At 43.2% G+C, this 71,496-nt stretch overlaps 3 protein-coding genes across 4 annotated transcripts; 1 reads left to right on the forward strand and 2 right to left on the reverse strand.

Moving 5' to 3' along the window:
- Positions 1-7,421: 7,421 nt before the first annotated feature.
- IL1F10 (interleukin 1 family member 10) lies at positions 7,422-15,380 on the reverse strand. 2 transcript variants are annotated; one of them, XM_050753549.1, is made up of 5 exons: positions 15,334-15,380; positions 10,519-10,578; positions 8,866-8,951; positions 8,436-8,563; positions 7,422-8,134 (listed from the first exon to the last, which is right to left on the reverse strand). In XM_050753549.1, exons 2-5 carry the CDS (start codon positions 10,548-10,550, stop codon positions 7,922-7,924), a joined length of 459 nt encoding a protein of 152 aa, XP_050609506.1. In that variant the 5' UTR covers positions 10,551-10,578; positions 15,334-15,380; the 3' UTR covers positions 7,422-7,921. The 2 variants fall into 2 exon arrangements, with proteins under 2 accessions (XP_050609506.1, XP_050609507.1); XM_050753550.1 differs by lacking the exon at positions 15,334-15,380 and having other exon boundaries at positions 10,519-10,970.
- A 2,561-nt stretch (positions 15,381-17,941) lies between these two features.
- Positions 17,942-24,133, reverse strand: IL36RN (interleukin 36 receptor antagonist). Its single transcript, XM_050753276.1, has 6 exons — positions 24,100-24,133; positions 23,874-23,929; positions 22,403-22,488; positions 21,074-21,201; positions 20,600-20,872; positions 17,942-18,402 (listed from the first exon to the last, which is right to left on the reverse strand). Exons 2-5 carry the CDS (start codon positions 23,900-23,902, stop codon positions 20,648-20,650), a joined length of 468 nt encoding a protein of 155 aa, XP_050609233.1. The 5' UTR covers positions 23,903-23,929; positions 24,100-24,133; the 3' UTR covers positions 17,942-18,402; positions 20,600-20,647.
- Positions 24,134-52,091: 27,958 nt separating this feature from the next.
- Positions 52,092-56,318, forward strand: IL36B (interleukin 36 beta). The gene is made up of 4 exons (XM_050754035.1): positions 52,092-52,155; positions 52,697-52,804; positions 54,770-54,909; positions 55,753-56,318. The coding sequence occupies exons 1-4, from the start codon at positions 52,143-52,145 to the stop codon at positions 55,963-55,965; spliced, it is 474 nt and encodes a 157-aa protein (XP_050609992.1). The 5' UTR covers positions 52,092-52,142; the 3' UTR covers positions 55,966-56,318.
- Positions 56,319-71,496: the final 15,178 nt, after the last annotated feature.

The following is a 71,496-nucleotide window of genomic DNA, read 5'->3' on the forward strand; positions in this document are numbered from 1 at the left end:
CTAGGCTCAGCCCCACAATTTTGTTAGCCAGTAAGCGGTAGAGGCCCAGAAATCTTCATTTTTAACTAGCATTTCAGCTGATCCTGATATAAGTGGTTAAGATCATTTGAGAGCCTCTGGTTTCCTGATAGTGCATTTTTAACATAGTAAGCATGCAAATATATAATGTCAACAACATCCTGAGTTGATGTAAAGGGGCAGACCATAGAGATAATCTTGGATTTGGGTCAAGCTACTCTTGGGAATATCTGACAAAACATTTGTTGATATTCCTCTCAGCTTGCATACAAATCATTCAAAGTCATTGATTAAGCTCTCACTGTTGCTCAACATCAAATTCAGGGCTTGGGAGGGCATGAAGGAATGAGTAGTGTGCGAACCTGAGAAGACTAAGAAGTCAAACCTTACACATAGCCCCTGGTGCAGAAGCTAAGCCTTAAGCCTGTCCTTGCTTCTCCCAGTTTACTTCCTACAGACTGGGACTCCAGCTGGACTTCACCTTCCTCTGGAAGTCCTTCCAAGGACTGACCCTTTCCCTTGGGCTCCTAGCTAGCATTAAAACCACTGAGCAAGATGAAGAAGATTTGAGAGAGCTTGGGTAAGGCTGGCTTTCTCATCTTCCTTAGGAGCAGCAAGTCCTGGACCCCATTCAATTCTATATGACCCATGCTCAGCTCTGCACTTGAACATTGCAAGTGGTCAGTAACATTTGATGAAAGAAAGAAAGAAAGAAAGAAAGAATGAATGAATGAATGAATGAATTGCTAGCTACACAATCATGTCAGTTTCTCATGGAGGCAGCATATAGCATGATGGTCAAGAGTGTACATTCAATAATCAGTCAACCTGTGCTTTACCCCCTCCTCTTCCATTTGTTTACAATGACTTTGGGCACAGATTCTTTGCAGATCTTCCCTTTGAGAGGAAGAATCCATTTCTCTATCCACATCTCCATAAATCAGGGCTGGCCTTGGTACTTCCTTAGACCAATAGGCTATAGCAGGAGTGAATAACATGAGGCAGGATATGACAAAGTGCTTCCGACACTGGTTGGGAGCTCCAGTATCCCATCCACCCTCAACAGTCCCCCTTCTGGGGACTAGACCCTTTCTCCACTACTCCCACCCGCTGTCACAGTCCTTCCTAACAAATGTGAGTTTTGGACCCTACGCCTCAAGAGCATTTGCAGCTTCTACCTTTCCCTTTTTGAGAAGCAGCACTAAGATAGCCATGTAAGAAAGTCATTCCAGTTTACTGGAGGATGGGAGGACACATGAAGAGCCAAGGCCCCCAACCAACAATCAGCACCAACAGCCAGACATGGGAGAGACTATCTTGGACTTTCCAGTTGAGCTGAGCCTCCAGCTGAATGCAGCAGAGACCTGGGAAGATCAGCAGAGGAACCACGTAGTCAACTCACAGAATCAGAAGGAATAATAAATCATTGATGTTTTAAATCGCTGCATTGTGGGTTGGTTTGTTACTCAGCAATAGATAACTGAGACACCATGCAAAGTGCTTCAGACATTGACTGGGAGCCCTGAGATTCTGTCCACCCCTCACCAGCCCTCCTTCTAGGGACTAGACCCTTTTCCCACTACTCCCACCCGCTGCCACAGTCTTTCCTGATAAATCTAGATAGGGATCCTGGTGCTATTCTCCACAGAGCATGACCTCTAAGTAGGACCCTTTTGGGGATCCTATTTGGGTTCTTTTCTTCATTCAGCAAATGTTGCTGAGTGCCTGACACATCATAAATGCTTGTGCATGCTGGTGATACATAAACAAGGCAAAAAGAAAATCTTTTGCCCTGTGGATCTTGCACCCTGGTGGAGGATGAAGGAAAAAAAGTACTGTAAATAAAAAATAAATTATAGAGTGTATTAGAATAGTGATAGTACCATAGGTAATCTAAGGGTGCTGAGATTCGAGGGGGTGCATATTGGGGTGCATATTGCAGTTTTAATTGGGGTAACCAGTGTAGGCTTCACTGAGGAAACAAGCCAGGCAGGTAATTGGGGAACAAGTGTTCAAAACACAAAGCTACTGCTGAAGCTCTGGAGTAGCATCGTGCCTGGAGTGTGTCTTTGGAGAACCGTGAGGAGACCAGTGTCTGAAGCAGAGGGTGTGAACAGGGAGAGGCATGTGGAAGAGGGTATCAAAACGAACACATTTTCTCACATAAGCTTATGAGCGCTCATTGGAATGTGTGCCCTGGAACCAGTCTACAAAATGCATAACTAGCTGATACCTAAGTCTGCTGTCCTTTATTCAGACAAACTTACATAACCAGTGCTATTTTTTGTATCATGGGTCCTATGACTATGAACCTTCTGAAAATGTCTATGAGAAATATTCCAGTGTGGAAGAGCTTCTGCTAGAACTCAAGGCTCCCAGCATCCTTTGTCACCCAATTCTGCCACCAGAGCTTGGGCAAGGACTTCCAAGGGAGTTGCAGGGGATGAGCGTACCCGAGACAGATTCACAGCAATGTCTCCGTCACGGGGAGAAGGGATCAAGCATTCGTGTGGTGCTCCTTCACACAGGTGGGAAAAATGTCAAAGTGCGTATGTGTCTAATATCTGCCTTCCTTCCTAAGCTCTAAACTCCTAGAGAGCAGGGGCTGTGTCCCTCGTGACAAGCGGGAGCTAACAAAATTGTTACCCAAAAGAATGGGCACCCAGACTTGCTGAAGTCTTCACAGGATCCAGTTCTACTCTCACGCATTGCGTGGAAGGATATATCTACTGTAAGTGAGGTAGTGATTTGAGGCACAAGGGCTGACACAGAGTAGCTGCTAAGTACTTGAAGAATTAAATGTTAGAGCTCATTCAGAACCTAGCCCCTAAAAGGCAGTGCCAACATTGATCTCTGTCGCCATCTTTAGCCCAAAGGCCACACTGCTGGCTCCCAGCCTCAGAAATGGGCGCCGGGATCACGTCTCTAGACAGCTTGGAGTCTGTGCCTTTGAGGGCGGAGATTGGAATCTGCTCTGGGGATAGATAGACTCAGTTTTGGTAGAATTCTGTTGAACCCTTTTGGTTATGCAAATGTAAAATCCAAGTGGAAATAAAGTCAGGTAACCCGAATGCCAGTGCTTCAGTCCAAGATGTTAACTTTATTGTTTATGTTCATTACACTTGTTTCTGTCAAGTTCATTTATGAAATAGTTGTATATTTTAGAGAATGGTATCAAGGTAAAGTTAGTATCCATTAAAGTTGTCTTCATTATTCTTCACTAAATCTGAGTTTAGATTTCCCTAAAACTGACAAGCATTGTGTGTCCTGCGGAGTTTTCTGTACAACATTTTGAGCAGGTATTTGTAGGGGCTGTTGTGATGCGAGATGAGGGCCTAGGATTGCGAGATGAAAATTTGGGCCAAAGGGAAGAGTGACTAGATTTTTGAATCCTGGTGGTATGACTCAGGACATACAGGTTATAGGAGACCCTGGATTCATCGCCCTCTTGTGTGAAGTTGTTCCATAGCTTCTTGGAACAAAGACTAGGCCCTCTATGAATCAACCGCTGCCTACATCTGGAGTCTCTTGTAAACATGTATGCACACACAGCACACACATGCACATACATGGACACATCATGCACATACAGGCATGCACATTCTCCCTCCCCACCCACCCTGCTCCCTGGTGCTGCCTGACCGAAAGCTGGCCACACTGTGTTCTAATTGTCTGTTTACTCTCTCTCCGGACCTACCAGTTCATTCTCAGATGTAAAGAGTGGATAAGACCTAAAGTGTACCTCTCCCTAGAATTCACATAATAATAACCCTCTAGCCTGGTTAGATTTTGCAGTGAAGACTTTGGTGTGGTTTCCAGGGAGGAGAAGGAATTTAAGGGACGAGCCTTGGGGTGTGGGAGAAGAAAACTCTTGGCATCTCTGAACTGCACCTGTCGGAAGTTGCCTCCATTCCTTACTTTCAAATCCCTAATGCCAGAAAGTCCCATCACTGTTTCTACCAGAGTCCTGCAGAATTTGATTCTAAGTGCTATTTGGGGTGTCTTGCAGTCAATAAATATGAGCTTTTATTCACAAAGTCTGGTCTTCCCATCTGCACTGTGTGTCCTTCAGTCATAGAGATGTGCCTTCTAAGTCTTCATGTCCTCGTCCTCTTCTGTGTCCTGATACAGAATTGGCATATTTTACATGCTGAAATTTTTTTTTTAATTATATAAGAACATGATTCAACTTGGGACAGTACCACTAGTAAGTAGGAGGAAGCCTGCATTTGCCTGGGTGGCCCGTGGGCACAGTTCACAAGGGAAGGGCCAGCAGAAATGAGTTACCATGTGTTCAAATAATTAATTGGGAAGGTATTAGGCTGAGATGACTCCAGCATGTTGGGTTCCTGCCTAAGTAAACTAAAACCCAACCCAGAGTGAATGGTCATTGACTAAGAAAATGAAACTTAAGCTTAGCCAATCGGGAACCGCCGACTATCCTGTAACTAGAGACTTTCCACTTAACCAATTAATTTTTTTCTTCCTCTCGCTTCCTGAACAACTTATAAAAGTTTTTCCGGTGCCCCCTGGGTGGAGCCCTGAGTTGCTTGCAATTTGGCACATTGTGATTCATGAATCATTCTCTGCTCAAATAAACTCCTTAAAATTTTAATATGCCAAAGTTTGTCTTTCAACATGCATGAAGGAGATGAACTGGTCAGGGAAGATGAAGCAGGGGTCAGGCTGACTGTGAAACCACAGCATGGTGCTGCGCTAAACAGAAATCAGGGAGGGAGAAGGGGAGGGAGGGCGTGGCTGGGAAGAGCTGAGGACCCAGTAGCATCTGTGTTGGCCCAATGTTGATCTGGGGAACTCGGGATGAAAATTTGGGTCCTGCCTGAAATACCTGGATGATTCCTTGGAGCCTCCCTGAAAAAATCTCTTTCACAAGGAATTTGCAATCAGGAGCCACCCATCTTCTCATCTGAATTTGAAGCAACTCCTCAGTCCAAGCCCTGTGTCCCAGACACATTGATGACTCACCTCAGATGTGCTGGGAGCTCTTCTCCATCATCACACCTTCCTGAGCGGCTTTTTCTGCCTGGGATGCCCATCCCCGTGTTCTCTGCCTGGAAAACACCTGCTTTTTCTTTAAGGCCCAGATTAAATGCTCTTTCTTCTGGGAAGCCCTGCCCAGCCCTCCCTGCCAGCTCCACCTCTAGGCTACAATAGTGTCTCTCTACCTGGTACCATAGCTCTTCTCACACGGTATCATGAATGCCCAACAAGAACCAAGTGATCGGCCAGATGTGGCGGCTCACACCTGTAATCCCAACACTTTGGGAGGCTGAGGTGGGAAGATCACCTGAGCCCAGGAGTTCAAGACTAGCCTGGGCAACATGATGACAGCCTGTCTCTACAAAAAATTTTTTAAAAACTTAGCTGGGCATCGTGGCGCATGCCTGTGATCCCAGCTACTCAAGAGGCTGAGGCAGAGAAAGGCTTGAGCCCAGGAGGTCGAGGCTGCCGTGAGCCATGATTCCACCATTGTACTTTAGCCTGGGTGATAGAGCAAGACACTGTCCTGAGAAGGAGGAGGAGGAGGAGGAGGAGAAGAAGAAAAAGGAGAAGGAGAAGGAGAAGGAGGAGGAGGAGAAGGAGGAGGAGGAGGAGGACAAGGAGGAGGAGGAGGAGGAGGAGGACAAGGAGGAGGAGGAGGAGGAGGAGAAGGAGAAGAAGGAGAATGAGAAGGAGAAGAAGGAGAAGGAGAAGAAGAAAGAGGAGGAACAAAAAGAAGAAGGAGAAGGAGGAGAAGAGGAAGAAGAAGAAGGAGAAGGAGAAGAAAAAGAAGAAGAAGAGGAGGAGGAGGAAGAGGAGGAAGGGGAAGGGGAAGAAGAAGAATGATTATCCATTAACTTGTTTAAGATTTTTGCATTTACTCAGCCTCTTCTGCATTTACCAGCAGCTGTTCTGGCCATGGCTGCCACAAAATTGAACAGAATATGTGCTGAAAAAACACAGAGTCCCACCATGTAAACACACAGTTACAGTGGGCTAGCCAGCTGATGAAGTTCCCGGGGCACACACAGGCTGTGGAGAGGCAGCTCAGAGAAAGAACCAAAACATATCAGAGCCTGTCGTGTAGCTCCCTTCACACTTAATACTTGGAAGCCTCTACTTTGCCTTCAAGGCCACACATGACCCAACCCTGCTGGTCTTGCTCACTGCCTAAACTCCTCCCTTGCTCTTCAGGCTCCAGGCCCCATCCCAGCCTTCTACTGTTACTTGAACACACTAGCTCCTTTCTGTCTCAGGACCAACATATTTGCTACTTCTTTGCCTTGATTATTTCTAGTCACAGTTCCTTCCTGTCTGTAGCCTCAGTGCAAAGGTTACCTCTTCAAAAAAGTAAACAAACAAACAAACCTTTCCTGACCCCCCTATCTAATATTTCCTTTGAATACCTGCTGCCCTCACCTTCTGATGGTGAAAAGTGCCCTTTCTGTTTTCTTGTTCGTTTATTTGCTTGTTTAGTGTTTCTCCCATTCAATTATCAGTTACAAGGAAGTTTGGTTCTATTCACCATTCTATCCTGAGCTCCTTAAGTGGAATAAAAGTTTGCAAAATGGCATTGAGGTCAGCTGTACCAAGTTTTATCTTGAGTTCCAACACCGATAGTTCATATGACCTTCAGCAAGTTATTTCACTTCTCTTAGTCCAGTTTCCTCATCTGTCAAATGCAGGTGACAATGCTTGCCTTGAAGAGTCATTCTGAGAATGACGACAGATGGTTCTTAAAATTGCTGTCCTGTGATCGGAACTCAGAACATGCTAGGTGAATGTTGAGTAGTTATACACCAGAGGGAGAGCACCAGCAGCCCATGCCTTCTCTGAGTCCTGATACCACAGACTTTCTGCTCTAGCTTGAGCCCAACCAAATATTCTCCATGAAATAGAGAAGTGTTTAAGCTCTGAGGATGATATGAATTCCAACTGCAAACTCTCAGCTGAATTCCAGCCCCGTACTCCCAGCTATATCAAGTCACCTCAATTTAGGGACTCCACTGTAACCTTCAACCCAACACATCCAGGGCACACACATTGCCTGGCCCTTGCTACTCCTTGCTTTGCACACTCAAAGCAACTGGCAGATAGCGGACAATACCAACAGTCAACAACGGAATTATAGATTCACTGTGAAGTATCTAGTAGAAAATCACAAGACTTGAGCTAGAATTTAAATTGTAAGCAGCCCAAGGCTTTGTCCCTGCGCAGAGGACACTGAGTTCTGCCTGGGGCTTCTTGGTTGTTTATAGAGGCTCCGTAGCAGACGGACTGGAGAAGAAGCTGCGGGTAGCCTTCTCAGAACTCACCAAGTCTCTTGCATCAAACACTGGACACAGGATCGAATGAGGCTCTGTAGTAGTTTTCTACGGCTGCTACAACAAATTACCACAAACTTAGTGGCTTACAATAACACAAGTTTATTATTTTACAGTTGTGGAGGTCAGAAGTCTGAAATAGGTGTTGCTGAGCTGAAATCCGGGTGTCAGCAGAGCTGTGTTACTTCTGCAGCCCCTAGAGGAGAACCCTTTCCCTTGGCTTGTCCACATTCTAAAAACCCCTGCATTTGTTGGCTCAAAGCCCCTGACTCCATCTTCAAAATTAGAAGCATGGTATCTTTCAGTCTCTCTCTGACTCTCCCTTCCTGACTCCATCTCACAAGGTCCCTTGCGATTGTACTGAGACCACCAGGATAACCCAGGATTGTCTCCTCATCTCGAGATCCTTAACATAATCACATTTGCAAAACTCCTTTGGCCATGTATGGTAACATATACACAGATTTTGGGAGTAGGATGTGGACATATTTGGGGGGACATTATTCTGCCTACCATAGACCCTGAGCAGAATGAGCTTGATTTGGGGGCACCAGGCTGAAACACAGCCTCCTGTCTCCCTACCGGCTCTGTTCAAAGTAGAACTCAGTACGGGCCGAGGGCTCACTCTCCTTGGTGAGCTGTACTGGCTGCTGGGGCTCTGCCGGGCCACACAGGAACCAGCCAGGCCGGGCAGCAGCCTCGAGCCTGAAGGCGGAGCCTGAGCTGCTCTGGAAGAAGGTGAAGCGTGTGGCCTCTTCACCACCTTTGTACAGTTCCTCAATGTTCACATCCTGTGGGGGCAAAGTGGATGGCTGCAGAATGAGGGCGCTGATGGAGGTGTTAGCCCTGGGGGCTTCTGGGGCTTGGCCAAAGAAGGACCTGACAGGGCTGGTTTTTACCCAAGGGACTGCCTTCTGCAGATTCTAGAGGGCAAGACTCTTGGCGCTAGGTGCAGAGGGAGACGGTGGAAACCTGAGGGAGGAGGACATGTGGACCTGGCTGGGAATCCACAGATAGGCACAAAGATGCCAGAGCATCCCAGGGGCCAGGCCAGGTCTGCAGTGTCCGCTAGAATGGGGAGAGGCTTCTCACCTCCAGCTGTACGGAAGGCCCCTCTCCTGTCTCCACACATGCCAGGCAGCAGCTCCCTCCCTGGATCCCCAGGAAGATGGGGACCTTGGTGCGGTCCAGGCCTCTGTTAGGAAGTATGCAGATCTTCTCTAGGAGGGAAGAGAGAGAAGAGGCAAGGGACAAGGGAGCCCCAAGTTGCAGGCTCTTGGCAGGTAAAGGCTCAGGCAGGAAGGAACTGAGCATGGGCACACCTGGCCTGGCCCTGCATGCAGACTGGAGGGTGAGCCAGGACGTCTGCAGGAGTCATGCCCCCTAACTATTAGAGGCCACAGCTGCTCTCTGGCCCTTCTCACTGTCACTGGGGGCAGCTGCTGACCCTCTGCTAGAGAGGAAAAGGAAGAAGAGAAGGGAGAGCCTATGGCAGATGGAGCATGGGGTGGAGCTCACTCACCTGCACAGCAGTTGTCTGCAACAGGATCTCCCACCAGGAGCTGGCCATCTCTCATGTATAGAGCCTTCTGGTCTGCATATTTAATTCTGAAACAGTATGACAGTGCTGATGGCCCACTCCCTTTATGCACCACTGGCCCCCAAGCCCTGCCACCTCCATGCTCTGAATCACCAACTTGAGCATTTGGGGGATTTTCTCTCCTTCACAGGTGGTAAGAGGGGAACGATCACTCCCAAGAGCAGGTAAAGGCCAGGCCAGCCTTAAAGCAAGGAAGGTCTCCCGTGTTCGTGCTTTTCAGAGGCTGTGCTTCCTGCCTTGTCATGGTTTGGGGAGGCCTTCAGAGGAGAATGGAGAGCCAATGCCCTCTGACAGAGGGGTAGAGAAAATGTTCCTGGCTTCCTGAGAAATTTCTTAGTGCGGCTCAGACGACTTTAGGATACAGTGAACCTTATCTTAAATTTTTTGGGCCTGCCCTAATTGTTTATAAATGTTTATTCTCTTTAGTACGGGGATTAATTGAGTGTATACTGAAGTGTGAGTTGCTTTTCAGGTATTTTAAAGACTTTAAAGTCATGCAGGTTATTAACTCAGTCACCTGGCTGATTTCAAAGATGCCTGTCAGCCGCTGTCAGGGCTGGAGAGCTCTCATTAACCTTTTAGGGCGGAATCTCTGGACCAATTCCACCACCTCCAGGAGATTTTTTCTAGCTCAATAGCAGCTCATGATAATACCCTTAGCTAATGACTGTACATGTTTAAAGCAGGTTCACTTGCACAATAAAAATAAACTTCCAAAAAGATCCTGGGCTTACTAACTGGCATTTCCCCTCCCACCTTGACAACCCAGATGTGACAACTCACACGCCAGCAGCATTCTGTTTGGAGACCAGAACCCAGGCTAGTTGTCCTGAAGCGCTGACATCTGTTTTGTCATTTGTGTGCTTCCTATGTATGTGTCTTGCTTCACAGCCGGGCTGTCATCTCCTTGAGACCAGGACTGCTCCCCACCCACCGTGTCCAGGACACAACACTGGACATTACAGGGTCCATGGGAGGAGCAGAGAAAATGCATCCCAGAGTCCTACTTTGTTTTTCTTATGCCTCACCTCCTTCCTCAAAGGAGCTTATGACAAAATCACAGACAACAAAGTAGTAAAATATAAGGATGCAAATCTCAAATGAGATGAAATGTAAGTAAGTGTTAGAAGCCCAAACTGAGAGTAAAGGCCACAGGGACCACCATCAAGATGCTGTCATTGAGATTCAGAACTGTTTCTGAGATTTCAGAAAGGCGATGGAGCGGCACAGAGGACATGCAGTCTGATTCCTGGCTCTGCTTTTTGGTAGCTGTGTGACATGGGGGAAGTTATTTACCCTCTTTGAGCCTCAGCTTCCAGCTCTGTAAAATGGGGTTAATAACACTCCCCTTATAGACTTTTTGGGACCGAGATGAGGCAGTAGATTGGCTGGCATCTTGCAGACATTCAGGAAAGAGCTGTTGCTACTGTGGTGATGAAGAAGCTTAATTATGGGGCACTTGCAATTTCTAAGGTGAGAAGGAGCCTCATCCTCTGACTCAGCATTCCTTTCCTCTTCCCACGTGATCCCCAGACCCCCTGGTTAGGAAAGCAGGGACATGCCAGGACAACTTACATGTAGTATCTTGCCATGGGGAGAGAACACATTCCTGCAATCAGTGGTGTCTGGTCCTCACTGATGGGGAGGAGAGAAGGGCAGTTACAAAAGGAGGCTGGGTGAAGCCAGGGGCAGACATGCTGGGGCTCAGAACTACTCAGCCACAGGCTGCACGGGTCCCCCAGGTCATTCACCTATAATTGGCCTGCCAGAATCCACCAAGGCTTCCACCAACCCAGCAGGCTCCAGGCAGCTCTGCTTCTCCCTGACTGAGGTTATCCGGGAGCAAGTCCAGCCACCAGGGGTGTGAGCCTGGAACGTGTGTGCTTGCGCTGGTTCTGAGAAACCGGAAAACAGTTTCCCCAAATAGCTGAGCCACAACACTTCCCAGCCCTGAGAGTGGGGTGGAGTGTGCTGTAGCCTCCCTCACAGTTGGAGGATAAGCCCAGCTCAAACCTAGTCCCACTGCCCTTTGGGTCAACGGGGCAACACACCCCCACCCCTATAACTAGTCAAGGGTTAGATAACTAGAGCCCAGAGTGAAAGAAGAGAGCACAACTAGAAGGGGTCTCCAGCAGCAGTGAGGCTGGTGGGGTCCCCCCAGAGAGTTGGAAAGCATCATTCCTAGCGACTAGAAGTGCTTGGCCAAGACTGCTGAAAACAGCCCGTCCGAACTCCCCCATTCTGTTCCAGATGAAAAATGGCACTTGTGTTTTTGAGGGCGAACAATCTAAAGTGAAGATAGTGGCCCTGTATAAATGCCAGGCCACACAGCTTCACATGACTCTGCTCCTTCCCAATGGGTTATCCTGTCCTAGAGCTCTTCCCTAAAATGATCACCCATTGGAAAGGCCAGTCCAGAATTTAGCATGGAATTAAACCCAGAGCTAATCAGAAGCTGGAAATTAGCTCAGGAAATTAATGCAAGTATGACCAGGGCTGAGGTTTACCGAGTGGATCTGATTCTTACCAAATAAGAAGGGAATAGAGAAGAAAAAATATAAGAAAGCAGAAAATGAGAGAAGAGAAAGGAAGAAGGCAGGTGGAAGAAAGTAATAGGGATCAGGGAGGAATAGAGTAATGCTGGGGGACCTTGCGGGGGCAGGTGAGGAGGAACAGCTGGGTGCTGAGGGCACAGCTTCCAACCACCTCAGCACTCAAGTTCCAGAAACAGGACTATAGCCAAGGTGGCTTTTAGTACTGGGTCTGCTACTGTCACTTTGGACAAGTCATTTTCTCTCCCCAGGCCTTGGGGTATGACTTTGAGACTTAGAGTGAAGGATAATAGGGACTGACAAGTGCAAATTCTGGAGGGACGTTGGCACTGTGAATCAAAGTCTTAAAGCATTCTGTATACTTTGTGATTGCATGTGTTTCCCTTACTCTTAGGGAAAATAATGGATTGCCCAAGTGTTTACTTACAAAAATGTTCACTGCATAATTTTTTACAGTAGTGAGAAGTTGAAAAAATCTAAATTTTCAGTAATAGGTAATTGGCTAAGAAATTATGATAAAATTCAATAAATAAGGATGTATGTGTTTGTTAAAGATATTGTAGAAGCCTGTTTTATCACATAAAATTTTTCAAAATATATTAGGTGAAAAATGCAGATTATAAATCCAATGTGCATTATAATTCCATTTAAATCCACACATAGAGACACATACATAGAAATGTTACTCGTGTTGTTACACCACTTACCTATGGCTTCATGACTAATTTTTTAAACATATCAACAATTTTCCTGTAATGAACATAAATTTCCTTTGTAGTATCAAGTCAGTTTCAACATTTTTTAAATGAAGTGTTCAGTTAAAGTCATTTGCTCCTAAATGTACCTGCCCATCCGCATCACCTGGGGGACTCTGTATAATGACTATTTCCTGGGCTGAAGGTTCTAATTCAGTAGGACTTAGAGTGATTCCAGCAATGAGCCAGGCTGCTTGGGAACTGGTGTACTTTCATTCTTCACACTCATTAATACATATGTAAACCACCTGCAGCCTTTCTTGTTAAAATACAGATTCTGATTTTTCAGACCTGGGCTGGGGCCTGAGACTGTACATTTCAAATATGCAACGAGGTGATGTCAAATGCTGCTGGTTCCTCCTGGCCAGCACTTTGAGTCCTAAAGGACCAGACAGTCCCCCAGTGCAGACAACTCAACAGCATCATGGTCTCAATGTAAGCCCACTTGGTGATGGGCTCCCCTTGGCCAAACCGCTGGGGCTTCTTTGGTTGTGGCAGTAGGACAGTGGGCAGTGTGGTAGCTGTGCCCAGATCTAGGTGGGGCAGACTAAGTGGAGGGCCCTGGGTGAAGCTGGACAGCAAGCTGATGACTCCCACTCTGGGTCAGTGTCAGCTCAAAGAGCTGGAAGAAATTCAGTGCTGGTCCAGTCCGGCTGGATCCCATGGGCCCTAGAAACCTCCCATTCTGGCAACAGTCAGAATGTACAGTGTCTCTCCCAAAGGCTCCCCTATTCAGCTCCCTCTGCCTGGGTTCTGATAGATTGTGATGAAGTGAGTAGGAGTAGGAAGCTAGTGTCTGGTCCATTAGAGAGCCTGGGTCTTGGTGCTGAGCCTCTGCTGTGTGCCAAGTCCTTCCTAATGTGCCACATGCCTCATCCCCAAAGCTTCCCCTCCCTATTGTCCTCAAGTGACTTTTCACTGAACTTCAGTCTGTATCCCTCTTTTCTTCCTCTCATTTCTCCCTGGACATGACATCTGGCTCTCAGACCTCCTCAATTCACCTGTCCTGGCTCAAGTACCCCTACCAACTAAACTTGGGCTTTCCCCACGTTCTTTTGCACAGCACACTGTCCTATCCTCCCCTCATTCTCCTGCACAGTATCTATGTGGCATGTTCTCTCCAAGACCAATATTAACTTCTGTGGAGCTAGATCCAAAGATTCTTTTGATTCCTTTGATATTTGGTCATTGCCTCCTTGGAACCCTTGACATTGAATGACTCCCTTCACACCTCTTTCTCCCATTGTAGATTTCACCTCCTTCTGGGACCACCCCTAAGGCTAACAAGGTCCTAAGCACTTCTATTTCACATCATATGAAGCTGCAATTCATTGACTTCTACAGCTGCAATGATCATCTTGGGCTACTGCCTCCCAAATGCAGACTGCACATTCCACTTTACCTCCTGCAGCCTACAGGACAGCTCACTTTGGACATCCTGCTGACATCCAACCAAATATATTTAAGATTAAGTTAATTATCTTCTCCCAGCCCACACATTCCTCCCAATTTCATCTATTTCATTGTCATAATATTCTTCTCACCAGTGATATTCAAAACCTGAGACTCATTGACAATATCTCCCACTTCTCCTGACTCAATGTCTAACTTATCAAGTCCCTATAGGTTCTTTCTTTAAAATACAACTTTGTGTTCTTAATCACCATTACTACTGTACTTGTATTCCTGGTTTTTCTACCTTTCATTCATTCCAACCTATGTGAGGAATCTGCACCCACGTTCTAAAGGCTTTTTTCACCACATCCCTGCCCAGCTCTAGAATCTACAGTGATTGACTATTTTGCTACCATTTGACGCTGATTTTCTTGTGTGATAGCGTCTCACTTCTCCATGGACACCAAACCATGCCTCCTGGCAACATAATTCCTTTCTTATCTTCTCAGTGGAGATACTCACAGGTGTCCCATTGTTCTCCCTGCCTCAAAAGTCACCCCCTCTCATTGTCATCCATTCAGATCTTTTGATATTAAGATCACTGGAGATGATATCAATATAGATGGGTTCAGTATCTAGTTCTATCAAATTAATTACCAGTGCAGAGTTACAGTTTAGACATACGGGGTTATGTCTTTTAACCTCCAACCCTCAGTTTCAGCATCTATAAATTCATGGGATTAGATTATGTGGTTATGAAGGTTCTTTCTAGGCCAAACTATTTATAATTCCATGAGTCAGAGTTTAATGAATCTTTCCCTTACTATTGTAACTCTACTCTGAGCTCCTATTAAATTTTACTGTATTATTTATTGTTGTACATAAAGACATTCGTTTCCCTTATAAAAGTTAATAAGATCTTGAAGTCATGAAGCATGGCTTACAGCTCACTTGAAGCTCTCTCCAACCACCCTAATTGAAATACCCTGGTCCTTACGGCCAGGATATAGAAACACACACAGCAGACATTGACTAGAAAGGCTGAGTCCTAGACCTAGCTCTGCTACCAATTTATCTTGCCACCTTTTATCCCTGGGCCTTCAACTTATTATCATTGGATGGAAAGATTGAGTAAGCTATCTTTCAAAACTGTTTTAAGTTGCACAATACAATTTTATGCAGAATTCTAATGATTGTATAAAGGATAAAGGGCACCTGCTTTGCTGACACAGGAAGCAATGGAGACCTGCTAGTATTTCTCTTGCCTACAAAGAAGACACTGAGGAGCTCCGAAGGAGCAAAAAATAAATAAATAAATAAATAAATAAATAAATAAATAAATAAATAAATAAATAAATTTTAAAAATTAAAGAAAAAACAACTCTTAAGCTTCCACCACAGTTTGAATACCACTGGCCCAGATGGTTTCTTTTGAGATGACTTTCTAAAGTCAGTAGTTCTAAGTAGTTAAAAAATCTTGATTTGGCTTAACCTATTCCTTCTCCTCAAATCCCTTTATGTGCTCCTAAATGTTTTTGATGTCCCACCATGTTCTATGAGGGGAATATCTTGTTACCTAGACAGCTTGCCAGGAGGAGTGAAGGGATAGAGGGCCTATCAGAGATATTGACAGGAGAGAGCAGAAAAGAAAGAAAAGAGAGAGAGAATACTGCCTGTCCATCACTGACCTGCAGATCCTGGGTGCCTGGAACCCTTATCCCTGGAGACTCCAACTGATTTCTCCAGGGCATTGCACTGTGTTTATACTCTCTGGTAAGGGTGGGTCAGGCCTGCACCAATCTCTATAATTGGCTGCAGGACATGAAGGAAGAAGAGCCTGGGGATTTCACAACGTCTTTGATACAGTATGAATAATAAGATGGTGGGAATATTAATGAGCACTTGTTGAAGGGGGAGAGAGTCATCCATAAAGCCTTGGCAGAAACAAGGTATGGGGCCCCTGCTCTGTACCTACTGTCATTGACTATGTTATTAGTGGGTTTGCAGCCAGATAAACAGTGCTGGGGTCAGACATCTTTGGTGCCCCGCGAGGCTCCATCCTAGGCTTGAAGAGCTGGTGAATGCAAGAGAGAGTATGTCTGGCAAACCCAAGGACAGAATGAACTCTGATGGCTGAATCCAGGCTGTGGCCAGACAACCAGAGTAAGAGAAGGGGCTGATAGCACTGTGAGTGTGGCTCTGTTTGGAAAGATGAGAAGGGAGTCTCTGCTTTTCAGTGGGTTTAATTAGTTGGCACCGGCTTAATGGGACAGAACATCTAAGGAAACCCAACTGCAAAGATACTGACCTCAGATTCACCCTGAGACTGAGCAGCCATCATGTGCCATGGGAAATATGGCAGTGTGAGCAGAGCACACAGGAAAGAACACTCAGGTCTCTAATTGACATTACTTGACTCAATTCATCCATCCATCTACCCACCCGGCCACCCATCTGTCCATCTATCTGCCCATCTGTCCATTCTTCCATCCATCCATCCTTCTGTCCTTCTGTCCATCCATCCATCCATCCATCCATCCATCTATCCATCCATCCGTCCATCCATCCATCCTTCCATCACAAGGGTGGAGAAGCTTAGGTGTAATGTTCTCTGGAAACTAACAACCTTATTGTAATTCTTCCTCTTTGGTCATTTGCAAAGTTCCACCAAGGACTTCTTGAGGAAGTAGGATAGGTGGGTCTAAGACTCAGATGCCTACAGTATGAGAAATGAGAAAAGATGGGCAGAAATGGGACCAGATGTCTGCTTTCTGAGGCCAGTGATCATTCTTCTTCCACTCTCCCAATCTCTTACCCTTCTATAGGAAGAATTAAAGCATGAGTTACTATGTCAGGCAACCAATGAGTGTTTACCCAGCATTTACACTGCTGTGTGACAAAGACATTCAATACACAGTCCCGGTTGTTAAGTAGTTTTACAGTCTAGCTGAGGAACTAAGTCATAAACACTTGGAAGGATAATTAAGAAGACCAGACTCTCTCATTATGTGTCTCTAAGCTGTGGGCCAAGGGCATGTTGGAAACAATAGTGTCAGAGAAGCTCCTTGGGCAAAAAAAATCTTAGAATTGAAAGGACTTTAGGCCGGGCGTGGTGGTTCACGCCTGTATCCCAACACTTTGGGAGGCCAAGGCAGGCAGATCACTTAAGGTCAGGAGCTCAAGACCAGCCTGGCCAACATGGTGAAACCTCGTGTCTACTAAAAATACAAAAATTAGCCAGACATGGTGGCATGCACCTGTAGGCCTAGCTACTCAGGAGGCTGAGGCAGGAGAACCACTTGAACCTGGGAGGCAGAGGTTGCAGTGGGCCAAGATTGCACCACTGTACTCCAGCCCGGGCGACAGAGTGAAACTCCATCTCATAGACATGGAATCATAGTCTCCCTCCAATTGGAGAAATCTGTGCTATGGCATCCCTGAGAAATTGGTTAATTAGGCTCTGCCTCAACACCTCCAGGGTCAGGGACCACACAACCTCTTGAAGAAGCACTACCAATATTTGTGGTCTTTGTGGTTAAAATATGGGGATCATATAGGAAAAACAGCCTCCACATAATTTGCACCCATTGGTTCTGCTTGTGTGTTCTCGAATTACACAGAACAAGCATATTCTTCTAAGTGGAAAGCCTTTAAGTGCTTGAAGAGGGCTCCCTGTGCATTGCTTTTTTCAGGATAATACCTCCCACATTGTAGCCTCTTCCCTACAGCCTGACCTTGGAACATTCTCTGCTCCTCAGTGTCTGCAATTGTACAAACCCCGCATGATGTGAGTATTGCATCTCTGTAAATACAGGTCCAGACCAGTGATTTATAACAAAATTGCAGAAATCCAAAGCCACTAACTCTTTTTCACTTGTATGGTCATGATGTCCAGCCCGTACATTCCTGAAGGAGGCATTTTATATTCCTCCTTTTACTACTGACTTTTGTCGGCTCATCCTGGCTAAAGCTCTTCTGAGTTCTGTCATTCTACAAATGAGGAAGCAACAAATTCAGGCTGGAGAAACCTTCAAGAATGGGGTGGAATTTAAGCTGCTCCCTTAAGGGTGGGCCTGTTTAGATGGGTGGAGAAGAGGGAGAGAATATTCCAGGGTGGAGAAATAGTTTCCACATTATATACTCATTGTGTTTCCATTATGTGTCAAGCATTATGCAAGGTGCTAAGAGACAAACTTATACGTCCCTAACCTTAAGGTCATCCCAGGGTCCACAGACTCCAAGTTAAGGTACTACAGTGCAGGGAGGTGTGCACAAAACATTGCCAGATCAGAGAGCTGGGGGGGTCTCAACTCAGTAAAAGCTTCTTGGAGGAGGTGACATCTTAGCAAGGTATTGAAAGACGAGAGATTTATCTAGGCAGAGAGGATGGATGGAGGACCCAAAAGCAAAACAACACAAGTTCTGGGCCCATGGACAAACAGAGTGTGAACAGGGTCTGAAACACAGCCTGGCATCCAGAGCTTATGTTCTTGGCAGCCCTGAGAGGCCTGGGGTAGGAGCTGTGCTGCCTGTTGCCTGAGGACTTCAGTTGAATCTGGGCTGGAGCTGGCGAGGCCCATAGAGGCAGCCCCGTCTGTCCCGGCCACCTCCTTGCTAGTGCCTCAGTGGACTCTCAACCTACCAAGCTGGTCCGACAGGCAAGGTGCAGGTGGAATACCTGGGGCTCAGATATGGGCTCCTCCTCTGGCTTCTGCTCCCATTCCCCAGGGTTTGGGTGGGGACACTGGAGTCGATTCCTGGCACATAAGACTAGAGGATCTCAACCTTGCAGAACCAGGTGATTCAACAAATGTTGTATTATTGGCTTTTAAATAGAATATTTGGGTGAATGAAGGATAGTTGTTCATTGTGAGAAAGAAAATAAAAAGTATTGGAAAAAATTGCAATAATAAAACGAATGCATTTGTTTCTCTTTCTCTGCATATTAGTTATCTATTGCTGCATAACTCATTAGACCAAAACTGAGCAACTTAGAACAACGAACTTTGATTATCTCACAGAGCCTCTGCTTCTAGGTTCACTTATGTGGCTGTGGGCAGGAGACTTCGTTTTTTACCACATAAGTCTCTTTACAGGCCTACTCATAGCACGGCAGCTAGCTTCCCCCAGAGCGAGTGAGCCAAGATAGACTGGGGGGCAGTGGGTGGCAGAGAGAGAGAGCGCAAGTAGAAGCTGCAGTGTCTTTTATAACCTAATCTTGGAAGTGGCAGGCCATCACTTCTGCCATATTCTATTAGTCACGAAGACAACTCTGGTACATTGTGGGAGGGGATACACACAGAATGTGAACACGAGGAGACAGGGATCATTTTAGCAGCTGTATTCATTTTCGAGAGCTGCCAAAACCAACTATCCTTGGTGGCTTAAAACAGTCGAAATTTATTCTTTCTTCATTCAGGAGGCTAGAAGTCTGAGATTAAGGTTTCAGCAGAGCCGTGATCCCTCTAAAAGCTCTAAGGAAGAATTCTTCTTTGCCTCTTCCAAGCTTCTGATGGTTGCCACAATCCTTGGTGTTTCTTGGCTTGTGGCCGCATCACTCCGATCTCTGCCTTCGTCTTTACATAGTCTTCTTCCCTGCATCTCCTCTGTGTCTCTGTGTCCTCTCCTTTTCATACAAGGATACCAGTCATATTGAATTTAGGTTTACCTTCATCCAGCATGGCCTCGTCTTAACTAACTGCATCTGCAGAGACTTTATCTCCAAATAAGCTCACAGACCGAGATTCCAAGAAGGATGTGAATTTGCAGGGGACACTCTTCAATCAGTACAGCAGTCTTCTTAGAGACTGGATCCCAAGCCTTGCAATCCCAGGGTCTGTGATCCTTCTAGGAAAGAATTACCAGATGATTTTTGTTCTCTAAGTTCCTTACCCAGGAGATTCCAGCCACACAAACTCATCACAGCCTTCTCCTCAGTGGCTTTGCTGAGATCTGTTTCCTGATCACTACAACAACAAACCAGAGCAGCAGAGCTCAATTCAGTTTGAATTTAACTCTGGGGAAGTGGAGGCTGAGGGCAATCAGAGATGATGTCTACTCTGGTTACCTCAAGATTAATTTCTTTTCTTGTTATTATACAAGCAGTTTATCTTCATCGTAGAAAAATTAGGAAATGCAGATAAATTAAAAGAATTAAAAGAAAAATCACCTATACTGCCACCACCCTGGCATTGCTACAATTGAAGTAAACTCTTCCAGACCTTTTTACTATGAAGCAATATATAAATAGGTATTTTTAAATTAAAATAAATTGCAATATATGCCACTTTGTAAGTGGCTCTTCTCAGTATGTCACAAGCACTTTTTCATGGGACTAGAGACCAGCATCTGGGATTTTGATTGTATCTTGGGTTTTTAGAAAAGGATCGGCATGCCCTGCTTATTTTTTATCTTCTGAGCTCGAGCCATTTCCTCTGACATCACCACCTCCTCAGGCCCACAGCAAGAGGATGAGGGTAGAGATAGAAAAGGTAGCATATGACAGTGTCAAGATTAAAGGGAAGGGGGTGGGGCTGGGCCGAGGGCCATGGATCCCTAACTCTATGACCACCTCCCTCTCCTGCACAATGGTGAGTGACAGGACTTCATGTGGAGAGCTACTGATCCTGTAAGGCTCAACTGGGGACAGATTGGCCTGTGGGGCTCAGGGTAACACTGGTCAGTTACCATTAAGCAGGAATGATTCCCACCACTCCCCCACCCAACCCCCATAGAAATATTTTCATGTTATTCCCAGTTTACCCCACATGGTTTTTACAAGGTTCCACAGCAGTAGCACCATCCGGCAGGGGAGGACCATGGACTGAGCTCCAAATCTCAGAATTTACCCAAACTGGGAACCAGAAGAGAAGGTGGCCAGGTGCCCAGTAAGTCAGAGGTGGGGGTCCTGAGAGCAGAGAGAGTGATCGTCCGCCATGGGTCTCCTCCACTCACCCCTCACCCGAGCTGGTCTGCCCAGGGAGTTCTGGGGGGCATATTGCCCTAGTCACACTGCTGGAAGTAGAAGTCTGTGATGGGGGCATTCCAGCCGGCATTGTCGGGAAGCTGGGTGAGTCTGACAGGCTGATCAGCTTCAGGCACCGTGCACAGGAACCAGCCCGGGTAGGCGGCCGACTCGAAGCTGGAGGTGAGCCCCATGTCCCGCCGGTAGAAGGTGAAGCTCTTGGATTCCTTGGCGCCAAGATAGAGCTCCATGATGTTCACTGGCTGCCGGCAGAGGAGGGCAGGGCAGGTGAGGGCAGAAGCAGGGGCAGAGGGAGGGCTGGCCAGGGTCCTTAGGGAGGAGGCAGAGCTGCCATCAACAGAATCCCGCCAGGGTGTCCCACAGCACCAGGGCTGTGGGCTGCCCAGCTTCAGTGGGCTCAGCATCTGTGGCTCAGTCCCCAGTGAGGATGCCCCAAGTCTCACCTCTAGTGTTAGAGTCGGCTCCTGCCCCGCCCCACATGACAGGCATTGGCTTCCACCCTGGACACCCAGGATGACGGGGGACAGGCTGGCATCCAGCCACCGACTGGGGACCACGCTGATCTCTTCACCTGTGGGAAGGAGGCCAGATCAGGGCCCTGGATGCCTTTCCCTCCTTCTGCCGCTGGCCTGGGCTCTGGGGCACAGGACTGCTGTGAGACGGCCTGCCCCCAGGCTGGGCAGAAGGGAGGCCTCTCAGCAGCTGTCATGACATGGCCTCTCCTGTCCACTGGCCCAGAGCGGACATCAAGGCATGGAAGCACATTGTACCACCTCCACCCCACCCTCTAGTTCAGGGTCAAATCTTCAAGCCTCTATACCCCAAAATAGATGCAACCCCCTCCTTTAAAAAGGTCCGTTGGGTCTCAGGCCTTTTTCTGAAGCCTGTCTTGATGAGCCCCCCTTTGGAGTTGTTTGGACAACTTTCTACACCCTGTGAGGCTGCTGAGAGCAAAAGAGGGTCTCATTCCTCTCTGTACATCCCCTCACCACCCACATACATCAGACACATATATGCACACCCCAAATACACACACAGATACATGCAGGCACACATATACATATACACACATGCTCACACATTCATACCTGCATTCACACATACATGGTTATGCACAGATACATTCATGCACACATATGCTTACACATATATGCCTCCATGTACACGTACATACACCAGTAAGCACACACATACACATATGGCCTAGCTGAATATCTACCTGGCATCTGTGCTCAGCAAATGTGCGCCAGGTGGGCAGGTGTGAACTATTTTAGAGAGGGACCTGTTGCAGTGCGTGGGGCAGAGTGAGCAAGCAGGAGGTCCAACAATGCCACCTGTTCTCTGGGTCCCTCCCACTCTGAGTGACTGAGGATCTTCAGAGAGCAGAGGGCACCCAGGGTGGAGAGGCAGAAACTGACTCCCATATGGGAAAAAAGGTGTAGAGAGTTTACTTTAGTTCTCTGCTTGGTACTGGCTCCCAGGGAATGCAATGCTTGACCTAAATCCACCTGTAAGGGAATGACAAGACAAGCCTCTTGGAAAACATTCCCACTTCTGCATAGAAGCTTCAGGTGGCCCCAGAGCCTGTGTCTTCCCTTTGCTGAGAGGTGTGGTATTTTATTTGCCTTTGCTTAGAGGCTGGTTTGTGCTGCCCGAATGCCTGGGCTCTGTAGGCCTGTGCTCACCTGTATGACTATTCTAAGCCCTCTTCAGGCCCCCTCCCCTCAGAGTGTATAGAGACCAAGGAAAGTGGGTCATGTTTCATCACCAACCTTTAATGACCTTCCCTGCATGCAGCCCTCCAGCTAGAAGCTGGTTATTATGCAGATAAAGAACCTTCAATGCCGAGTCCTTCATTCTGAAACATCAGGAAGGGGTGAGGACTACATTAGGGGGAGGGCGTACACTCCAGCATGCCTTCGGTCCAGAGAACTCCCTGATCTCAGGCATTTTGTCTCTTTTTCTTCCTACTGTGCCAGAAGTAACAGCGCAGCCTTCTCTCCCAGCCCTGCTGGGCTCATGCCCTACCATGAGGATGACCCCACAGTCTCCCACTGGGGTCTGTGGTTTGCTTCTTCACCCTATTCCACCTTTTCTGCCCCAACCCATCTCCTATTGGAAGAGAAGCTGCACAGTGAGTCAGAGCCCTAGGTTCTTGCCCCAGCTCTGCCTCCGGTGCTGCTGAGTCGCAGCAGACAACTCTCTCGCCCACTCTGGGCCGGAGCCTCCCCATTGCTACACTAAGATGATGGGTTGGATAACACCCAAGCTTCTTCCAGATTAAAGCCTGATTCTTCAGTTCTTCAAGATACATGTATTTCTATTTGGCCATATATTCCTTACTAAGTGAGGAGTTTCTTTCAATTTAAATTTCTTTTATTTTACTTTTCAAAGTTGTTTCTCATCTATGAACTAAGTTCATTTCCTGACATCCTACGAGGAGAAAGATGTATCCTAAAGTGGGTTTCTCCAAAAGTTATATGGGGGAAAAGGAGGCAGTATAAAAACTGGGTCGATACATGGCTAAATATGATTCAACAAGTTGCCTTACTTCAGAAAGTCTCAGAGTCACTCATATGCTGAGCTGTACTGTGGTTCTCTTATGAGAGGATGTAGAAAGGAGAATTCCCTGCACTTACTTGATCAGAGAGCTCTACTGTGTAAAGCATCTCCTGGATGCCTCTATGGGCCTCCTCTAATAGAGTCCCATAGAACACATTGTGGGAAGTGCTTTATTAGACTGAGAGAAAGGACCACTCTCATCCTTTGTTGTAAAGCCCAGAGCATGGCAGAGTGTCTGGCTTGGTGCATGCCAGTGGGTGGACAGACTGACTGATGGTCATGGGTTTTGTTTTATTATTATCCCCAAAGAGCAGCAGGGCATGAGGGGCAAAGAGTGGGTGAGCTGACATTAATTCGCTGTGCTGGGGGTCAATGGCGGAGCTCTGAGCTGGGATCCTGGCTCCCTTTCCCATCTTGGATAGACTTGGCTGCAGCTCTAGACTGGGTGGTTCACTTGTCCCCCTCAGCGTCAGGGAACCCTTGTGAGATGGCTTGCCCCAGTCCTGGCCCTATTTGAAAAAGGCTGGGAAAACTTCTCTAAGAGTAGTGAGGTGCTGGTCACAATTTCCCCGCTGCAATGGCTGTCCCTCCCTTCCTCCCTCCTGCTCAGAACTGGACAACGGGTCTATCAAGAACTCACTTCCCCCAGAGGACCTCCGAACCAGGGCCTCATACACTCACCGGAAGCACAGCGCCCCACTCAGGACCATCTTGAGCTCCACAGGGTGTAGACTCCCCTATTTTGGAATAAACAACAGAAAATCATGGAGAGAGAGGCTGAGTTGGCTGGGGTCTGGGGAGCAAGAAGCCACACCAAGCCCCCCAGCATGTGAACAGCTTCCACAGAGCGGATTCTGGGTCTGGGATAAGGAGACAGCTCCGGCCCCACCAGCGCCCCAGAGCATACCTCAGAATGTTCCTTTCTCCCGGCAGGAACTGTGGAGTCTGCTTGTTCCTGCAAAGATGCCTCAGCCTTTTAAGTAAGGCCTAGGGAGGGGCCCTGAAACTGCCAGGACCTGAGGAGGAGCAGGATTCCCAGCGTGATTTCATACCACCCTAAGTCACCAGACACACTTGCTCCTCATTATCTGTCGTGGGGAGGGAAGCTTCTGGAGACAGTTCCTTCCAGCAATTTTGAAGAACTTCCTTGAGGCTTTCCAGCTCTTTGTGAGCATTCGGCTTTTGCATCTCAGGAGCTTCCAGACCCTAAGAGTCAGTGCCCATGGCAGCTCAAGGAAGGCATGACTTTCTTTCCTCCTTGCCTCTCTCCCTTTCTTCCTTCTCTCCACCTTTCATTCACTCCTTCTCTCCCTCTTCCCTTCCTTTCCTTCTTTCCCTCCCCATTTCCTCCCTTCCTCCCTCATTCCCTTTCTTCCTTACCTTTTTCACTCCTTCCCTTCTCCCTCCTTCCTTCCTCTGTCTTTCCTGCCTGCCATTGCCAGGCCTACAGGAGATACTGGAGGTGGGACTCTCCTGCTTAGGGAATGTTCAACCTACATGTTCATTGTAGAAAAACCTGAAAATCCAGATCAGCCACAACGAAAAATGTGAATACTTGTCTTTTCTGAGTGCATCATCAGAAAACCAATGAAACACTTTTTCCTCCCCACACATACACGTGTAACTATAGACAGCTTTCATACAACAGATTCACAAAACCTGTACTTTTTCCAACCTCATTTTTTCATGTAGCAAAAAAGCAAAATATCTTTCCATACTAAATATGAATGATGACATGCTTAAATAGCTGTATAGTATTTAATTGTATCACTGTAACATTATTTATTGAAATTTATCCACTGTTATTTGTCTTTCATATATTTTTCTCTTTTCTTTGCTATTGAAAATCATGTTGTGACAAACATCTTTGTATTAACATCTTTGCTCATGTATCTGATTATTTCCTTAGGAAGTAAAATCTAGCTCATGCCATCTATAATTCTGTAAGTGATCTTTCCTGAATACCTAGTTGATAAGATAATATGTAATTGTGAAACAGTTAACGCAGTTTAAATACCTCCATGCACTCTCTGTGATGGATCTGAAATAAAAGTAAGAGTCAGTGCACAAAAAACAATTTTATTATATCTTGAATAACACGGATAACTATTTATTAATAATTTATTGTTAAAGCATACATTTTAAAGAAACGGTATTCAGACATATGAGCCAAGAGGTCCTACAAGTGATTGAGAATAAATAAAATATCAAGTTGTTCAAAAGACAGAAAATAATCTATGATTTTCATAATGCCACTAATATGATAGACAGTTTTCAAAAAATAAAATTAATGTAGAAACTGCCTTGTACAAAATTATTAAATTACAAATTGGCCAAATAGAAATGACAGTTGAAATAAGATGAAATGAGACAAGCCTGGCCAACATGGAGAAACCCTACCTCTACTGAAAATGTAAAAATTAGCCGGGGTGGTGGTGCATATTTGTAATCCAAGCTACTCAGGAGGCTGAGGTATGAGAATTGCTTGAACCCGGGAGGCGGAGGTTGCAGTGAGCCAAGATTAAGCCGCTGTACTCCAACCTGGATGACAGAGCAAGACTCTGCCTCAATAAATAAATAAATAAATAAATAAATAAATAAATAAAATGACAGGATGACTGTGTACACTGTCAATATCATATGAAAACATTATCAAAGAGTCCTCACCAACAATAAGTTCTCTCTGGACCTATCCCTTTGCTTGACTTACTAATTAGGTCCCAGACTCTGTGAAATTAGCTGGGAACTAAGAGAACATTGATAAATTACACATTATTCCTGTCTGATAGAAAAGATAACTCCAAAGGGTGCACTTTTATTGCCTGACAAGTCATAAAGCTGTCTTTAAAAACATAACTTAGCCAACCTATTTCAGCCTTTATTTATTGACTGATGGTATAAACCTCCATTCCCTGAACTATCTTTTGATAATTAGCTTTATAATCTTGCTGATTCCCTCACTTATGAAAAATAGTAAATCTTTGACACATGCTCACTATATGTTTGTATGAGAGTCAAGTTTTGAACTTTTGAAAAATAAACTTGCACTACTAAAGACAATGCTACCAATTCACACACCATGTGTGACTGTTTTAAAATACATCCATGCATTCTTGGAAACTTCATCTTTAAGAAGGTGATATGGTTTGGCTCTGTTCCCACCCAAAATTCATCTTGAATTACAGCTTCCATAATTCCCATGTGTCATGGAAGGAACCCAGTGGGAGGTCATTGAATCATGGGGGCAGGTCTTTCTTGTGCTGGTCTCATGATAGTGAATAAGTCTCACGAGATCTGATGGTTTTATAAAGGGGAATTTCCCCACACAAGTTCTCTTGCCTGCCATCATGTAAGACATGACTTTGCTTTTCCTTCATCATCTTCCACCATGATTGTGAGGCCTCCCCAGCCATGTGGAACTCTGAGTCAATTCAACCCCTTTCCTTTATAAATTACCCAGTCTTGGTTGTGTTTTTATTAGCGGCATGAGAACAGACTGATATAGTAAATTGGTACTGGGAGTGGGGTGCTATGTTACATGATCAACATGGCAGCATCATAAAGGCATTGCAGTTTCCTCCTAGCTCTTAGATCACTCACCTGGACAAAGCCAGCCGCTATGTGATAAAGACATTCAAGCAGCCCCATGGAGAGGCCCACGTGGTGAGAAACTGTTTTTTCCTGCCAACAGTCTGTGAATGCACAATCTTAGATGCAGATCCTCCAGCCCCAGTCAAGCCTTTAGATGACTGAAACCCTGGCTGACACCTTTCCTGTAACCTAATGAGACACCCTGAGCCAAACCCTCCAGCCAAGCCAGTTTTCTCATTCCTGACTCTCAGCCTTTGTTAAATAATAATTTTTTCTTGTTTTAAGCTGCTAACTTTGCTGCTACTTTGTTACACAGCAATTGGTAACTAACACACCTTGACATCACTATTGGCACTTTGGCACTTTAACAATTTGCCTGTTACCCAGCAATTTGGAACTGGGTAAAAGGCAGAGGTTGGAACAGTTTGGAGGGCTCAGAAGAAGATAAGAGGAGGTGGGAAAGTTCAGAACTTACTAGAGATTCACTGAATGGCTTTGACCAAAATGCTGATTGTGATGTGGACAATAAGGTCCAGGCTGAGGTGGTCTCAGATGGAGATGAGGAACATGTTGGGAACTGAAGCAAAGGTGACCCTTGTTATGCTTTAGCAAAGAGACTGGCAGCATTTTGCCCCTGACCTAGAGACCTGTGGAACTTCGAACTTGAAAGAGATGATTTAGGGCATCTGGCAGAAGAAATTTCTAAGCAGCAAAGCATTCAAGAGGTGACTTGGGTGCTGATAACATTCAGTTTTATGTATTCACAAATATATGGTTTGAAATTGGAACTTATGTTTAAAAGGGAAGCAGAGCATAAAAGTTTGGAAAACATGCAGCATGAAGATGAGATAGAAAAGAAAAACCCATTTTCTGAACAGAAACTGAAGCTGGCTGCAGAAATTTGCATAAGGAAAGAGGAGCCAAATGTTACTCACCAAGAAAATGGGGAAAGTGTCTCCAGGGCATATCATAGGCCTGGAGGTCCAAGAGGAAAACATGGTTTCATGGGCCAGACTCAGGGCCTTGCTGCTTTGTGCAGTCTCAGGACTTGGGGTGACTTGCATCCCAGCCACTCCAGCCTTGGTTAAAAAGGGCAAGGCTACAGCTTGGGTCATGGCTTTAGAGGGTGTAAATCCCAACCCTTGGCAGCTTCCACATGGTGTTGCCTGTGGGTGCACAGAAGTCAAGAACTGAGGTTTGGGAGCCTCCACCTAGATTCCATAGGATGTTTGGAAATGTCTAAATGTCCAAGCAGAGGTGTGCTGCACGGGCAGAGCCCCTGTGGAGAACCTCTGCTAGGGCAGTGCAAAAGGGAAATGTAGGGCAGGAGCCCCCACACAATGTCCCCACTGGAGCACTGTCTAGTGGAGCTGTGAGAAGAGGGCCACCGTCGTCGAGATCCCAGAATGGTAGATCCACCGACAGCTTACACTGTGTGCCTGGCAAAGCCACAGACACTCAATGCCAGCCCATGAAAGCAGCCAGGAGGAGGGCTGTACCCTGCAAAGTCACAGGAGTGGAGCTGCCAAAGACTATGGGAACCCACCTCTTGCATAAGCATGACCTGGATGTGAGACAGGGACTCAAAGGAGGTGATTTTGAAGCATTAAGATTTGACTGCCCTGCTGGATTTTGAACTTGCGTGGGGCCTGTAGCCCCTTTGTTTTGGCCAATTTCTCCCATTTGGAATAGCTGTATTTACCCAATGCCTGTACTCCCCTTGTATTTAGGAAGTAACTAACTTGCTTTTGATTTTACAGTTCATAGGCAGAAGAGACTTGCCTTGGCTCAGATGAGACTTTGGACTGTGGACTTTTGAGTTAATGCTGAAATGAGTTAAGACTTTGGGGGACTGTTGGGAAGGCGTGATTGGTTTTGAAATGTGAGGACATGTGATTTGCAAGGAGCCAGGGGTGGAATGATATAGTTTGGCTGTGTCTCCACCCAAAGCTCATCTTGAGTTGTTGCTCCCATAATTCCCATATGTCATGGAAGGGACCCAGTGGCAGGTAATTGAATCATGAGGGCAAGTCTTTCCTGTGCTATTCTCATTATAGTGAATAAGTCTCATGAGATCTGATGGTTTTATAAAGGGGCATTCCCCTGCACAAGCTCTCTTCCCTCCTGCCATGTAATATGTGACTTGGCTCTTCCTTCATCTTCCACCGTGATTGTGATGCCACCTCAGCCATGTAGAACTGTGAGTCAATTCAATCTCTTTCCTTTATAAATACCCAGTCTCAAGTATGTCTTTATTAGCAGTGTGAGAACAGACTGATACAGAGAGGCAGTTTAATTACCCTTCTCTTGAGTATGGACTGGACTTAGTGACTTTTTTCTAATGAGTATGTTACATGGTGAACACTTCTGAGACCAGGTCATAAAAGGCATTGCAGTTTCCTTCTTGCTCTTAGAACACTCACTTGGTTGAAGCCAGCTGCCATGTGATAAAGATATTCAAGCACCCCTGTGGAGAGGCCCACATGCTGAGAAACTGGTTTCCTGCCAACGGTCTGAGTGAGCAATCTTAGAAGCAGATCTTCCAGCCCCAGTCAAGCCTTCAGATGACTAAAACCTTGGCTGACATCTTTCCTGCAACCTAATCAGACACCCTGAGTCGAACTCTCCAGCCAAGCCAGTTTTCTTATTCCTGACTCTGTCTTTGTTAAATAATATTTTTGTTTGTTTGTTTTAGGCTGCTAGGTTTGCTGATAGTTTGTTACACAGCAATTAGTAACTAATACACCTTGACATCACTATTGTCAAGTTTCTACCCCTGTTGTTTTTTTCTTTTCCACTGCCTTCCGTGGGTATGCTCTCTTCCAAGCAAATATCTCACTTCTTCATGGGCTTTATATGCCCTGGAAAGTGTCACAGCCTACAGAGAAGTAATGTTCCCCATGGTGACTTGGGACCATCCTCACTTTGTGAGTATGGCAATAACCCTGGAGGTAGATGTGGCCTCTGCTCTTGCTGTAGAGATGAGGACTTAGGGCAGGTATATTCACCCATATGAGTATGTAAGCAGAGTTTATTATGGTAAGATCGTAAATTCCTTTTAGGGAGAAAAATTTAGTAATAATTAAAATAACTGATATTCACTTGGTGCCCACTATGTCCCTAGAATTCTATAGCACTTCCCACAATGTGCTCTACGAGACTCCAATAAAGAGATAATGAGCAGCAAGCATTCCTGGCAGCTTAGGGTGGTGTGAAATCACGCTGAGAATCCTGCCTCTCCTCAGGTCCTGGTAGTTTCAGGGCCCCTCCCTAGGCCTTAGTTAAAAGGCTGAGGCATCCTTGGAAGAGCAGGCAGACTCCACGGATCCCACAGGGAGAAAGGAACATTCTGAGGTATGCTCTGGGGCACTGGTGGGACTGGAGCTCTCTCCTCATTTCAGACCCAGAATCTCCTGGTCTATGGAGGCTGTTCACATGCTGGGGGGCTCAGTGTGGCTGCTTGACTGGGTGAGACAGAGGATGTGAAGAGCCAGGTTGGCATCCAGCACAAACCCAGACACTGGTTCTTCCCACTCTGTCTTTCTCACCTCTCCTTCACTTTTCCTAGGTATGTAAAGAAGACATTAAGAATACAGCAAAGGCCAAATTTACATTGACTTAAATCTAAGGCTGGTTCAAGACCTAAAAAGCTAGCATGGCTTTCCCAACCCAGAGAGAAAAAGGCATGGACTCAGCTCCAACAGCCTGGCCTAACAAGTGCAGAATATGCTGTGAGGTTTTAAATTTGCTGACAAGAAAGGTTAACATTTGTTACACGTTCACTGTGTCAGGCACAGTGTTAAAAGCAATATAGCTATTAGGTCACCTCATTGTCACCTCAGTCCTCTAACGTAAGTGCTGTGCGTATTCCCATTTAACTGATAAGACAACGTGAAAATTAGAGAGGCTAAGTCACCTACGGTCACAAAACTAGTAAGAGATGGACCTGGTGTTGGTATTCTTGCAGCTTGATTTGATACTGATTCACACCCATTCCCCAATATGAAAAAAAAATAACCTGTGTAATGCTTATAAATTCACACATTTGGAATAGAAGGCAGAGCTGGAGGCTGGGGGAATGAAGGAGTATGCACAAAAGACCAACAGGCTTTCTAAGAAGATAATAGAAACCAGCCGGGCGTGGTGGCTCACACCTGTAATCCCAGCACCTTGGGAGACAGAGGTGGACAGATCACTTGAGACCAGGAGTTCAAGACCAGCCTGGCAAAAAGGTAGAAACCCCGTCTCTACTAAACATACAAAAACTAGTCGGGCGTAGTGGTGCACACCTGTAATCCTAGCTACTTGGGAGGCTGAGGCAGGAGAATCACTTGAACCCCAGGAGGTGGAGGTTGCAGTGAGCTGAGATCTTGCCACTGCACTTTATCCTGGGCAACAGAGCAAGACTCTGTCTCAAAACAAAAGGAGAGAGAGAGAGAAGATAATAGAAACCAACAGAGTTGGTGCAGAGACAAAGGGCTGCCCCATGGCAGAGTGTGGCACACTTCGGGTTGGACGGAATTTATCACTTCCTGGAGTGACTTTTGGTAGCTGAGGACATCCGTGAAAGTCCTTCCCGGAGTAGGAGTGATGGTGTGCATCCACAGACACAGCCTCCAGGGAGCTGTGAGCAGAAGGGGACCTTCAGCTGCACCCAGGACTCCCTCTCCAACCCAGCCACATCAGAGGGGAAGGGTGCCACTTGGCTCATAGCGCTTTCGAGAAACCTTGGATGCCAGTGAAGTCAGGGGGAGGCTGTAGGCCAGGGTTCACAGCGCTGCAGCTGGGTGCTGAGTCAGAGGCCAGTGGCTTCGTTGCCTGCACTCAGCCCCGTGGCACCCTCTGCCTGGGAAGCTGGGGAAGGTCTAGGTGCACAGGCCGGAATTTGAGAGAGCGTGTGGGCAGTCCACAGGGCGGGTGAGGCTCCAGGTGTGTGTCACACCCACAGTTTCTGCTGAGTCCCAAAAACAGAGCCAGAGCCACCGGCAACTTCCGTACCCCAGATCCACATTCAGGCGCTTTCCTCGTCTGTGCCTCAGAGGCCTTCAGAGCCTGCGGACTCACCTCCCCCCGATTGTGTAGTTTGACCATTGCTCTCCAGCAGGAAATTGGAAATAAACCCAGTGTGTAAGGGAAAAGCCAACAGGTCAAAAGACGCACTGGCCTAGCTCCGTTCTCCCTTATCCTGCGCTGGCCCCTCCGGCGGGGCCTGTCACTCTCAGTGTGCCAGACTAGGATCTCCCGGCAGGGGGCGCTCTCCACCAGGCTGGATCGGGAGGCCACGCAGAGATGCACGGCCTCCAATTGAAGCTCTCTTCATCTTTTTCTGTCTCTCTCAAGGATTTGCAGCCCCTCACCCAAGTAGCGAGCATCTAAAGCAGCACTAGACGGGGCAAGGGAGCTGCACAAGGGCTACCCCTGAGAAAGCCCCAGCTCTCCTTGGCTTTCTCAGTGATGTGTGGCTTTCATGGGCTCCTCAAAAACAGAAACTAATTTTTAAAAATTATTCTCTGTCCCTTTGTGCTGTTTTTGATAACTTATTTATTCGATAGATGTCTGCACATTTGCATCTTTTGATATATCTTTAAATTGTTATTAAATGTAATAAGATACATATAATATAAAAATTACCATTTTAACCATTTTTAAGTGTACAGTTCAGTGGCATTAAAGACATTCACATTGTTGTGCAACCGTCACCACCATCCATCTCCAGAACTCTCCTCGTTTTGCAAAATTGAAACTTTGTACCTGCAAAACAATAACTCTTCACTCCCCTCTCCCCAGCGGCCCCTGGCAGCCGCCATTTTACTTTCCATCTCCCTGAATTTGACTGCTTTAGGCGCCTCATATACGTGGAATTGCATAGTACTTTTTTCTTTTGTTATTAATTTATTTCACTTAACTTACTTTATTTTCAAGGCTCGTCCATGTTGTAGCATGTATCAGAATTTCATTCCTTCTAAGGCTGTATCGTGTGTGCACACATTTTCTTTATTCCTTCATCTGTCCATGGACACTTGGGTTGCCATCACCTTTTGGGTATTGTGAATAATGCTGCTATGAACATGGGTGTTCAAATAGCTTTTCAAGTCTCTGCTTTCAATTCTTTGTGAATATACCCAGAGGTGGAATTGCTGGTTCATATGGATAATTCTATGTTTAAGTTTTTGAGGAACAACCATACCGTTTTCCACAGTGGTTGCACTGTTTTACATTCCCACCAACAGTGCACGAGGGTTCCAATCTCTCCACATTCTTTTTTTTTTTTTTTGAAACGGAGTTTCACTCTTGTCACCCAGGCTGGAGTGCAGTGGCGTGATCTCAGCTCACTTCAACCTCTGCCTTTCAGGTTCAAGTGATTCTCCTGCCTCAGCCTCCTGAGTAGCTGGGATGGCAGGTGCTCACCACCATGCCTGGCTAATTTTTGTATTTTTAGTAGAGACAGGCACTATGTTGACCAAGCTGGTCTCAAATCCCTGACCTCAGGTGATCCACCCACCTCAGCCTCCCAAAGTGCTGGGATTACAGGCATAATCCATCACACCGCACCCAATTTCTCCACATTCTCATCAGCACTTGTTATTGTCAATTTTTTTCTAATAGCAGCCATCTTAATGGGTGTGAAATAGTGGTATATCACTGTGGTTTTGATTTACATTTTCCTAATTACTGAGGATGTTGAGCACCCTTTCATGTGCTTATTGGCTATTACTGTATATTATTTGGAGAAATGTCTATTCAAGTTAAATGACTGTGTTTTAACGGGGTTGTTTGCTGTTTTGTTGTTGAGTTACAGGAGTTCTTTATATATTCTAGATGTCAACCCCTTATCATATATATGACTTGCACCTATTTCCTCCCATTCTCTGAGTTGCCTTAACACACTATTGATAGTGTCCTTTGATATACAGAAGTTTTAAACTTTGACGTAGTCCAATGTATCCATTTTTTCTTTTGTTGCCTATTTTTTGGTGTTATATGCAAGCCATCATTGCCAAATCCAAAGCTTTCCCCTATGTTTTCTTCTAAGAGCTTTAACTTACATTTAGGTCTTTGATTCACTTTGAGTTGATGTTTCTATGTGGTATAAGACAAGGGTCTAATTTCATTCTTTTACATGTGCACCAACACCACTTGCTCCACCATCACCATCGCCACCCACCAACACAACTGCCATCATCATCAGTATCGTTATTGTGTGACACTTCCTCTTCATCATCATTAAGAAGAACAGTAGCTAGCATATTGAAATTTTTAAAATATTAAACATTTTAAAAGTAAATTCAATTGCTTTCATAGAAATGGGATTTCTCACGTTACCTACTTCTTCTGTGGGTTTTGGTAGTTTGACTTTCCAAATGTTGGTCCATTTTATCTAAGTTGTCAAATTTATGGACATAAATTTGTTTGTAGTATCCACTTATTACTCTTCTGAAGCATGTGTAATCAGTAGTGATGTCCCTCTTCTATTCATGAAACCGGTAATTAGTCTCCTCTTATTTTTCTTGATTTTTTAATAATCAGATTTTAGCTTCATTAATATTCTCTACTGCTTTCTGCATTCAATTCTATTGATTTTTGCTCTAAGCTTTTAAATTTCTTTCCCACTCCTTGCTTTGAGCTTGTTTTACTCCTCTTTTTCTAGTATCTTCAGGTGGAATCTCAAATTATTAATTTGACATCTTTCTTCTTTTCTAAACATTTATGCTAAGCATGCTTTAGTTGCATCCCACAAATTTAGCTATAATGTGTTTTGGGGGGTGTTTTTTGTTTTCTTGTTTTTTTGAGACAGAGTCTCACTCTGTCACCTAGGTTGGAGTGCAGTGGCACAATGTCAGTTCACTGCTAGCTCCACCTCCCAGGTTCAAGCAATTCTCCTGCCTCAGTCACCTGAGTAGCTGGGATTACAGGCACCTGCCACCATGCCTGGCTAATTGTATTTTTAGTAGAGATGGGGTTTCACCATGTTGACCAGGCTGGTCTTGAACTCCTGACCAGCCTCGCCCTCCCAATTTCCTATATACTTTCAGGTATAGATGCTCCCAAAGTGCTGGGATTACAGGTGTGAACCACCGTGACTGGCCAATATGATGTATTTTTATTTTCATTTAGTTCAAAATATTTTAACTTTCCTTAAGGCTTTCTTTTTGGCCCATGGATTACTTAGAAGTGTTTTGCTTAATTTCTAAATATTTTGAGTATTTTTCCAGAGATCATTTTGTTACTGATTTCTAGTTAACTTACTTAAGGCCTGAGAATGCATATTTTGTGATGTTGATTCTTTTAATTTTGTTGAGATTTACTTCATGGCCCTGCATATGACCTATTTTGGTGAATTCTCTGTGTGCTCTGAAAAAGAAAGTATGTGCTGCTGTTGTCAGATGGAGTGTTGTATAAACGTCAATCAGGGCTAGTTGGCTGATCCTGTTATTCAGGTTGTCTATATCCCTACTGATTTTCTGCCTACGTGTTTTACATTGTGGAAAGAAGAATGTTGAATTATCTAACAATAATTGGAGTTATGTCTATCTCTCCTTTCAATTTCACAGGCTTTGTTTCATGTATTTGTTAGAAGCATACACATTTAGGATCGTTATGTGTTTTTGGAGAATTGACCCCTTTATCATTATGGAATGTTCCTTTTCATTCCTGAAACTCTTCCTTTTATTAAATCTGCTTTGCCTGATATTGTTATAGCTACTGCAACTTTTTTTTTGTTTGGTATTTGCATGATACATCTTTCTCCACCTTCTTACCTTTAAACTATCTATAGCTTTATATTTCAAGAGGGTTTCTTATAGACACTATATATTTAGGTCTTGCATTTTTGTCCAATCTTACAATTTCCGTCTTTTACCTGGTGTGTTTTTATCATTTACATTTAATTTGAGTATGGATATGGTTGGATTAATATCTACCATCTTGCTGTTTTCTATGTGTTCCATCTGTTTTACATTTATTTTTCTTCTTCTGTCTTCTCTTGAGTTAACATTTTTTATTATGCCATTTTATCTCTTTTATTGACTTATTAATTATACCATTATATATTTCTATTGGTTAGCCCAGGGCTTCCAACACATGTTCTTAATTAAAGTTTACTTTTAATTTTTTTATACCACTTTACCACAAGGACTTTACAACAATATATTTCCAATTCTTTCTTCCTACACTTTGCATTATCATTGTCATTATCCAGAAGGCTGGGGATAAAAACATTTCAAAGGTCACAATACTGTTCTCACTGTCTGGCATGGAAAACCTTATCATTCCCAAGGCATTGGTTACAGTATTCAGAAGGACCTTGCTTAAGCAATGCAAAATCACTAGAGCTAAACTAAATGTTTCCTTGGTTCAACCTATCAATTCCTAAAATCAAGTCCCAAATGGATCAAATTCTTGCTAAGTGCCTTAATTACACTCTGGAATTAAGCTCAAGAATATTCATAGTACAAGTTGAGCCTGCCTAGTCTCAAAATTCAAAATCTGAAATCTTTCAAAATTCAAAACTTTTTGAGCACCAACATGACCCTAAAAAATCAGGCTCAAAAGTAATGCTTATTGGAGCATTTCTAATTTTGAATTTTTGGATTAGGGATACTCAACCTGTAATACAAAAGCACCCAGCACCCTTGGCAAAATGGCTGACTTTGGGACTGGCACAGAAAATACACAAGAGCAGCCTAGAGCATGTTGTTGTAACAAAAAGTAAGGAAATACTAAAAAAAAAAAAATCCACGATGTTTGGTATGTCAAAGAAACACAGGAGCTAAATAAAAGTGCTTCCAATGGCCAAAGCTGGAACAATTTAAGTAGCAAAATAAATAAAGTAGCACTGGATTGTAATTTAATATATAAAATAAGTATCAGTGAGCACCAGCTGACTAAATAAATAAATAATAACTAATCTCACATGCAAAAGAATTCCAAATAATTTATTTAGATATCCAACTCTCAAGAAATTGCGCATAACCCTCAGGCTTTAAGTGTGGGCCACACATAGTAACTTTCCTCTAATGAATATAGTATGGAAATGGGGGTGAAAGGGTAACTTTACAGTGGAGAAACCTAATAAACACTATCTCAGCCAGGTAATCAAGATTAACATCAGCAGTAATAAGTTACGTTGACAGTATGTACCTTTGATATGATATGTAATAAAAATAGTACTTTATCTCTGTGATCTCCCTCCCCCAAACCCATAACCCCAGTCTAATCGTAAGAAAAACATCAGACAAATCCGAATCGATTTACTGTACTCCTCAAACCGTCATTAAGAACAAACAGTCTATGAAATTTTTATAGCAAAGAGGAGTCTAAGGAGACATGATGACTAAGTGTCTTATCCTTGATGGAATGGTGAAACAAAAAAAGGATATTTGATAAAAACTGAAGAGGCTGGGTGCGGTGGCTCATGCCTGTAATCCCAGAACTTTAGGAGGCCGAGGTGGGCGGATCACGAGGTCAGCAGATCAAGACCATCCTGGCTAACACGGTGAAACCCCATCTCTACTAAAACTACAAAAAATTAGCTGGGCGTGGTGGTGGGAGCCTGTAGTACCAGTTACTCAGGAGGCTGAGGCAGGAGAATGGCGTGAACCCAGGAAGTGGAGGTTGCAGTGAGCCAAGATCGCGCCACTGCACTGGGGCCTGGGCGACAGAGTGAGACTCATTCTCAAAAAAAAAAAAAAAAAAAAACTGAAGGAACCAGAATATAAACTTTACATAATAATAATGTGTCAAATTGGTGTATTCATTGTTACACATATGCAAAACTAATGTAAAATGTTAATACACAATCTTTGCACTTTTTCTGTAAATTTGAAATATTTCCAAAGTAAGAATGCATTATTATGCATTAAAAAAATACCTAGCAGCTAACACAGTAAAATTACAGTGTCTGACATCCAAAGCTTACCAGACAGGCAAAGAAACAGGAAATTCAGACACAGTATGAGGAGAAAAATTAATCAAAGCCAACCCAGAACTGACACAGATGTTAAAATGAACAAATACACATTAAAATGTTATGTCTAAATTATTTATATTTAATAATTTAAACAGAGACATGAAAGATTTTAAAACAGACTCAAGTCAAACTCCAAGATGGAAAAACTACAATGACTGGAATGAAATATACACTATCTGAAATTATCATACGGAAGAAATTATTAGTGAATTTGAGGACATAGAAATAGAAACTGTCCAAAATAAATTACGAAGTGAAAAATAAAAATAAAAGGACATATGACACATATAAAAACAGAAAATCAGTGATATATGGGACAACTTCAAGTAGCCTAATACATGGAATTCTTAAAGGAAAAGAGGATGGCGGGAACAAAAATATTTTTTTCAAATCTTAGCCAAATATTTTCTAAATTTGATGAAAACCATAAACACAGGCTCCAGAAGATCAATGACCCCATGCACATGAAATGAGAAGAAAAAATACAGCAGCAAAATCATAATCAAATTCCTCAAAACCAGTGATACTGAGAAAATCTTAAGAGCACCTGGAAGTAAAAGGACACAATGCATACAAATAAATAAAAATAAAGATGACAACAGATTTTTTGTCAGAAACAATACAAGCAAGAAAGCAGTAGAACAACATATTTGAACTACCGAAAAAAATGTGGTCAATTGTGCTTTTGCAGTTATAACCAGCAAAAATATCTTTAAAAATTAAGATGAAATAAATGTCTTTTCAGACACACACAGAAAGAAAATAATACTGTATGGAAATAAGAATTTTAATACAGAAAGTAAGCTCCAGAAATGATAACTATATTTACACATATGTGAGATTTTTAACTTAATATTTAAATCCCTTTAAAAGATAATTGTTTAAAAAACAATAACACTGTGTAATTAGGATTATAACATATGTATAAGTAAAATGAATGACAAAAATAGGATACAGTTTAGGAGGGGAGAAATGAAAATATATTATTTTACTATGGGAGACTGTGACAAATTGAAGATAGATACTATAATTCTAATCAACTACTCAAACAACAAAATAATTAGTAATCACTAGTAAGTTAACAGAGGAGATAAAATTGAATCAGAAAATATTCAAGTAATCCAAAAGGACTCAAGAAAAAAGGAAAAGGGGAACAAAGAACAGATGACAAATATGGAAAACAAATAACAATATGATAGACTTAAACCTAACCACAGCAATAGCAATATTAAATATAAATAGCATAAACACTCCAATTAAAAGATTGTCAGATTGAATTAAAAAGCAAAACCTTACTAGACGCTACCAACAGGAAGTGCACTTTAAAGATAAAGACACAATTATGCTAAAAGGAGCATGATGGAAAATGATATACCATGTTAACACCAATAAAAAGCAAGTTGGAGATATTCATATAATGACAACAAAAAGGTGAATTATGATCCATTTCTTGCAGCATATGGAAAAATAATGCAAAACTCATCATAAATCAAAATGGAAAACCTAACCTACAATGCTTCATAATTAAACATAGAAGAAAACCTTTTTCATTCTATTAAGCAAAGATTTCTTAGATACAGTGAAAAATTATGGTACGTATGATTTTTTTAAATTGCTAAATTTGACTTTATTAAAAATAAAAATTTCTTTTTGAAAAATTTTATTCAGAGAATGAAAAGAGAAATCACTGACTGGGAAAAATACTTGTAATGCATATATCTGAGAAAGGACTTGTATCCACAGTGCATAAAGAACTCTCAAAACTTAATAACAAGAAAACAAAAAAGCAAGGACTTCATGTCTAAAACACCAAAAGTAATGGCAACAAAAGCCAAAATTGACAGATGGAATCTAATTAAACTAAAGAGCTTCTGCACAGCAAAAGAAACTACCATCAGAGTGAACAGGCAACCCATAGAATAGGAGAAAATTTTTGCAATCTACTCATCAGACAAAGGGCTAATATCCAGAACCTACAAAGAACTCAATCAAATTTACAAGAAAAAAAACAAACAACCCCATCAAAAAGTGGGCAATGGATATGAACAGACACTTCTCAAAAGAAGACATTCATACAGCTAACAGATACATGAAAAAATGCTCATCATCACTGGCCATCAGAGAAATGCAAATTAAAACCACAATGAGATACCATCTCACACCAGTTAGAATGGCAATCATTAAAAAGTCAGGAAACAACAGGTGCTGGAGAGGATGTGGAGAAATAGGAACACTTTTACACTGTTGGTGGGACTGTAAACTAGTTCAACTATTGTGGAAAACAGTGTGGCGATTCCTCAAGGATCTAGAAGTAGAAATACCATTTGACCCAGCCATCCCATTACTGGGTATATACCCAAAGGATTATAAGTCATGCTGCTATAAAGACACATGAACACGTATGTTTATTGCGGCACTATTCACAGTAACAAAGACTTGGAATCAACCCAAATGTCCATCAGTGACAGACTGGATTAAGAAAATGTGGCACATATACACCATGGAATACAATGCAGCCGTAAAAAAGGATGAGTTCGTGTCCTTTATAGGGACATGTGTGCAGCTGGAAACCATCATTCTCAGCAAACTATCCCAAGAATAGAAAACCAAATACTGCATGTTCTCACTCATAGGTGGGAATTGAACAATGAGATCACTAGGACACAGGAAGGGCAACATCACACACTGGGTCCTATTGTGGTGAGGGGGTAGTGGGGAGGGATAGCATTAGTAGATATACCTAATGTAAATGACGAATTAATGGGTGCAGCACACCAACATGGCACAAGTATACATATGTAACAAACCTGCACGTTGTGCACATGTACCCTAGAACTTAAAGCATAATAATAATAAAAAAAAGAAATTTTCAAACAACAACAAAAAAAGAAAACAAAAAAGACAATTTTTAAAATGGGCAAAAACTTAGAACAGATATTTGTGTCAAATAATATATACAGATGACCAAAAAAAAAGCCTACAAAAAGATGTTCAATATAATTAGTCATTGGGAAACTGCAGATAAAATAGCAATGAGCTATTAGTATTGCTTACCTATTAGTATTGCTAAAATTTAAAAGACTAGCTATACCAAGTCTTGGTGAGAATATTAGAGAACCAGAACTCTCATATAATAGTGATGAAAATGTAAAATGAAAAAAATAAAAGATAGTTTCTGTTAAAGTTGACGTATACCAACCCTATGATCCAGCATTCCACTTCTAGGTATTAATTTAAGAGAAAAGAAAGCATATGTCCATACTGAGACTTGTACATCAATATTCACAGTAGCTCTATTTGTAATAGCCAAAAAGTGGAAGAAATCAAGTTTCTACTAAAAACTGAATGGACAACAATTAAAAGGAATGACTGTTGGAACAACTTGAATGGATCTCAAGGAAAGCATGCTGAGTGAAAGAAGCCATACAAAATCAATTACATACTGGGGGATTCCATTTATATAAAATTATGAAACAAAGGAAAACAAACCTATAGTGACAGAAAGCAGATCTGTAGATTCCTGGTGAGTAAGACGGGGGATGGGAGGGAAGGACAGATTCCAGGAGACATGAAGACTCTTTGGGGGATGGTGAATATGTTCATGATTTTAATTGTGGTGATGGTTTCACAAGCATCGACATATGTCAAAACTTATCAAATTGTATACTTTAAATATGTGCCATTTATTGTATGCTAATTATTCCTCAATAAAGTTGATTTTTTTTCAAACCCTGGAGTGCAGGATTAAGGGATGTAGCTAGCTTAGGCATTCTAGGAATGACCTATTATGTGTCACTGAATAGTGAGAAGCCCTGGAAAGGCAAGAAGACTCCTGCCCTAATAGAGGTTCCATTCTGGATACAACAACACAGGGTGCCAGGTGAATGAACAGGTGCCTCAGATACAGCACTCAAAACACTTCAGCCGCTGAAACACGTGGCTGGTGTCAGAGGCACCTCCTGGTGGTTGTCCTTATGAGGTGAAGTCCTGCTCTCTTTCCCCTAATGTTCCACATCAGAGGTCCTTTGTCACTGCTGTCAGCTCCCTGGAAAAAGCCTCCCAGCATCCTTGAGGGCAAAGTCACCCCCTTTCCAGGTACTGAGACCTCTTCACCACCATCCCAGGAAGTCAACCCATTTTAAAAATTAGATTGTTAACTTGAGAGGCTGAGGCAGGAGGATCTCTTGAGCCTAGGAGTTCAAGGCTGCCTTGCACTATGATTGCACCTGTGAATAACCACTGCACTCCAGCCTAGGCAACGTAGGTGAGACCCTGTCTCTAAAATAATTAGATTGTTTAACTTTTTATTTGTCAGTTATACCAGTTCATTATATATGTTGAATATCAGTTGTTTATCGGATATATGTCTGTGACTTGCTACTTGTTTCCTTAACAGTGTCATTTGATGAGCCTAGTAAGTAAGTTTTTATCTGAACAATGTTTAGTTTAACCTTTATTTTCTTTCATGGTTATTTCTTTCTAAGATCTGCCTAAGAAACCTTTGCTCACCCTCAAGTTTAAGAAATATTAGCCTTTTTTCTCTAAAAGCACTAAGGTTCTAGCTTTCATGTTTAGGTCTATAATTCACCTCGATTAAATTTTCAGTATTATGTGTGAGGCAGTGTTTCAGATTCATTTTTTTCATGGATATCTAATTGTTCTGGCACAGTTTGTTTCAAAGGTATCTCTTTCTCCCACTGGATCACTTTGGCATCTAGGTTTTCTATTCAATTTGATTATTTTATTTATCACTCCTTATGCTGCTAGTAAGACATTGTCTTGATTTTTGTCATTTTGTGGTACAGTTAGTGATTTCTCGGATCATCTTTTTCCAAGCTTGTTTGGTATTTTCTTCTTTCTTCTTCTTTTTTTTTTTTTTTTTTTTTTTTTTTTTTTGAGACAGAGTCTTGCTCTGTCACCCAGGCTGGAGTGCAGTGGCTCAATCTTGGCTCACTGCAGCGTCAACCTTTGCAGACTCAAGTCATCCTTCTGCTTCAGCCTCCCAAGTAGCTGGGACCGCAGGCGCAAGCCATCATGCCCCGCTAATCTTTGTGTTTTCTTAGAGACAGGATGTAGCCAAGCCACCCAGGCTGGTCTCAAACTCCTGAGCTCAAGCCATCCTCCTGCCTTGGCCTCCCAAAGTGCTAGAATTACAGGTGTGAGCCACTATGTCTGGCCAGCTTGGCAATTTTAACCAAAAAAAAAAAAAAGCCTAGTGTTATTATGGTAGAGATTTCATGTAATCTATAGACCAATTTGGGGAGAACTGACATCTTAAAACTATTGAGTCTTTTAATTCATAAACATGATATATAACTTCAATTATTTAGATATTCTTTAATCTCAGCAACATTTTGTAGTTTTTGGTGCACAGGTCTTTTATATACTTCGTTAAATTTATTCCTAAGTATTTTAAGATTTTGATGCTATGTAAATGGATTTGATTTTTTCTTTCATTTTGTAACAGCCTGCTACCAGTATATAAAAATACAATTAACTTTTCTATAAAAAACAGTATATCCTCCAGCCTTGCACTTATTAGTTCTAGTAGTTGTTACGTGGATTTCTTTGGATTTTCTATATAAACAATCATATTATTTGAGGACAGTTTTACTTATTTTCTGATTTTTATTTCTTGTGTATTTTTAGCAGACTTCTCGAAATGACTAGGACTTCCAGTACAATGTTGAACAAAAGTAGAGAAAGCAAACATTTTTGACTTGTTATGAATCTTAGAGAAAAAATCAATTCTTTCACCATTAAGTATGAGCTGTAGACTTTTTTTTTTTTTTTTTTTTTTGGACGCTCTTTTAACATGTTGAAGTTTTCTTCTATTCCTAGTTTGCTGGAAGTTTATATCCTAAGTAGATGTTACCTTTGGCCTAATACTTTATCTATTAAAAGATTTAGGTGGCATTTCTCCTTTATTCCATTAATATAGCTCTGCTTTACAATTCTTGTCTGGTCAATTTCAGCATTGGTCTTTATTGATGATCTTTATTGTTGATGCAGAGTCACGTCTGTTCCCTTATTCTTCAAGAAAAACTATTGGATTTTCTATATTGTGCAACTTCAGCCTGCCCACCTTGTGAAACTTTCAAAAATGGGAAATTGACCCACGCAGATGATTTTCCCCAAGTGACTACGCCCTCCAGCGTCTGCCTGCATGCCTTGTCTTGTGCTTATTCACCAATGTCAGCAGTTTCCCACCGCTTCCCTGTCTGATCCAGGTCTTATAGGTGTTTTTGTAAAAGTCCTGATCCAATACAAGCCAACTCAGTGACACAAAAAGAAACTCATGCCTTTCTGTTTTAAGAAGGTGTCTTAATGGAGAATTAAATTCATTTAAATAGACTGTGGTTTCTGAAACATGTGGATTTATTCCTACCATGCTTTCATTTTTTCTTTCCTTTATTTCCTGATACCTCTTTTTCTGTTCCTGCTTCTCCTTCCTTTATGCCTTCAATTGGATTGAGTAAGGTGGTTTTGTTTGTTTTTCCTTTGTTCATCTTCCCTTCTAGTTTGTAAGTTATATACTCTCTATTAATTTGATACATAATGGCTAGTATATTTGTTTCTAGGCCTCTTCAGATCAGAAATCTGTGTGAGCCTAAGATTGTAATATTGTAAATTCTATTTTATCAGTTCTTGTTGACTTAACTAAACACAAAGTTCATCAGTACTCTAAGCCGGGGAACTGTGCCATGGTGAGGGTGGTTGCAGGGGTGGAATAGTGGCCGCTTCCTGGAGTATTTGGTTTTTCCCTCTTTGGGTGTTCCCTGGGTTTTGTGACTGGGACACACTGGGGATCTTTTTATCTTATAATCGTCTTAGTGAGGGGTCAAGCAAGAGCAGGTTCAAATGCTCTGTGCCTGTCTCATCCCTCACAGCAGACACCGACTACATCCTTGGACTCTCAAGATGACCAGAGTGAGTCTCATATCCAGGGACCAACCTGGACTATGCTGATATCTCAATCTAGAGAGAGGAGGTTGGATGCAGAAATCCAAGGCCACCCTACTTTTCCTTCCTTCTCATCCCTTAAAAGTAAAGGACAGAACCCATGACGACTTGCCTTCACTCTGGTGAGAAGGGGACATGGGAAAACATGGTTAATCCAGTCTGCGACTGACAGTCTCCCACTGAGTCACTCTCATTGTAGAATCCATCACCTGCAACAAGCGGGTGCCTGATGGAGATAAGGCAATGAGAGGACAGCCTCTCTCCAGGATGTCTCTGAATTAATAATTGGCTCTGCAGCTCAATCTTTTGTCCTCATCTCTGTCTCTTTGTCTCACTGTCCTACCACTAGTTCTTGGAACCATGAAGTTTACATCTTCTCTCAGCTCTGTGGGATTATACCTTCCAAAAATAACTAACCCCACAGGCTCCCATCTGAGCCTCAGGCTTGAAGTCATTACTATTCTGTATCTGCCCCTACATTAACCAACCTCCTCAGTGAGTGGCCAAATTGGACTGAGACTTGGGGATGTCACCCAGAACCACACATCATCTCACTCTGCACAAACTACCACAGTGGAGCAACCAGCAATCACAGCTGTGCTTGAGATCTCCTACCAGAAAACGACTTACTTTTCGGAACTGGACCTTCTAAAGAGGAAGCACGAAGGAGAGATTTGCTGAAAGCAAATGGGAAAACCTAGAACCGTTTCAGACTTCCTAGTATAAAGGCTCATCTATCTTCACAGAAATAGAAGTGGTACAGGATGAAGTCTGGTCCAGAATGACCATAGTAGGCACTGGGCAGATATCTGAGCCCAGTCAGCAATGAGGAGCACTCTGGAACTGGGAGTGAGGATCTGGTCCAGGGGTCCTGTTCTCAGAAGGCCTCTCTTTCAACAACTTGTAGCAAGAAGAAAAGCATGATCCCTGTCTGGAAAGTGAAAAGTCCAGATCCCAAACTACCTCCTGGCCCAAATTATCAGTACAATCTGTTCTCTGGAAATACCTCAGTCCCACTTAAGGTTTTGTAAATTCCAGGGAAGGACATTTGAAGCTATCATGTAACCTAAGGAGGAGCAGTACTACCAGACTTCAAATGTCAGCATCAAATGCTCATCAAAAACTCCTGTTATTCAGATCTGCCCTAATTGTGAAGCATCAATTAAACTAAAGAAAGACACATAAATTATCTATGCAAATTTAGTAGTATCAGCCACCCATTTCTTTAATTAATCTGACCTAATTTCAAATCAACACATAAAATGTAGTACATAATTTGAAGAGAATTTACCTCTACGGCATAGAATCTGGTGGTTCAGGTCAATTGCCTAAAAAGTACTTACGTGTATACAAAATGACAGAAAACATAAAAGGACAATCATAAGGATATAGAAAACTCCTCTATCATTCATATTATGATATAAAGACTGTACAAAATCAGAAAGTAGTATAGACCAATTGGATTTTTTTTTTTTTTTTTTTTTTTTTTTTTTTTTTTTTTTTTTTTTTTTGAGATAGAGTTTTGCTCTTGTTGCCCAGGCTGGAGTGCAATGGCGTGATCTCAGCTCACCGCAACCTCCGCCTCCTGGGCTCAAGCAATTCTCCTGCCTCAGCCTCCCTACTAGCTGGGACTACAGGCATGTGCCACCACGCTGGGCTAATTTTGTATTTTTAGTAGAGATAGGGTTTCTCCATGTTGGTCAGGCTGGTCTCGAACTCCCAACCTCAGGTGATCCACCTGCCTTGATCTCCCAAAGTTCTGGGATTACAGGTGGGAGCCACCATGCCCAGCCTCAATTGGATTTTCTAAATGAGCTGGCTCTTCTAAAAAAAAACACACAAGGTTGTACTCTCTACTCTGTTCCAGAGAACCCACAAAGGAGTATCAGGGAACTCCAAGTAACAGGAAAGTGACTTTATGCTGGGAACACCCCTGGGGCCTGTGACAGGGAAGGACATGGACAGGTGGACACACAGCCTCGTGGACGTTGAGAGCTATAGGTACCTTCATCTGTGGTCACTGATCCACACAGATGCTCACGCTCATCATGGGGAGGTACAGAGGGAGCAGACACCTGGTTCTTAAGCACTTCTGAGCACACCTAAGAGTCAAAGGAAATTCAGAGCCAAGTTTCCCTTAACTCCATAGTTTTCTCTGGATCTTAGCACTTTATTACGTTACCCAGACTGGAGAATCGGAGCAGCGCAAATTCCCTGCAGGTGGAATGCAGGCAAGATAGGCAGGCTACACAGGGCAGTGCCGTCCTAGATTTTGTCTGGCCCAGATGTAGTCCCTTCTGACTGGCTGAATCACCAAGGCTGGGCCTCCGACATCATCCACCTCCTTCACACCAGGAAAGGAGTATCTGGACTCTCAGCTTAAAGAATCAGGATAAGGCACTCTGGGCAGGATCAAATGCTTATTCATTCTATGGCTCACAGGCTTCTGAAAGCCTGAGTTTGGCCTATCCAGGAATTGAGCTATTCCGGCACCCACAGAAATGTGTTCTTACTGGGGGCAGGAAGAGGAAATTCCTGCTCATTACTGACTTTGTCACCAAGAAGGACAGAGACTAAGGCAGAATCTCCAACCTGGAAATGAAAACTGAGCTTCATATCAAGGGTTGGGTGCCCTCAGCTGCATTCATCAGATATTTGGTTTTCTCTCTGAGCAAAAAGAGAAAAGATGCCATGGTGTGTGTCTGAATAAGCCCTCCTAAATTTCCTATATTTATCTCCTTAAAGGAGGCTCAGCACCCACTTCATGAAAAAAAAAGCAAGATGTTTTCAGATAAATAAAATGAGGGCACAGAACGTGACTAATTAGTTTTAACCTTTTTTATAACAACACATGCATATTGCTTTAAAAATAATATAGAATTAGGCATGGTGCGGTGGCTCACACCTGAATTCCAGCACTTTGGGAGGCGGAGGCAGGCAGATCACTTGAGGTCAGGAGTTCAAGACCAGGCTGGCCAAAATGGCAAAACTCGTATCTACAAAAAAACAAAAAATATTAGTCAGATGTGGTGGCACATGCCTGTAATCCCAGCTACTTGGGAGGCTGAGGCAGGAGAATCGCTTGAACCTGGCTGGGGCAGTTTCTGTGAGCCAAGATCACACCACTGCATTCCAGCCTGGGCGACATAGCAAAAGAAAAACAAAAAAAGAATTGAAAAGTGCGAAATTACAAACAACAGAGCCCTGCCCATTTCTTCCCCACCAAATCCCACTCTCCTAAGGCAACCACTTCCCTTCTTTTATCCCAATCCTCTGATCCAGTCAGGAAAGGCATTGTCTATGCCAGAGACACAGCTTCATCCTGGGAATCTTCACACCCCCTCCCTGGGTGAAGCCACCATTCCATGACTCTTGGGATTGCCCTATTCTTAGTCTATTTCTGTTTCTGACTCATTTGCTTATCTAACCCATTTATTTACCATCAAGTCATCTAGGTATAAACATCAAAATATTTCTCTCTTTTTTCCTTTTCTTCTTCTTTAATTTCTACTTTCGATGTTGCTGTATTCACTTGCTTTCTATCTCACTGGATATCAGGTCCTCTAGCAACATACCAATCAAACTTCACAACTTTCTTGTTATTTATTTATTTTTTTCAGAAGAGCTTCTCAAGATGGTGGGCATAGGCGAATGGGTCGTGTTCCCCTACCAGTGCTGAGATGTTGGGGGCCAAGAAAAAGCATAGGAAAGGATAGGAAAGGCAGAGTTCTGGCAGCACCGGCTTTGGGTTTGCAGAGGGAGGGGTTCTCACACTTTCTGGTACAGTCTGATTTCCTTTGGTTGCAGTAAATAGTGTGTTGTAGTTTCTTGGACAGTGTGACTGACCATCAGTGTCACGCTGCCTGTCTCCATCATGAAGCTCTCTCAGGACCTGAATAGCTCCCAGGTTCAAATTCTTTTCGTGGTTGGACATCCCATCACTTGACACATTAATCCCTTGGGGAAAATCTCACGGTTCCAACCCTTCTGCCAACCACTGGCTTCTTTGCATGGAGTCATGCAAAAAAGTCTTCTACACTTTAAGTCTCTACAAGTTCTGAGTTGGGGTGGGAGTTTCTGACAAGTTCTTCCAAGGAATGTGACCACAGTTTCTTTAGGTTCTGCTGGTGCTGGGAAGGTTAGAACCTTGTCTTCACATATCTCTAGAGTACACCACACTTCAGTAAAATCACATCAGGGTCTCCCTGAACTCCCTCACCACACGCTGCCCTGGCCAAGGAGCCAAGGTGAGCCTGTGGGTCTCTAGGTGTGGCAAAGCCCCCAGTCCGACTGCCTGTTTGAGTGATTCACTTGGGAGGCTCCATCCTGGTTATGGCATAAGAGAGCATCCCCTGGCCCTTCTCCATGAAGAGGTCAAGAACTCGCCTCTCACTACAAGGGATGCCTTTCCTACAAAGCATCCCACTCCCTTTCTCTCTTCCCTGTCTTCCTCTTATTCATGAGATATTACATACACTTATTTGTTTACCAAAAGATATTTGTTAGTTCCTGTAAGAGGTCAGCACCATTCTAGCCATTGAGCACATAGTTCTCTGGTCTCATGACAAAACAGGTTCCCTGGCCCCACAGAACTGGCATTTTGGTAGTGGAGACAATAAATAAATAAATGAATACATGCATGCATACATACATTTTCCAAAACCATGGAAACATACATTCTATGAAGAAAATAATTGAGCAAAATAAGGGGCTAGGACATGGGTGAGGGACTCTTGGAGATAGGCTGACTGGGGAATATCTTTTGAGAAGTTTTTTTGCATATGCATGGAAGAAGCGAGAGAGTGGACCACTTGTTGACCTGGGGAAGCCTATTCCTTCAGAGGAACAGGAAAGGCTCCCTGCAGGCAAGGGTAAGCTTGCAGGGCAAGAAAATCAGCAGAACCCAGTGCATCCGGAGCAGGGAAGTCAGATGGGCAGGGATAGATGGCAGCAGAAAGATAAGGAGGACCCAGATCATGTGGGCTTGGTGAGTGCTTTGGTTATTATTTGGGGTGTAAAGCAAAGCTATTAGAGGATTCTGCACAAGAGTGAAAAGAGTAAAGGTGCCATGGTGTGTGGTCTGAATAAGCCCTCTTAAATTTCCTGTGACTCTAGGGAGGTAAGAACAGAAGCAAGGAGACTATTACAATGCTCCAGAAGAGAGAGTCAATGGTGGATTTCAGAGAGCCGAACCACAAAGAGTGATTGGGATTAGGACTGACCAACAATATTTGGTTTCAAGAGTAATGATTTTCTTTCCTAGCCAACATTGAAGCCGAGTCTGATTCCTAATTCACAGTTAGGAAACCATGACACCTCCAAGTCCTCTCCTCTCCTCTCCTGGGCACATTACAGATTTTTCAGTATCCACAACTGAATGCAAGACTATGTTCCAGCTAGTGCAGCATGCAGGAGACTATGACCCAGGGGAGGCATGTCACATAATGGTTAAGAATAGAGAGACTTGGCTTCTAACTTGGCTAGATTTCTTAGTAACTGTATGACTTTGGGCACATTCTGTCATCTCTCAAAGCCTCTGTTTTCTTACATGAGAAATAAAATTAATAGTCCCTAAATAGTTGTGTGTGGGCACATTGACTCCCGCCTGTAATCCTAGCACTTTGGGAGGCTGAAGCAGGGGCATTGCCTGAGCTCAGGAGCTCGAGACCAGCCTGGGCAACATGGCGAAATCTCTTCTCTACTAAAATATAAAATACAAAAAATTAGCCCAGCGTGGAGGTGGGTGCCTGTAGTCCCAGCTACTCAGGATGCTGAGGCAGGAGAATCACTTGAACCTGAGAGGCAGAAGTTGCAGTGAGCCGAGATTGCACCACTGCACTCCAGGCTGGTGACAGAGCGAGAGCGAGACTCCATCTCCAAAAAAGAAGAAGAGTTGTGTGTGAAGATTAAAAGGTTACTCAGGTAAAGCTCTTACAACTTTATCAGAAATAGAATAAGCTCTCAATATTTGTACAATATAAACGTGACATAGTGGGTGTGTATAACTCCTGCAAGGAGTACGGTGCTTGGCCTGACATCAGATGAAAACACAGCAATGGCTTCATGCAGTTTAGTAGGTCAAGAGAGCCACACCTCTGCCTCCAAGGCAGATGCACCTCTGCCTCCAAGGAAGACCAGTAAAGGCAGACTCAGCAACTGGCCTAATCCCAATTTCCCAAGGAAGACCAGTAAAGGAAGACTCAGCAACTGGCCTAATCCCAATTTCCTCATTGCTGTGTTCTGATGTTGGTTCTGCTCTTGTTAATCCGGAAACACAGACCAGTCACGCTTGTGTTGCTCCACTGTCACTCATCCAGAGCCTCACAAGACCTTTGGGCCATATCAACTTTCTTGCCAAAATGAACACATCCAGGAGCAAGAGAGAATGTTCTTTCCTTGGTCATTAAGGGGCCTGGAAGTCCTGGACCAGCTTTTCAAACACTTACATGCAGCTAGAGCCTTGACTTTGAAACCAGGGACAAGGGCATCTCTTGCTAAAGGTAACTTCTACTGCTCAGAACCCAGGTATGCGGAACTTCTTTCACGTCTCTGTGCTTAGCCTTAAGGTGCCTCTGGGAGTCTTGTCAAAGGTACAGAGTACTGAAGGAGCCAAGGCTGCTTGCAAGCGTGCAGGTTGGTGATCTGCTTACCCACTGTGTGGACAACTATTGAATCAGACATCAAAGATCCTGAGGGAAGGAGGGTTGTGAACAACTGGTTCTCATTGTGGAGAGTCTGTGATATTCTTGGGGACTGTTCTGGTGCCCTAACTAGAAAACCAGAGGCAGATGACCCCTAATAGTCAAAGCCCTTTGTGGAGCCCACCAGTGGCCATGTGCAGGATCCTTACAGATGTCTCTTTGGATGAGGAATGGAGGAAGATGGGCTCAGTGAGGCAGGTTAGCTACCAATTACTTAGGAGTGTTCAGCTTCAAGTGAGGAAAAGTGGTGATTAACCTGCTGTGTGGAGGGCTAAAATGGAAATACACACACATACACACACACACACACACACACACACACTCCCTCCCTCCTTCCTCTCAACCCAGAGACTCAGGGCACTAGAAGGTGCCTGTGGTGATGTGTTGGAATGTCCTAACAATCCCAGATGCAATGAATGGAAAGCAGCCAAGACCTTCACAGCCTGGAGAAGCAGGACTCTGCCAGCCACAGCACAGAGGGGAGCTTCCATTCAGGGTTTTGTGGCCTTGAAATATGCTGTACCCATCCTTATTCTCAAATATGCATCTGGCAGAGGCTCTCAGGGCAGCTCTCTCTAAAGAATTTTTACAGTAAAATTTTAGGAGGAGAGGAGAAAAAAGCATAACATTTTTCTTCTCTCCTTCTCTCACATGGCCAACTGTTAACAACCTCCTCACCACCATCTGATCTATCTGGTTCTCTTCACAACAGGCTCTGAAGACATCATGAACCCACAATGTAAGTGATGAGTTGCAAATCAGCTTGGAAATATCTCCACCTGACCTCACCAAAGACAACAGGATGGAAGGACCCCTATCATTTGCTAAGCTGTCAATGTATTTGCTCTTGCTAAAACACTCAGTTCATAAAACAGCCTTTGAAAATCTCAGGGCATCTAGCTCTTTTATTATTATCTGTATTTAGAATTGCTTGTTTTATTTTGATAAGAGGATTTTTAAAAACAACATACTGATAACTAATTTAAATATTACGAGGTTTTGTTACCACCTAGACATTTTATCATTCAGAAAAAGACAAGTCACTAATAGCCCTAGGAAAAGGTGAATCTTGAGACTGGGATTGCACATAGATCCTTTCAGATGCTTTGATTCACAAACTAGCCCCTGCCCTATTTCCCCTCCATTTATCGTTATAGCCACTACTTCTCAGAGCAATGAGACTCTCTCCAGAAACTCAAAAGCCATTAATACCAGGATGCAACTGGAGTCTTGAAGTTGATAACCTCACATGTATTTTGTGCATTTTTGTCATCTGGCAGGGCAGGCAGCACCCAAATCCTATGCTATTCGTGATTCTCGACAGATGGTATGGGTCCTGAGTGGAAATTCTTTAATAGCAGCTCCTCTTAGCAAACGTGTTAAGCCTGGTGAGTGACAATCAAACCCACTGTTGCTTCTTGAGGTGATGCCAGCTTCACCAGGAATGAGGCTGAACTTGCACAAGCCTGGCCCTGGACCTCGCCCACATCTAGGCACCAGCCCAGTGGCCACAGGGAAGGTCAAGTGAGAAAGGGTACTATGATTCCCTTCCACAAAGGAAATCCCATATCTAGAAATGAGGGTGTTAAGGGTTGATAGCTCCTCTTACCAAAAGAAAATATCTTCAGATTAGAAGGGCTTATCCATTCAAACAACAGCTAGCCTTCTCCTTGGAGTTTCTCTCCTTCAGGTTCCAACCATTGCTACCTATGTCCTCAGATTCAAACTCCATCATCTTTCCACCACCAAACCTATACAGCTTTCTAAGTTGGCATCCTCTTTTCTAATAATGGGGAAACATTCCTTCCTCCCATCAAAAGTCAGTCCATCTCAGTTTCTTTCCCTGTATCCAGAACTTCAACGTTTAATTCCTCACTTACCTGCAAATTCCACCTTTGTTTACTGGACCCTTTCTATCATTGTCAGACATGCTGTAACCCTCTCTTGATTCCCACATTTTCCTCCTACCAACACTTTTTCTTATGCCAATTATAGCAAAACAAGAGCTGGCTGCATAGTTTGCATTCTAACATCTGGATTACTCTGACTACTCCCCGCAACCTCCTATTTCACCCATGACCTGCAAATACTCAAACCCAAAGGATACTTCTTGGTCCCCATGCTATTTGGCCCTCAGCTCACTAGTGTAATGGACCATTTCCTTCTTGAATACTCTACATCTTCTCCCTTTTTATTTTTTAAATGGAGTCTCGCTCTGTCACCCAGGCTGGAGTGCAATGGCGTGATCTCAGCTCACTGCAACCTCCACCTCCCAGGTTTCAAGCAATTCTCCTGCCTCAGCCTCCGGAGTAGCTGGGATTACAGGTGCCCACCACTGTGCCTGGCTAATTTTTGTATTCTTAATAGAGATGGGATTTCACCATATTGGTCAGGCTGGTCTCAAACTCCTGACCTCATGATCCGCCCACCTCGGTCTCCCAAAGTGCTGGGATTACAGGCGTGAGCCACCGCGCCTGGCCCATCTTCTCCTTCTATAAGAACATTACTTCTCCTGAGGTTTGCTGGCTCCTCTTTTGCATTTTCCTTTATGACTCTCCTTTGTCTCTGAAATCTCCAAATGATGATGCTCCCCAGGGCTCAGCCAGTCATCACTTACAGGCCCTGTGAATGGGCAACGAGCTGATCCTTTGGAATGATGAATCACCGCTACGCTCATTCACTCTGCCGTTGACATTTGCAACACAGAACTCCTCTCTCAATGGTTTACTCACGTCCTCTTGAGGTCCTCTCAGATACCTCTAACTTCATGTATCCCAAGTAGAACAATGGATCTGTCTTCTCAAAACCGCTAATGGTCTCTGTTAGTGGCATTTCTGTTCACTCCATTTCCTCAAGCCAGAAATACAGGAGACATCCTTGATTCCTCCTTTCCCTCACTCTCCATCCAATCTATTAGCAAAGATTGGTAGGTCTACGTGCAAAATATGCCTGATTTCTAAGATAACTTCATCTCTTGCCGGGACCACTGCCATCACATTCTCACTATCCCCCTCTCACTTTATTTGGGTAGCCTCCATCCCATCTCATGTTGTGGCCCATGAGATAGAAGCTCCCCACTTTTATCTCACAGGCCACATCTTAAGCGTATGACCACATTTTGCTGCAAGGGTGGTAGGAAATTTTACTTTTCTTTTTGGGAAGCGATGTGTCCTGGTGACAACTGGGGTTCTGTTATTAAGGAGGAAAAACAAAATAGGTTTGAGGGGGTGATGGAGGGTCTCTGCCACATGGCTGATGGGAGGAGCCTGTCACTATTCCCTGCCTGGGAGGAGTAACTGAGTGTCAGACCAGAAAGATTGAAACATCTTCTCCATTTTCCTTTGTGTTTCCAGTCACTCTTCATTTAATAACCTGCAGAGACACAGAATTCAGTGATAAGAAAAAGGGTAATCTGGTTTACCTGGGAATCAGGGGAAAAGATCTCTGTCTCTTCTGTGAAGAAATTCAGGGCAAACCTACTTTGCAGCTTAAGGTGAGTGATTGTGCAGCTAATGAGAGAAGTACTGTCAAATGGACTTTTTATTTCATTTAATATGCTACTGAATAAAAATCATATTCTTGCAATCCTGGGTTACTCAATGTAAGGAAATAATTCTGACCTGGCTGATCCCCGAATCTACAAATGCTGCCTTTGGAATGGATATAACACTTCTTTTAATGTCAGAGCATAGATCCTCTGAAAGATAGCAAGTACACTCACAGGAATGTTTCAGAAAAGCCAAAGAACGGTAGTTTCTCCATTCTCAGTCCTGCTTAACTGCCTTCTGGAAATCCTCTAAGATGATGGGATGCTCTCACTACAGCAAAGGCCACTGCACAGCAGAGGAGACAAAAAGAGATTGTGAATGTGAATTTTGAAGATTACATGTTTATGATCTGTGTATCATAAACACATAAATCTTACCAAGGCAATATTGTAGTTATGAAGCTAATCCTTCTGCTATTGATGGAAGTTGTAATGTGTAAGCCCACTTGGAGGTTGAGGATGCAGCAAGACTGGCAGGAACCGGCAGACAAATGCATACCAAAAGCACCAAGAGAGAGATTTAAGCCTCCCTCTGTTCCAGGGAAGACAATGATGCTTCAAAGAGTCAGAGTACCTTGTGTCAGAGGATCCTGGAGTGGAGCCAGGCTGTGGGAACCCAGCCAGTGCCCTGTTTTAACAGTCTAATGCCCTGCTTCATCTGCCTTTGTCCCTAGCCTCTGTCCCTTCCTTTGGGGGCAGCAGTCCCTCTCCTGTTATACACTCAGGGCTGAGTTACTTTAGCTTCCTCCTCCCACCCTCCTCTCTAACAAGCCTCTTTTCCACCCCCAGGAGAAAAACATCATGGACCTGTACATGGAGAAGAAAGCACAGAAGCCCTTTCTCTTTTTCCACAATAAAGAAGGCTCCAGTTCTGTCTTTCAGTCAGTCTCTTACCCTGGCTGGTTCATAGCCACCTCCTCCACATCAGGACAGCCCATCTTTCTCACCCAGGAGAGGGGCATAACTAACAACACTAACTTCTACTTAGATTCTGTGGAATAAATCCAGCCTAGGCTGTGGATAGAGAATCAAGCTGTCAGAGTCATCTTAACAGACCATCATGTGACTGAGTTCACCAGCACTTCAGTCCATCCATAGCTTACCTCATTCTTACCATCCAAAAGCCACCTCCTCCTCCAAACATCCATTTCTGTACCAACACCCTCACTTGAATTTCACTATCCCAGATTGAAACCTAAGAATCATTTTCCATTCTTTCTTGATTTTTACCCCACCATCCACTCAGCTGCCATGCCCAGTTCAATCAACCGCCCAAATGCTGCTTCATGCAACCCTCCTTTCCTATTCCTTTTGCCAACCCATGATGTAGAGATGTGGATTCATGACATTTTTGTTCATACAACTTTTTCAATAAAAGAATAGGATGCATTAATTTTTTATGTGTTTATTATGAACATTCTAATATTACCCCAAAAATAAAGTGAAAGAATGGGATGAATGTGAAATTAAAAGTTTGCATGTCTTCATAATCGTAATGAATTCTTAATGTCATTCATTAATAATTTAACAGTGTATACACTTAACCCTTGAACAACACGATTTTGAACTGCACAGGTCCACTGAAACACTGATTTTTTTCAATAAAAGTTACACCAAATGTCCCTGCTTCTTCCGCCTCTCACTCTAACTCCTCCACCTCTTCTGCCTCTCCATCCCTGAGACAGCAAAAACAACCCCTCCTGTTTCTTCTCCTCAGTCGATGTGAAGATGATGAGGATAAAGGCTGTTATGATGATTCACTTCCACTTAATGAATAACAATAATATGTTTTCTCTTCCTTACGAGTTTCTTATTAACATTTTCTTTCCTCTAGCCTACTTTGTTGTAAGAATAAGTTATATAATACATAAAACATACAAAACATGTTAATTGTTTATATTATTGGCAAGGCTTCTGGTCAACAGTAGGTTATTAGTTAAGTTTTTAGGAAGTCAACAATTACACATGAATTTTTGACTGTACTGCTACCCCCATGTTGTTCAAGGGTCAACTGTACTTTGGTTAAGATAAGTTGCTAACCATGGAGAATGTAAACCAATCCATATTTTAAAAAATCATTTATATTGGTTTTAATTTCTTTCAGACAACTTCTAGAACTGGATTTTTTTTTTGTTTTTACTTTATAAAGTAGCTGGAAGAAGCATCAGCTATGACACTTTCTTGTTATTATTCATGTTTTCTGGAATTTTGTTCGTATACATTCAATCTACAGCTCTTTTATAGGGATACTTTTAAGCCAGTTGTCCATTTTGTGAGGGTTATTTTAATTGAAGTTTGTAATATAATCTGCAAATTCACTAACGAAGTACATGTAGACTGCAATAAATATACCATAATATCCTGAGCATGAACATGAGCATAACAGGCTGTCTTCTCTCATGAGACCTTGTCCTTCTTTGCACATGACAAGCAGGCATATTGGGTCTTGCAACGGGCACCGACTGATAAATTCAAATTTCTCAGCCAGGCATAATTTGTCCCCAAACCTATGCTTCTGGCATTATCTCTCATTTCTTCAGTGCCCCCCCATTCTGTTTGGGATACTCCTTGAACCCCACCTTACATGCTGTTAGCAGACATTTTACTCCAGTCATTACCGTGCAACCAACTTTGAAACAGTGTAACCTGGCAGTGTATTATCTCAGCAACATTGAACATTTCTCTCTTCCAGCTTCAGGCCTCCCAAGATAACGTAGGGAAGGACACTTGCTGGAACCTAGTTGGAATTCACACATGCATAAACCTGGATGTGAGAGGGAGCTGCTGCATGGGAACCCTTGACCAATGGGGAATGGGAGTGGGTGAGGAGCAACTTCTCTTATCCGTTCCACAGGTGGACAGTTCTGAGAGGCATTCATTCTTCATGGTTCCTCAGAGGTTCCCAGCAGCATTGAGACGTAATCACCCATGGCAGGGCTAAGTTCAAGAACACATCCTGAATTGACTTCCCTCATTTCCCTGCTTCAATTTCCCCAGCCCCTTCTCATGTTTCCTAGGGTCACTTGTCATCCTCTTGCATGCAAACGCTTGTCTCAGGCTCTGCTTTCTGGTATAAACCCAGGCTAAGACAGATTCTATCAAAACCAACTTCTCTTCTCTACTCCTCCAACACGTTGAATTTCTTCCCTCTATGTCCCTGCTCATGCCTTTGCACACATCTCAAACAGTTCCATTGCTACCTATGTCTTACTAACATCCTAAATCCCTTCCAGCTGTTTAGGGGACTCTCCTCATCTCCCCAACCAAAGGCAACATCTTATCTTCTGCGAGGTCTGTAGCATTTTTGCCTTCTCATGGGACATTTATTTTCTCAGGCTTTGTGCTATAGCTTCTTCTCCTTGTCTTGGCCCATTTGCTCTCTTCTCCTCAACCAAATTCTAGGTACATAGAGGCAGAAATTTGTCTCTTTCATTTATGAACTCCCTTTATATACCAAATCTTCCCTCCCTCTTAGCAGTTTCTCAGAATATATTGTTGAAGCAAATTAATTTTCATTTAATGTATTAGCATCTTCCCATTAATACCAAAGTGCGTCAGGGAGAATCTGCATTATCACGGCCGGGGCAGCCCTCAACTTCAAGAAGGGTCCAAGGAACTGGAAAGCTTCTCAAAGAAAATGGAGAGGAAAAACATAGAAAGGCTGCTTAGAAACTTCCCTGTCTCAATTCTTCCTCCTTTTCCCCATAAGCTAATATGGCCCCAGGGGAATGCGATGATACAAGGGCATCCACTCGGGAGGAGATGGCTGCAGAAATGAAACATAACTGAGAGTATCCCCAGGAGCTTCTAGCCAGTATCCTGTGCCTCCCTCTTGGAGGGCTTGGTGCATAGTCTGAGGGTTTGCACTTTGTCCAAGCCTTTCCCCATATGTATTTATGCATAAGCACAACAGCACAGGGGCACAAGAGAAGGAGCCTGGGGAAATTCACCATTGCAAATGTTTTCTCTGACAAGGTCAGGACTAAGCACAAGATGGCCTCGAGTATGGCCATGAGAGACTTGCAACAATATACTTGGATACACAGTACATAGATTTTCTGAGAAGGGCTGCAAAGAATGTGAGTTCTGTAAATAGCTAAATGTATAGAAAGAATCTATAGGAAGATGGTGATGAAAAACACAACGTAATCCTGGACTGTGCTTATAAATATCAGCTTCCCAGCTATCCCGGGGTACTGAACATGAGGATGAGATAGACAGCCAGCCCACCTTACATCGCACCACCTGTGCCCTCTGCCAGAGGAGTGAGAACATTGTGGTGGTGAAGGAGGAAGAAGAGGAGGAGAAACCACAGAAAGACTCAAGAGGTGTCCTCAGATATTTTATTTGCTCTCCTGGATCCAGGGATATGATGTTCTTTGCTTAAATCTAAGAACCACAGGAGAAGGCACGGGACAACAGATTTCTGTTCAATCTGTATCAGAAGGCACTACCCAAACAATGTGGGTTTCCTAAACCTTGCAAGGAGGTAGGCTAATTCCTTGTCTGTCTGTAGTATGGAAAAAATAAGGCCAACACACACACACACACACACACACACACACACACACACGAAATAGAATATCAATAAATGGAGAAAGAGCATGAGCAGTGTTATTCCCCCTGTTCCAGTCTCTGAAGTTCTAGTTCCTGTGACCTTTTTTTTTTTCCCCCAGCCTGTGAGATACTCTAATATTCAAAGAGATGTTGATGCTTTTGTTGCTTTCTTAAGCAACAGTCATGGTCCTCAGGCCCAGGACTATTGAATGGTGGGTTTTTCACAGGGTGGTAGAGTACCCTTGTGACACTCAAAGACAGTTTGTCCCCTGAATCTCTTCCATTCAGAAACCTGAATGCAAGTCCATTTCAGAGATTCCTACACGCTTCCACCCATCCTTTCTCTTCAATTTCCGTCAGCATGCATATCTGCCCTGCCCTTCCCTCAACTTCAGTTTCCTTTAATCTTCAGAAGAGAAAATGTAAAAAACTCTATAACCTTGCAACTGAGAATCTTTGTCTCTCACTTAGGTCAATAAGTTTATTTTAACATTGTTGATGATCTAATGTGAATTAGGGACAAGAAAACAACAACTTGGGTTGTCAATAAGAAAGAAGGGGAGATAAATATGCAGTTAAAGAACAGATCAGTTAACTACCTTATTAGTTTGAGTAGCTTACAAGTAGATTTCTGATTATAAAAAGAATACTTCAGATTCTAGGCCATATGGTTGGGAAGTAACACCAGAAATAAGTGAGTAAACTACATGGAAACCCATAATGTCATTCTGTTAATGAATTTCTCCTTAACTAAGGATGCAATTAAAAAGGAGACAGAGACTAGCAAAGACTGTGCAGTTGACAATATCTAACAGCAACCATCAAAAGATCAAAAACCATACACTGATGTTCTCTGTTTCTTGTACAGTTTAGCAGGTTAAATTTTGCAGATTACAGCTCTAGTTCTCTAAAATCAGTTTTATCTATGCCTATAATAGCAGTATGGCCATAATAAAAGCCACATCTAACTGACCAAGGCCAAATCCACTAGTAAAAGCTTCTCTGAACTCACCGTGCAGTTTGAACCCCAAACAACAAAGCTTGTGTTTATCTCAAAGGAAGTGTCAGGATCAATAATTTGAATTATTCAACAAATATGTTTTGAGAACCTATGCTGTTCTTAGTGCTGGGGACATAGTAGTAAACAAAAAGGGGAAAATATGGCCATCCTCATGGAACTGACATTAAATTTTGAAGGTTTGTAGGTAACAGTGCCTCCTTCCAATCCCCATCCACGTTCAAACATTTAGAAACTATGTTGATGCCAAAATCAAAATCATAGCAGTGTCTTTATTATTGCTACAGCTGGGTTAGGGAAGTGAGAGGTGCCTCCTAGTCTTTTGGGGCCTCAGTCTAGACTTTTGGGGCCAAAACCATGCCCACCAACTCTAATTTCATTTTCTCCAGCCACTGTAATAATCCGTCACTCTTCAGCAGATCCAAGTGAGTAAGGCTGAGTGGAAGGCAAACTCCAAGCTGCTCCATGCAGCCTCAGTGTAGAATCTGCCCTCTTAGCCCCTAAACCAATTGGTGGTTTAGCAAATGTCCACATCTTGCTAAACCTAGGAGATACTTCTCTCCTGCAGGTAGAGAGAAGTGGAAGAGTTCCCTTCAACATCACCATCTTAGAAAGAAGGACAAAGGCTTCCCATCCATGTGGACCAACATAGGAATGCCAGGAAGGACATAGAAATAAGAGGAGGAAGATTCCCATCTCTTCAGTCTTTGAGTGGGTTTGGTATCAAGGAAATGCTACAAATGGAATAAGCTGCAGAACTTTTTCTCTTTTATTGGGTTCTGGAGAGTTTGTAAAACAAAGACACCATCTATTTTTAAAGAGTTGGTAAATCATACCTGTAAAGCTAGAGAAGGTCGGAGTCTGTTTAGAAGTCGATTTGGACTACATAGCCTGTACATGTGTTTTGTCCAGTCCTTAGAGTATTTTTTTAAAAATTGTAAAGTCAAGGTTTTCATGAAAAATGGGAAGATCAGACAGTATGGCTCCTGAATTCCCACAGAGCAACAAGCTCCTAGAGCTCAGTCTGTTATTTCTTTTCTTGATGTATAGGGGTTAAGTCCTGTAGAAGAAACAGCAGAATTATTCAAAATTATTTACATAATATGCAATTATTCCCTAGCGCATGAGAAGAGAAAAGCTCTGCTTAGTATGTATCAGTTAAAAGAAACACATATGATTAAAAGTAATTGAAAGACATTTCTTCTTAAAACTTCTAGAATCTTATGTTGGTAAAATAAACTAGTTTTTCCCATGTAATCAAGTCTATATGATATTATTTTTATAGTATATTATTTTTCTTCATCCATTTGCCTTTAGTTCCCATGTGGGCTGCTCTTTATCTACCATGGGCAGAACCGTGTATTTCCATTGCTATGTAATAGGATCCCAGTGAGTCTTTTTCTCCCAAAAGATGCAGCAACAAAAAGTTAGGGATTATAGCCACGGAAAATACAGTCAGTTGTTTCTTACAATGGAATAGTAACAGTCTAGGCCTCCTACTGTAGCCACCAAGTAGCCACCCTGGATATCCACTCTTTCATCCATTGATTTGCTCAGCACCACACCTAGTTACTGTATCAGAAAATTTTCAAGTATACAGAACGTAATGGGGACCACAGTGTTTGAGAAACATAGGCCCTGCTAAAACTACTTTCTTCCTACGCTGTTCACACTTTTCACTTTTAAAAATGTTAATTTTATACTTGTGCCATGTTGGTGTGCTGCACCCATCAACTCGTCATTTACATCAGGTATAACTCCCAATGCAATCCCTCCCCCCTCCCCCCTCCCCATGATAGGCCCCGGTGTGTGATGTTCCCCTTCCTGAGACCTAGTGATCTCATTGTTCAGTTCCCACCTATGAGTGAGAACATGAGGTGTTTGGTTTTCTGTTCTTGTGATAGTTTGCTAAGAATGATGGTTTCCAGCTGCATCCATGTCCCTACAAAGGACACAAACTCATCCTTTTTGATGGCTGCATAGTATTCCATGGTGTATATGTGCCACATATACACCACGTTATGCACATGTACCCTACAACTTAAAGTATAATAATAATAAATAAATTTAAAAAAAGAAAAAGAAAAAAAATAAAAATGTTAATTTTTCAGTTATTAATACGTCAATACATTCATCTTGAAATAAAGTTAAAATATACCAGATAAATCCAAATTCTTTCCCCCCAGATCCTAGTTCCTCTTTCTCCACCCCAATGGTAACCACTGTTATATGTTGGTGTCACTCTGGCTATTTCTTATGCATTTACATACTCATAGGCTCCACTGGAAGCATGCAATGTTGTTTTATGTGTGCCCCTGTGCATCTGTATGTACGTGTCCGTGTGCGCGCGTGTTTCTCTAACTGAAATAATAAAATACATATTTTTCTCCAACTTATTGTTTTTTTGAGACAGTCTCACTCTGTCATCCAGGCTGGAGCACAGGGGTGCAATCTCAGCTTTCTGCAAAGTCCGCCTCCCAGGTTCAAGTGATTATCCTGCCTCAGCCTCCCGAGTAGCTGGGATTACAGGTGCCTGCCTCATTTTTATATTTCTACTAGAGACAGGGTTTCACCATTTTGGCCAGGCTGGTCTTGAACTCCTGACCTCAAGTGATCCACCTGCCTCGGCCTCCCAAAGTGCTGGGATTACATGTGTGAGCTACTGCGCCCAGACCAACTCACTTTTTCACTGAACAATGTGTTCAAATATCTGTCTACACTGGCATGGATGGCTGTCTCGTTCCTTTACAGGTGCTGCAAAGCACCCAACAGAAAGGTTTTACCATCCTTTGTTTAACCATTCCTTCATGGATGGAGAGTTAGGCTGTTTCCACACTTTGCTACTTTTTTTTTTTTTTTTTTTTTTTTTTTACAAGCAATGTGGCAGTGAACATTCTAGTGTATGCCTTCTGTGCAGACATGCAAGAAGTCTTTTGCAGCCTGTGGAATAGATAAGTGATCTTAGACAAGATAGCTGGAAAAAAAATAAATTAATTAATTGCTTGACCATGGAGTAAGTGTATTCTTTATTTTCCACAGATACTATCTGCCCTTGGATGTGGCTTTTCTAACTTACACTTCCAGTGGTGTTTTCATTCTTCCCTGCCATACATTTTTACTTTTTAAAAATTTAAAAAGTATTGTTGTTCTAGCATATAAAGCAGGGGTTTCCAACCCCGAGGCCATGGCCCATGGACCATTAATACTCCATTGCCTGTTAGGAACCCGGCTGCACAGCAGAAGGTGAGTGGCAGGCGAGCGAGCATTGCTGCCTGAGCTCTGCCTCCTTTCAGATCAGCAGGGGGTATTAGATGCTCAGAGGAGCGTGAACCCTATTTTGAAGTGCATGTGCAAGGGATTTGTGTGTGCACTCCTTGTGAGAACCTAATGCCTGATGATCTTCTAAGAACACCCACATCCTCGGTCCATGGAAAAAAAACGTCCTCCATGAAACCAGTCCCTGGTGCCACAAAACTTAGGGACCACTGATATAAAAGATAATCTCTCACTGTTATTTTCATTTGTGCATGCCTGATTACTGATTAGTCCTTCAGTATTCTGCACTGTCCAGTCTGACCTCTGACATCTGACTTCTCCACCAAAACCTTTCTTCTGAGCACCATCAGTGACACCCCTGCCTGTTTCCTGATGCCGTGGGCACTCTGCTCTCCTAATGTCAGTCAGCACTAGGCACACTCCACTGCTCCCCCACATCTTTACTTGCACATACCAAGGATTCTGCAACAAATCTCTCTGGGCTTTCCTCAGACTCACTGAAATTTTCTTCTTACTTTCAGTTACTGGCTCCCCATCATGTGACTACTTGTAGTTGAAGTTCCTGAGAACTCATCCTTGAATCCTCTTCTCCTTTATACTGTTTCGCTGGGTAACAGTATTTGTTTCTTCAACAGGTGTACGTGGATGTATTAGATCATGCTGCTAATAAAGACTCACCCAAGACTGGGTAATTTATAAAGGAAAGAGGTTTAATGGACTCACAGTTCCACATGGCTAGGGAGGCCTCACAATCATGGTCGAAGGCAAAGGAAGAGCAAAGGCACATCTTACATGGCAACAGGCAAGAGAGCTTGTGCAGGGGAACTCCCATTTGTAAAACCATCAGCTCTCGTGAGACTTATTCACTACCACAAGAATACATGGGGGAAACTGTCCCCATGATTCAGTTATCTCCACCAGGTCCCGCCCTTGACATATTATTACAATTCAAGGTGAGATTTGGATAGAACCACAGCCAAGCCGTATCAGTTGACAATTTTATTCCTGGCCCAGAACCCTCCTCTAAATTCCAGATATGCATTTGTAGCTACCAATGTGGATGGTCTCTGAACTTGGAAATTGAATACGTCCTAAGTAGAATGCTTGATCCTTCCACAACCGGCCCATTCCCATACTCAGTTATCTCCATCTCAGTTACAACAGAAACCTAGGAGTGATCCTTGATTTCTCCTTTTGCTGAAGTCCTACAGCCAACCTATGAACAAGCCTGTCTCTAAAGCAGACTACCTCCAAAATATGTCTTGAATCTACCTGTCTGTCTTCAACTTCCTTGTCACCCACCACTGAATGCTCAACCACCACCAAGGCTCATCTGAATCTGAATCCACCTCCTGCCCGGTGCCCTTCATCTATTGCTGCACCTATTAAATTCATTCTCCATGAGACGGCCAGGATTATCTCTACCAATGGAAATCCTAACCATGTCAGTCCAATGTTTAGACCCCTTCAACGTTTCCATTTGCACTTGGAAGAAAATGCAAAGTCCTTACCATCATTTACAGGCTTGCCTGGATGGTCTGGTCCCTGCCTCCAATCCCTCTTCCAGATAACTCTTTCTTTCCATCACTACCTTCAGTTATTCCAATCTTTCAGCTCTTTGAACATGCCAAGTTCTTCACAGCCCCAGGACCTTAGCGTATGCTATGTTCATGCACAGCCTTTTACCTGTATTAGTTTATTCTCATATTTTCCCTTTCTAGCTCCTTCAAGTCACCTTCCTATATGTGACTTTTTGGTCACCATGTCTAAAGTAATCTTCCTCCTTTACCTCTTGTGTCAGCTTTCGACTGTTTCCTTCAAAGGGTTTGTAATCATGTTATTTATTTGCCTTTATCTTTCTTTCCTTCCCCCATTACCTTATAATCTCCTTGATTGCAGGAAAGTGATATTTTTCTAGTTTACCTTTGTATTCCCAGTCCCTAGCACTGTGTCTGTGTTTAATAATTTTTGTTGAATTAATTATTAATAAATCAAAAACTGAATAAATGGATAAATGAAGAACTGACTTCCTTCCCAGACAGTCCACCTTCTTTAACAAGGCTATCTCACTCAGAAAAAAATCTGTCTTCCTGTTCCTCAACCTTGATGTCGCAGAGAATGAAGGGACTCCCAGGTCCACTCAAGTCCTTCAGTTTGTGAGGGCAGCTGTCACGGCCCCCTTTAGCCTCCCCTTTCCCATTGACATAAATCCCCAAAGGAAGAACAGTTCTTTCTTCCTCATGTTTCCTTCTATTAAATACCTGGCTTTCTTCCTGCCCTCATTCACCTCAGCCAAGTGAAAAGAAACCCATACATCCTGCTGCACACCTATTGTCCTGCTGTCATTACTGATATCATCCCTTCCCCTCTGAAAAGTGACACCTTATATATAAATTATGTGGTCATACTACTTATGAGAAACTAAGAGGTGTGGCCCAACTGCTCTCTACCTACTTTCCACTGAAAACCAATAGAATTGAAGAAAGTTTTTATTTTGCACTGTTCCATCATGATTCATTCTTCTTCTCTTTCTCCTACTCACTCCTCCTCCTCCTCCTCCTCCTCCTCCTCCTCCTCCTCCTCCTCCTCCTCCTCCTCCTCCTCCTCCTCCTTCTTCTTCTTCTTCTTCTTCTTCTTCTTCTTCTTCTTCTTCTTCTTCTTCTTCTTCTTCTTCTTCCTCTTCCTCTTCATGAGTGGCCCAACTGCTCTCTACCTACTTTCCACTGAAAGCCAACAGAATTGAAGAAAGCTTTCATTCTGCTCTGTTCCATTATGATTCACTACTACTCTTCTTCTTCTTCTTCTTCTTCTTCTTCTTCTTCTTCTTCTTCTTCTTCTTCTTCTTCTTCTTCTTCTTCTTCTTCTCCTCCTCCTCCTCCTCCTCCTCCTCCATCTCCTTCTCCATCTCCTTCTCCATCTTTCTCCTTCTCCTCCTCCTGTTCCTTCATGTGGGGCCTGACTGCTCTCTACCTACTTTCCATTGAAAGCCAATAGAATTGAAGAAAGTTTTCATTTTGATCTGTTCTATCATGATTCACTCTTCTTCTTCTCCTCCTCCTCCTCCTTCCTCCTCTTTCTCCTCCTCCTCTTTCTCTTCTTCTTCTTCTTCTTCTTCTTCTTCTTCTTCTTCTTCTTCTTCTTCTTTTCCCTCCTCCAAGAGACAGAGTCCTACTATGTTACCCCAGCTGGTCTCAAACTCCTGAACTCAGGCAATCTTCCCACCTCAGCCTGAGAGTGCTGAGAGTACAGGCAAAACCCACTATGCTCAGCCATGATTTATACTTTTTTGAGAGCCACCCTCCCTGTAGTTCTGACTATGACATGCGTGACTGTAATTCTCATGGTCTCATTCTGTGCTTTATTCATTTGCAGAAAGAATCCCCAATTAATATCAGCTTTATCAACAATAAATGTATCAAAAACAAAAAAAGCCTTTGTCCTACTTCTTAATAGGTTCATAACTCAAGTGGGAGAGAGGGATTACCCCTATTACCCCTCCCCTCAAACACTGCAATTAACTTGGCAAAAAACAAATTCTTTATCTACTCCCAAGGTCATTGTTATCAATGGATGCTTCCTAATCCAGACAGGACTAATAGTGGGATTCAGTCTGAAATGATGACTAAGCCCAAGTGGCATAGCAGTGCTGGTGAAGGAAGATGACTCGTTAATAGGGGTAGCAATGCATACTTGAGTTACTCATAAAAATATGATGTGCACTGGGTCTGCCCTCAGGATCCATCTGGGAAGGTCCTATGCCTGACTATCACATCGTCCTAGCCCCATCAGCCTAAAATCAATAGGAACAACTCTGTAGTCCAACAGTCAGATTTACTGAATTACTGCAGTAAGAGAGACTGTCCATCAGGAACCTGAGCCATACCAAGGAAGACATGATTATAGGATTGGGGATAAAAGTAATATTTAGGCAAAATTTAAATGAAGCAATGTTTAGATGGGCTCAAAGCAAAAAGTGCTGTATGGAGAGAGGTCTGCATTAGGTCAGAAGTGTAAAGAGGATCTAGGGTCTGTGTCCTGGGAAAATGCAAAGTTAAGATACATGTAGAACGTTGTGACCAGAAACCTTTTATCTGAAGCTCTGTTCACAGGCTGGAGATTGAGGCTGCTTCTCTGTGTCAACATGATTTATATTATTCAGGCAAAACTGGGATACTTCATTCTTGTTCATACAACTTGAAAAGTCAAATGTCCAATTGTCCATGATTGTAAAGAGCAAAGTCTCTTAGTGATAAAAAAAAAAAAAATAGTAGCCACTCAAAGAAGAGGAATGTTATGATACTATAGCTGCAGCATATTATTGGGAGAGATATTATTGCTTGTTAATCTGTGGTGGGCTTTATCTGTGCCTTGTTATTCCAGCCTCATGTTTTTACTTTCTAAACACAGTGTATCCAGTGGGGAGCATAGAGCAGGGTCCCACCAACTCACTATCAAACAAGAAGCAGCTGTCCCTTTGATTCCAGCACAAGCAAAGACCCTCATCAATGGCCAGGACAAGGCCAAAGACCCAGCAGTGAGCTTGGGATCAGAGCAGCTTCCAGCATGAGCTGGGCCAAGGAGTCCAGACACCAGTGTGGATCGGGGTCTCCATATTCCAATGGACGTGTGGTTTCTCTAATAGCCCCTGTGCTCCTTTAGCCAAAGAAGCATGTGAAGGCTTCTCTCTTTAGAAAGCTGCTTCCTGTTGAGGCTTTGGGTGGGGAAATATCAATGGTAGCACAGGTCAGACTGCTTAGAGATACTCAAGGAAAGAAGGTGAGGGAAATCCCCAGACAGTAAAAATAACGAAATGGAATTACATCAACATTTTGAGGGACTCTCCCAAGTCGGGTTCCTGGATGCTGTTCCATCTGAACATGAGCACTCCCTGAGGTCAAGAGTACACCTCCTAGAGCTGAACAAAGTTGGCTCCACCTAACAAACCTCTGTACCTCAGAGCCCAGGGCAGGCCACTACTGTGGGCATCCTTGTCCCTAATAATAGAATCAAATTCCCTCTTTCAGAAGTCCAGAAGAGGGAGGCATCTTTCTGAAGCCTGAAGCATTAACTCCCAGCTTTTCCCAGTGCCCTTTTCCCAATTCCCAGTGCCTGGAAATGAAGAGGGGTTCAGTGGAAGACACTTGTGATTACTATTGCCTACAATGTATAAGGTTTATATTCAGCACCTGTGAGTCCAAACTTTGGAGTTGCCCGCTTCTAGCTATATGGATTCAGTCAAGTCTCTTCACAGCTCTGAGTCCCCAATTTCCCTTCTATAAAATCAAAATAATTTTCAGGGTGGATATTGTGGTTAAGAAGTATAATATGCTCAGCACATTATTCATTCAGCAGAAAAAATGCACATAGACCAAGTACATTAGTGTCACACTACCTCTGTCTTGAAATTCATTTGCATCTCTCCACTCTCTTGCTTTTTCTCTTGGATACTGAGTTCTCTCAGGCCCTAGATCACTCTGGCCTTTCCCCAACATTTTTTTTTTTCTTTCCAAACTTTAATTTTATTATAGGCTACCTTAATTCTTGATGACCTTGTTCCCTCTTCAGCCTACCAGTCCCCTAAAAATCGCCTTTCCTGGAATTATCAACATACAGAAAAACATAAAAGCTGTTCTCAGGGAGCCTCCTAGGCTCAGAAGCTTTGTCCCACACAGCGTGCTTCTGAAACCCCTCTTGAAGGAAGCACTCCAAATGCAGAGGAATAAATCCAGGATGATTATTCAAAAGATTCAGTAGATAAGATAGAAGACATATTAATAATTTGGCAAGGTTTAACGTTGTTTTTAAGATAACTAAAAAGATCCAATTGCTCAAACCCTATGTTTTAAAAAAGATAGATTTGGCCAGGTGCGGTGGCTTATGCCTGTAATCCCAGCACTTTGGGAGTCTGAGGCGGGTGGATCACGAGGTCAGGAGATCAAGATCATCCTGGCTAACACAGTGAAACCTCGTCTCTACTAAAAGTACAAAAAAATTAGCTGGGCGTGGTGGCGGGCGCCTGTAGTCCCAGCTACTCGGGAGGCTGAGGCAGGAGAATGGCATGAACCCAGGAGGTGGAGCTTGCAGTGAGCCGAGACTGCCCCACTGCACTCCAGCCTGGACGACAGAGCGAGACTCCATCTCAAAAAAAAAAAAAAAAGATTTGATGACAGCAAACAATAAGAATTTCTCTCTTTGTTAAAGACACCACGGGAAAAAGTTAGCAGATGACAAGTTGAAATAAGATAGTTGCAATAACTAAAACAAATAGTGAATTAAGACTTAAAAATACGTAATAACTTTCTGCAAGCCAACAATAAAAAGGAAAGATATGATAGCATCAAGAGAAGAAAATGGGCAAATGCAATGAACAAGCAATTCACAAAGCAGAAACTCAAGTGGTTAATCTGATCCTGAAACCATGTTGGATAGCAAATTTTCAATTACTGTGGCATATATTTCACTACATCAAATTGAAAAAATAAGGAGTTCACCTAAAAATCCAAATTAATACCCCATATATCACCAAAACACTCCTGTACTGTAATGACATGTCATGTCATATATCACAATTTCTGCACTAAAAAACTAAACTAATTACTTAACAACTAAGAACTCACTAGTGGGTATGTGTAGATTGCAGCAATACTCCAAAGTATATCAGATTCAACTACAGAAGAAAATGAAAAGCAAAATAAAACAGGACAAACAGAAAAAGACAGAAAAGATGTCATATTTAATTCTGTATGCCAATGATCAAAATAAAGGTGAATGGGCCAAATTCAATAAAAAGACAAAGACTATCAGATGACTTGTTAAACCAAACACGCACACAGGTCTAGCTATATGCTGTTGATAAGAGGTAAGTGTAAAGGAAAATAATCCAAACAGGTTGAAAATGTAGGAATTGATGAAGATATATGTCAAGCAAATGTTAACACACAAAAAAAACAGCTGACAATATCATGTTACATTGACTCTAAAATGCCATGGATTGTAAGATGTACAATTATTTTATGTACTACCAAAAAAGAAAAAAAAATTGCTCAATTATAATACAATACTTTCTTAGAATCATACACATAAATGGAGCTGTTTTAAGGACATATATTTATAATCTAGTATTCTTTTCATTCATAGAAAGGTAAATATAAATGAAATTAGTCAATTAAAGTATTCCTAAAATTTCTTACTTTTTTTTTTCCTTTTTTGGAGGCAGAGTCTCACTCTGTTACCCAGGCTGGAATGCAGTGGTGTGATCTTGGCTCACTGCAACCTCCGCCCCCCGGGTTCAATCAATTCTCCTGCCTCACCGTCTTGAGTAGATGGGATTACAGGCACGCACCACCACGCCCAGCTAATTTTTGTATTTTTAGTTGAGGTGGGGTTTCAACGTGTTGGCCAGGCTGATTTCGAACTCCTGACCTCAGGTGATCCACCCACCTTGGCCTCCCAAAGTGCTGGAGTTACAGGCATGAGCCACTGTACCCAGCCCTAAAACTTCTTACGTTTTGAATGTGATTCTGCTTAATCACTTCTGACTCAGAATCACCAATGTTTGTTTCCGATAAAACTCTCCTGTGCCAACAAGAGTACTGGTGATACAACATTTCTTAAGTTATAAACCCTTGTCTCCAGACATCATTCCAAGCTGCTGACCTCCATTCAGCAACTTTTGATGCTGT

This window comes from Macaca thibetana, chromosome 13, assembly GCF_024542745.1.
Source record: "Macaca thibetana thibetana isolate TM-01 chromosome 13, ASM2454274v1, whole genome shotgun sequence".
In the NCBI taxonomy this organism is placed as follows: domain Eukaryota; kingdom Metazoa; phylum Chordata; class Mammalia; order Primates; family Cercopithecidae; genus Macaca; species Macaca thibetana.

Coding starts and splice junctions, on each gene's coding strand:
- IL1F10 (XM_050753549.1), bottom strand. CDS start 10,550: ATGTGTTCTCTCCCCATGGCAAGATACTACAT. Junction 8,952..10,518: donor CCCATGGCAAGATACTACAT/GTAAGTTGTCCT, acceptor ATACTGTTTCAG/AATTAAATATGCAGACCAGA. Junction 8,135..8,435: donor GGCCTTCCGTACAGCTGGAG/GTGAGAAGCCTC, acceptor TTGCCCCCACAG/GATGTGAACATTGAGGAACT.
- IL36RN (XM_050753276.1), bottom strand. CDS start 23,902: ATGGTCCTGAGTGGGGCGCTGTGCTTCCG. Junction 22,489..23,873: donor AGTGGGGCGCTGTGCTTCCG/GTGAGTGTATGA, acceptor CTGATGTTTCAG/AATGAAGGACTCGGCATTGA. Junction 20,873..21,073: donor AGCCGACTCTAACACTAGAG/GTGAGACTTGGG, acceptor CTCTGCCGGCAG/CCAGTGAACATCATGGAGCT.
- IL36B (XM_050754035.1), top strand. Junction 52,805..54,769: donor TAGCAAACGTGTTAAGCCTG/GTGAGTGACAAT, acceptor TTGTGTTTCCAG/TCACTCTTCATTTAATAACC. Junction 54,910..55,752: donor AACCTACTTTGCAGCTTAAG/GTGAGTGATTGT, acceptor TTCCACCCCCAG/GAGAAAAACATCATGGACCT.